This window comes from Homalodisca vitripennis, chromosome 4 (assembly GCF_021130785.1).
Source record: "Homalodisca vitripennis isolate AUS2020 chromosome 4, UT_GWSS_2.1, whole genome shotgun sequence".
NCBI classification, from domain to species: Eukaryota; Metazoa; Arthropoda; class Insecta; order Hemiptera; family Cicadellidae; genus Homalodisca; species Homalodisca vitripennis.
The window spans coordinates 138,245,730-138,317,818 of NC_060210.1; positions in this window are offsets into that span (position 1 = coordinate 138,245,730).

Consider the following 72,089-nt stretch of genomic DNA (forward strand, 5'->3'; position numbering starts at 1 on the left):
GTATAGAGTCAATTTTCTTAATCGAGATAACTACTGTATCCCAACCATTGTACGGGAAATATAGTTCTCTTGAACAGGAAATGCTCTTATACGGATAAATTTTAAGTGATTTGGACAAGTCACAATACTGGAATCGCTTAGATTAGTGAAGAGTGTTGAGGGAGTAATGAGATTATTGTTACTGTGCATAATTTATTTGCAGACTATTACATGAAAGGCAATACTTTTTGAAAGTTATAAAGTTATTGTCTTCAGAAAGTTAGAAAATTTATTACTTTTCAAATCTTATAGATCGTAGAAATATTCTGTAACGTAAGATGAAACTAACATTGTGAAAACGTTAAACGCTGAATAAATATAAATTTAAACATTACGCATCAGAATAAAGCTGCTCGTTTTTTGTTGGAGGTGGGGATTACGTTATATTTATGGAGTCATAAGTGTAAAGGTAGAAAAGTATTTACCAAGAAGAGTGCTTGCACTAAAAAAGGGTTCAGAGGTTTATTCTTGTTATTTATATCCAAAAGATTGTTCTTTACGATATTGTTTTAATTAACAAAAGTATTAAATTTATGATCCCTAATAGCCAAGGGGTTTTACTTTGAGCTAAGAAAAGCTAAAACTTATTGCTGCCCTTATAATTAAAAGGCGTAAAACATACGTCCTGTGCTTTATTTTTATGTTGGCATATTTAAAGAACTATTAAATTGAGAATTAAATCGTATTTTACAGTAGAATATGTAACATGTATGTACTACTTACCTGTGCTTGGGTTTTAAGTCTTTTTTAACAATGTTTGAAATGTTGCATTTTAAGTAATTTCTTGCAATCCTTAAACATTATAAGCGAAAAACTGAAATAAGAAGCTTTTGATCTCTTTTTATATGTAATAATATTTATATTTTTTATTATTTTATATTCCACCGTACAAAATATGCGTTTAAAAAGATTAAATATAAATTTAAACATTAGAAATGCTGGCATGATCACGCATCAACGGAAAATCTGAATTGATGCCGGTTATTATAAAAAACGATTGATAACATAAATTAGTTTTTAAAGGTTCAAAACGTAAATAAACTAAGAGAAATCAATCATCGCAAATCAGTGCTAGTCTATATGTATGTTTTTGCGAAAATCGTATGAAGTGCTTTGTGAAATATTTATACCAAAGTTATCTATTAAGATTTTCTATGGCAAACCGTATTTCATAAGACCAAGAAAGTTATGGAAATAAGGTTTGATCTCACATCATAAACTAACTTGTTGAAAGTACTAAACTGTAGCTAGACATTTGTGTCGTTGTGAGGAGTACGGGCAAGGAAAATAATCAACTCATAGAGAAGGCGGTTTGAAACAAATGTTCGGAGCACATGGCTCCTATGTAGCCTAATGATTGTTTTGCAATAGATTGTTCTAGGGAACATTAGAGTTAGTTTTTCCATCACATTACACAAAAAAACAGCTCTAGGGACCTGTAATTTTCCAGCGCTTTTAATTTTTTAATACCTTTAAATAAGTTGTCACTTGCAAGAGTTCACTATTTAAAACCATTAATTTTTTACCTTCAAACTAATCTATTTCCAAAAAGGTTTAAGTTGTTCAAATAGAAGGAATTTTGGTTAGTCATATAAATATTTCTGAATGTATATAACTGTATAAATGTATATGACAAAGTTATGGGGACTGTATTTATACATAAAATAATACAAGTAATGTATATTTTATAGTTAGTATTATTCATTTATATTTTTGCTATAGAATTTATAGAAATTAAGCTATTTTTGTGGTTTATATTATATTTTTATATTTATTTTAATGAAAAGTTGTCATTTCCTTAACTTGTACTACGCACTGTCGTGTACCAGAATATATGTTTATTTCCTAATGCTATGTTTACTCATGAAGCGACATTATATTTTATCGAAGACTACAGACATATCAGTTTTGAAATTGTATGATTGTCTGACCGTATATACAATATATATTTAAATAAAGGTTATATATACTTATTTGATATATTGGTTTCTCTTTGTAATAAAACCTTAATAGAGTTGTTATTTCTAGCTTAAATATTTTGGTATGATAAGTAAACTCTTAGTCAACTATTAAAATGTTGCTATATTTTATTTTTGTACAATAGATTTATGAGTAACTATTTCAATGCGATATTTATCGGTAAGGATAGGTTTACATTGTAGGACGGTATGGAGTAAACTGCTCTGGTATCTGGATTCGTGGACAGATGGAGTATGCAGAACCACAGAAAACAGAAAAAAACACAATATTGATTGTTAAGGTATTTTATTCGCTCTACTTTATGCATTCTAAGTATTTGTATAATGTACAATCCACGAAATTGTACTGTACTTAATGTTTTTATTAGGTAACAAAACCGTTTAGCATAGTCTCAATAATTAAGATATTGGGTGACATCATAGATGAATTTCTTCATATTTAAAATTTTGTAAAATGAGTACAGATCCCACAGATTATTAGATAGGTATCTGTCAGTAACTGTAAATATTATTAACGCTTTATGCAATGCAAATTGAGAAATACATGTAACAAACAACATTTAAGGTTACACTAGTATGGAAAGTTATTCATCAACAATATTGATGTCCATCCCTGATATTGAAAAAAATTGAACATTAGAATTTACATACGAGCTAGTCATTTTGTTTACTGCGAGAAACTGACATCTCTGTATCAGTCTCTGTGCATCATAACTATACACCATCGTCAATTTTGGATTTACATGAATTCTTAGGCTACTATAATGGCAATTTTATTACATTTTGATACTAATGCCTTATATTAATGCAAAACATAGACAAATATATAAATAAAACTTTTATACCACCGATTTAGTCCTGTAACACTGTCAATAGATTACTTAGAGAGTTAGTATACGTTGATAATGTAATCATAGTGTGTGAAACTGTAGTGTCCACAATTTCTAATTAAGTTAGAGCTTTATGCTTTACACTGTAAAATCCAGATAAAACTAATTTATATATTGCTAATTGTTTTATTAATGTTGAATACGTTTTTATATTTGTTAAAATATAGCAGGTTTTCTCATAGAAACATCGAGTTACATCACTCTCATTCTCAGTTTTATTAGGGTATAATGAAATTGTTAGAAACTTTAAATACCAATACTAACCATTATTAATCGTAATAAATATATTGTGTTAAAAAATATTGAAACAATGTATATAATATAATACAATGTAATATTGAATCACATCATTATAACTCATTATTCCTGTAACTTTGATTGTCTGATCTTTAGAAGACACGAAAAAGTCATAATATATAGGTGGTATGAATTTTTAAGGCTACAGCGTGACCTTGATGTTTCATGTACTAAATAGTCTTTTGCCGGGGTATAAATGTTCCAATTTTCTACCCTGATCCATTTAATTTTTAACCTGTTTACTAGAAAGTTTTTAAAGTTTATTTTCCTTTTTGTATGGGATTTTTTATAAAAACAAAGTAAACAAGAAATCATCAGTACTCATGTCGAAAAATATAAACTTCTTTATTCACCTGAAAAATACCATTACTGTAAAATATAAACTGTTTTACCTTTAGCTGCTATTTAAATAGATACGTGTGAGTCGTTTAGTAAGAAGGTCCAGATTTAAACAATGTTTGATAAAATAAATAAATAAAAATGCCTTTTATTTACAAGCGTTTCTCAGTACAAGACTGCTTTTTCAGAATAACTTAGGTCAATCCTTTTAAATATTTAAAATAGGTGCAACAAACAATATTTAATAAGTACACACTAAACGTAACAGTAACTAAATAATGAACTAACTTAAACTACATGACTATTTTAATAAAAACTCTTTACTTTTATTCAGAATGAATCTAATTTTACTCGTTTGAGGTTTTCGGGGAGGTCGTTGTACAATTTTGGGCCGAAGTAAGAGAAGCTCCTCCTACCCAATTCCAGGTTCACTTTTGGAAAGTGTAGCAAGTGCGTGACATGACGGGTTCTGTATTTTGAATCCTCCTCCCGGGATGAGAGCCTCCCGCTTAAGTATTGTGGCTCTTCGTCAGACAGAACCTTGAGAATTAAAATACAGGTCTGTATCCTGCACACAGTTTCCATCGGCAATATGCCAACAGCATCTCGATAAGGATAAACATTATCAAAGCGTTTCAATTTGAAAACAAAACGAATTTGCGGAATTTTGAAGCTTCTGGGTTCGCTCCTGGTCTCCCTTCGAGATACTGTTGCCATAAGCAGGATAACAATAGTAAAATACAGAGAACACGAAAGCCTGCATTAATTGCAGCCTTGCAGACTCCGGCAGCAGATCCCTAAACCTGTAGAAACCCCTTAACCTGCCAATAGCACGCTGGATGGTATAAGTGACATAGTTGGAGAACGTAAGATCCCTATCCAGCACTACGCCGAGAGTCTTCACGCTGTCACAAACAGCCAAACTCTCGCCACCGATCGTGACTCACAGGTTTGAGGCCATTAGCATGCGACCACTGGCTGATTCTCTCTAGATCAGAAGAGAGATCTATCATTATAATTTAAGTTTCGTTACTACTATAATATAGTATATAGGTAATCTCATTATGTGTGCGTGGGACATTTTGATATTCCAATTGTGCTCAGTGCTAGTATAGTTGTAAATAATAATATTTTTTTTTCTTAGCATGAACTTTTAAGTTTTTTACTAGGCAAGACGATATTCCTTTATAACCTCTTCCAGCCAATGCTTCATCCAAATGTAGAATAAACCTGTGTAACTTACAAGGTCATATACACCCACGTCCTAAAAGTATGGATCTCTTATTTAATACGCATCTGGAAGCATTAACATAAAGAATTTCATTTTCCTAACCCATATCGTAAATTTAACCTTTCTTCATACTTTTACTTGCTATCTCAGCCTTTCTCAAATGAAGTTCAAAGTAAATTTGTAATAAATAGTTTCTTGTATTACTAATTTTATGTTTTTTTTTTTAGTATATTTGTTACATGCTTCGAGTATGTTTAAGTGTAAATTGAAAAAGTGTTATAAATATGGCTGTAGTAGTGCTGCTTTTGGGGAGCTATCCTCTCCTTTACATATTTTTTTCTCAAATAAAAAAAAACACGCATATCTTTCTTATGTCAAGATTTCTTCAGTTTTCATTTTATTTTCGAGTACAATCATTAACATAAAAGAGAGGTGGTTCAATGTGGTCTACGATTAGATTATATTCTGGTATTTGCTTTTAAAACGCAACTGCGACGTCTTCCCCTAGTGACTTAATATGTTTAACTTTAGCCAGAGTTATGTGGAAACATTCTTCTAGGACAAAACCTTTAAAATGATTCTAAAAAACAAATTGATAAACCTTCAGTTGGTCTCAACAAATACTTATTAAAACTTTTTTCCTTCAAGGCAATGGATTGCACTTCACTTTTTTGGACTAAATGACAAATGAAAGTATGTTGCTTAAAAATATCAGTCATATTTGACAAATGTTATATTTAGATTAATATCTTCCTCCTTCTACCTCTTGACAATTGTCACTTTTATTGCTCTTATTTTGTATTATTTTTGAAAATATTGTCACTGACATAGATGAAAGATAAATTTAAAAGCTTAAGGTTTCACTAATTGGTTATAGCACTTTAAAGAATTATTTTAATTTTCTTTTATAACGATCAAAATGGTGCCAATTTAAAATCGTATCTCTATTTTAGGCAGGTAAATCACTAAAATAATTACCTACTTTATCAATTAATTTATCCTACGCGTTTCCATTAATATAATATCACCACAAATTTTCTGGTTATTCTATTTTACTTTACTGTGCATTTTGAATAATAGTAAATAATTTTGATACTAGATAGGAGCAAATTTTTTAAAAGCTTTGATGGTTCTATACTATTTTAATAATGAAAAAATCTCACTTTTATAATGTAAAAGATGTTATTATCTAATAAAAAAACAATTATTTAACACGCCTGTTAAACTCTTGTTTAACAAGTGCATCGTGTGCATCATGGTTGTCCTCATCATGTATTCTCGTGATATTATAAAATCTGTATCATCGATGGTTTCCCCAATAAACTCTTTACTTACTTTACTTCAAACAATCCGGTAAATCGTAAATCACTTAATTACTTCAATTACATTGTTCTAAAATGACAATTATTTACTTTAAACTAAGACTTTCTGAATTATAGTTCATCAGAAATATCTAAAAAATTAGCTTGTTATTGAAGGTAAATCTAATAAATAAATTAAAATCAGAAGAATGTAAAAAAATCCATCCAGCTGTTCAGTTGGAATTAGATGTGACTTCAGGCGTCTCCGGAGGACAAACTATACAAGTTCAAGGTGTACATAAAACATATACTTATAATATTATCTAACGGTTACGGAAATTATGTAATATAAAGGCATTGTCTAAACTCCATGACTTGTTAGTATTCTGAGAGATTTAAAGTGTGGAGTACGGGCTGACTAACATAGAAGTTAAGGGTGGTGTTCTTGTATAAGAATAAATATTTCATAACCTTAAAACACTTGCTAAACCCATGCCAGTAAAACGGTTTATTATTTTATAAAGTTTGTCTTATATGACCTCAATTATTTAAGGAGAAAAACATCGTGGATTTAGCTGACTTAACTGGCATTGCTCTCTTATTGTGGTAAGCCTGACTTCATGCATAGGAATGATCTACTTATCCTTTCTCACTTCCTCTTTAGTATTTGGTAGTTTTAAGTAATGAAACCTCCAAAGAAAACTCACGTTTATAGCGAAGAAAGTTATAAATATTCCGAATATGTTATTAATATTGGCTAGCTGATACCTATGAGCTATGAGTTTATTATTAGTTTTTTTATATGATGTTACAGGTTTTAAAGTGAAAATTAAGATCTAAGATTCTTTATACAATAAATAACATTTGACGATTTTAAATGTTCTGACTATTTAAGTAGCTATTTTTTAATTAAATAAATAATTCTCCTCTTAGACATTTATACTGGGAAACTGTACTTATATAGTAATCCTTAAATATGAAAAGAACTAATTGATGCTACAGTTTCATTACATTGAAGAAAATGTTTTATTTATATGTAAATATCTAAATAATAATTTTAAAAACTCTAAAACATTCTTATAGTAGACATATTATCTCTTACAATTACAATCTTCTAAAGGCCAAATGAAACCTAAAATCACTTTAAATTAAACTGCCAAGTCATTAAAATATCATATTATCTCTGTTTATGTAGTTATATTTACCATCACTATAAAACATTTTGTTATGGAATTTTTATTTGTATTAATAATAAATGTTTATAGTAAGATTGTTGATATGATAAAACTATGACAACAATAAAAATAATCAATTAATTGTTAAATTTAGGGAAAAATTAAAAGGCTTTAAGTTTCCAAACAATTTTACTTCTTTGATTTCAGCAAGGAAGAATTTAAAAACTAGTGGTATTAAACCAAATGATGTTGTACGTTTGTGTTATTACTTGAGTGCTCAGTAATTAAATGGTGTCACTATCCTTGTTCTTAAAATATTATTGTGATATGCAAATTTATTTCTTAAATTGTAATGATTATAGCAAAAACAATGATGTTAATAGTAATAGTTTTTTCTTTATCTTTCAGATTTTCTGCATCAACACACTTCTCCAGTGGATTGCGCTTAGTTCCTGCAGTCCTATAAATTTTGGGTATAAAGCTATAGAAATATATTTTAAAAATCAAAACAAATTCTTAAGAAGGAGTTTTTGGCATTTGAAGCATAGGTTGTGGCATTTTATACGCAGAGCCAATGTGTTCTCATTTAGAAGACTACTAAAGAAACTTTTTCATTCTTCTATATAACTATACTGAGGCATTCTTGGAGTAGGGAATACGTATATAAATAATACTACAGAGACAAATTCAAACCATCTGTACCTTATAGATATTCTTAAAATATTAACAAAACTGGTACATATAACTCTTCCAGAATAATAAGAAATGTGTGTATTATAACCGTATTTATGATGTATAGCTTAAGTAACCTACATCATGGAGATATTAAATGTTTGTTTAACTATTACTGATTGATTATTGTAAAAGGAAGCGTTGAACCAACTTTTGCTCTAAGCTAATGGACAGGGTTGAGCTGTTTAGTTGGACCAGAGCCAGGAGGGACGGAGAAATGTTGACATCAGTAATTGATCTCATCCATTACAGACTGAGACAACACGGGCTCAGATGGCACAGGTGTCTCGGTTGAGACGTATTGAGATCACCCTGGCAAGTTGATCACTTCTTGATATTGGTTTTGTATGTCAAACATACTTTGGTTTACTACCATATACTTTACAAATAAACTACACTGATATATTTGAATGGAAATGTATCTGCTATTTTTAATACTTGCCAGAAAATGTATATTTTTGAAATATTATCACTCTCCGTTTATGGTATTAAATAAATCTAATAATTTATTATTATTAACACAGCAAACATGAAACAGTAGAGTAATACACTCTAAAATATGATAAAATTTAAAATTCAGATTTACAAAATATAACAATAATAGAGAATAATAAGAAGCGTATGATTTGTAGAGGAAAAAAATAATAAGGTTTAAGAGAATTGGACTCGAATACCCAGGACTTATTTAAGGCGGCGAGGAATGAAAAATAATTATGCAAAGGTAATTGCAGTCTCCAACATAAGAGGCTTTGAAAGAATTAGATTCGTGTATAAAAACATAGTATGATTCAAATTTTAAATTGTCAAACGGTTTGTTATATGAATTCTTTAATATACGTAATATAATACAATTCGTAAATAAGATATGTATTGTTTATTAATAATTTGTCTATAAAAATTAAATTAATTTTTAAAATCAGACGAGAATTTTGAAGGTTATTCTTATACGCATTTTTGATTAAATTTATCACGTTTAATGTTATACACGTATAATGATAATGAATGAGATGCAAATATATTGAAACCTATGTTTATTTTGAAAAACATTTAAGACTAATTTTACTTCAGGTTTTTACTTCTTTCACAGTTTAAAATTGTTTGTTTTAAATGCTACTCACTTAAAAAGCTATGATGTTTAGGATAATTCTTTGTCTTTACTCAAACCCTTTACATATTCAACTTATCATCAGGTCAATATCCTACCACTGAGATATTCTCGTGGCAAAATTGTATCTTTCTATTGGTCTTAATTATATCGCTGGGAAGCTTATGTGCTTGCTGTTCCTTCATTGCTCTTTAATAATTGACCAGTTTCCAATTAGACGTTAAATTTTTTATGTTTCCATTTATAGAAGGCGCTTCCTGACAGAATATTCAGATAAGACCATGAGCCGTACTCACTTTAGACCTAGGATCGAAGCAAGTGTTACGTAAAAGCCTTCGTTAAGATTTAATGGATAATTTGATATATATACCAAATATGGTACCTTCAATATATATACCTTCAATATATATATATATATATATATATATATATATATATATTATATATATATATATTTAAGGTCTACTCTATTATTTCCCTTCAACGAGAACTTCTATGAATTAAATGTATCATGTTAAAACCTCATATTACTGTACTCAGTTTTTGAACAGATTAATTGTATCAGCTATATTCTCGTTTCCCTCATAATTACCCATACCACTCATATAAAATTATTGGAACTCAATGGTTCCCATGAACCTTCATGCAAAGTGTTAAGCTTATTTTTGAGATATTTTGTGGTTAGACATTCATACACAAAATTGTCCAGTCTTTCAAGAGATATGATTCGTTAACGTTCAGCCTTGAATTATTATTTAGTACATATAGTTAAGATTATAGTTTTACCTTAGCCATTTAATACATAAATTACAGGATTCTCATTGCTTATAAAGTTTCTGCATATTATCATTATAAAAAACCCAAATTCTCTTCGAAATGTAATAGTTTTATTTCATTTCGCGATATTCCTAAATATGTAAAAATATCCTTTCCCCATGAATATTAGTATACCAGGTATATTTTATAATAAAGGAAAATTAATTTTTGAAGTATTTTAATACGCATATAAATGATTACAACAAATAATATGCACTAGTAATTTAAGATATTTGTGTACAAAAATATTTTTCTCTTATTTAAAAACTCTATAAATTTATTGTTGGTTTACTAAAATAAACGAACTTTAATTAAGCCGATGGATAATAATAAGTAATAGGCTTTATAATAAGAGTTTTTTTAGATCAGTTTTATATGATTTGGGCTGTCTGTACCAGTAGCAACGATATGTTCCAGAATTCAGTATTTTATGGATCTAACACTTATCATATTGGATGATCTTTGTAACTTTTCAAAATTCGTAGCATTTTTACCATTTGGTAGGTAAGGCATTCATAATAAAATCTTATAAACCATTTTTATAGTCACTATTTGTATAACTGTACATGAATGCATTCATAGTTTATAAAAGGCTATTTTCCTGATTCTGTAATATTTCCATTCTTTATTCTTTATGTGACCAAACCATCATGCACATGTTATAAGTTAACAGGCCTTTTTCTCCTAGTTACAATCAGCCAGTTTCCTTCATCAACCCGACTCCTGTATAAACTTTTACCTTTGTTCTTGATGGCCCTACACTGTAGTTTGTGCACGTTCCTTAGATCACCATCCCCTAATGTTCTCCGTGTACCTACACTGAATCTATTGACTGCTTTATATTATTGAACTTTTCGTTTATTCTGTGCGTACCACATGAAAGGAACTATTAAAGTAAAATATTTTAATTTTTCCATAAATTTTTATTTTATATGTTCTAAATAATATAGCATTTTTGCCTACTGCTAGTTCAATTATCCACGTATTGTTAACAAAATAGAAACATCAATATGAAACTTGTAAAAATAATGCATTATTAAAAACTATTTATTAATTTTAATAAGCGTCATGCTCATAAAATATAGAATGGGATTAAGTTTGATGTAAGGATTGCATGATATACATGTGACAGAAATCTGTACGATAATTGATGAAAGTACCATTGAAAATATTAAAAAACCTAATAATAAAATTGTTAGTTTATATTTAGTTTAATGACGATATTTATTCCTGTCTATTATATTTCTATACATAATAACAATAATTCTGTATATTCTCAAAGAAAGAAAATATTATATTATCAAATAAGTTTAAATTGGTATACACATTACTATAAGTAATTTATACTACTTTACTATAAGGTTATTGGTACATATAGTGCAAAGCATATACAACAGGAATAAATATTACTGAATGAACTTTTCGATTCTGTTGTGCATTAAATTATGAGTTTACTTCTGTAACATAAATTTGGAGGGTCAAAGTTTCTTAGAAGCCTATTTCATAGAAAGGACTAACTCTGAGTTTAAAGCTAAGAAAGATGTTTTTATTATAAAAGACAAAATTTGGATTTTAAAAATCCCACTTTTATTTTGAAAGGGAATTGTTGAGGAGAACAAAGATTTCTGGCTTTGTGTCTTACGAATTTTGAAATTTTGGGCTCCCGTTTGAACACTCTACTGATTATCGATTTTTAGCCACAGTGGTCTGAACTAGCCGTGTTCACAGACACTGCGACGACGGTAGTGACGGCTACCACCCAAGCCGATTGTGTGGTTACCGTCACCCTTGTTTGGGTGTTGACTCGTAGCACAGTCCATATGACCTCAGTAAACCAACTAGATGTTTAGTGTAGATATTGTTGTAATAAAGAGTGTTACAGTTGAAATCCATCATTTTCGGTTACAAAAATTATGTAGCAAAAAATTATACAATACAAACATTTGTTAGAGAATTTGTTATTTTGTTTTCTATACCAACAGTTCAGAACTTTAAATTATAAAAGTACAGTTGCTAACTAGACAAAACGTAGTTGTTAATTTCACACCTGGATTGCAACTAGACTGAAAACTTTGTTAATAAACGTGTGAACAGTCTGTTTCATAGAACTTGGTTCGTAATGGGTGACTGAGTAAAGTAAAGTTTTGTTGCGGAATGATCCAATGACGTTTATTTGTTCATACCTTATTTCTTTACTGTAAAGAAATGGTCCTATTTCCTTTCACACAAGTTGGATACAAAAACTGATAATAATTGGTATACTTGTCAAAGAGTTATTTTTAATTATTCAAATAAATGCTAATAGCAACTAAAGGAGGCCCAAATAGTTTAATTAATAAAGAACAAGTTTTAAGTAGCAAATGACATCCACAACGATGATGAATCGGTTATATAAATCTAAAAACAAATAAGAAGCTGTGTACAACGACACTGTGTTACAAATATAACATCTAATAATGTGGAGAAATGAGGTATACATCATTACTTAGACTATACCAGAATTGGTATTGTTGTTAAGGTTAAAATCCATTAAGTAACAATGAATGTTGGCTAGACGTTTGGCCAATGATCACAAAATCCCAAAATATTACATTTACAGAATATCCTATAAAGTGTAAAAACCTTTTGGTTTACAGGCCACATATCTGACGTAGTTCACCTTCTAGCAAACTGCATGAATGGTCTTATTTTTATAGCTTAAGTCTTTTAAAGCATGTGAAGTTTTCAAAACATTTTAATCCGTGGTTTGGTGGAGTTGTTCCTGTAGACAAACTGTCTCTGTAGGCAAGGAGACTGTAAACCGTTGTGAGTTGTAGAACGTATTGGTCCCAGGAAGATTTTCAAGCTTTTTATAGAGCTCTCGGCGTCTTTCCCAATATCTGGTAATAATCTGTCCCCAGGAGAGGGTATATAAGCTCTAAAAAATATGCGAGTTCTTAAAATGTTATAGTTTCCGGCCGCTTAAAGATACACAGTAACATGTAGCTATGCTAGAAACTCGCAACACCTGGAAGGTTCTGCTATCTTGCAGCTTCTAGCTATTAGCAGAGGAAACTTTTACTATACTTTTAAGGCCTTAAAAGCCCTTAAAATTCTTAGAGAATATTGTAGAACATATCTAAATTAATTAAAAACCTCCAACCAATAGAGAATAACAGCATTAACGAATTTCTGGCATCTTGAAGTTTTTCCTGCGAAAGTATAGATAGTTTCGTAGTTTGAGATTCCCGGCCATCGGATATTTCTACTGCTTTATGGGTTTCAGTTCCCTGAAAGAGTCTCGTTAAAAATTATCACCTAATATCCAACTTTTCTGTATAGTAAAATGTTATACTTCTTGGAAAGATAATTTTATTATTTGTAAATACCATAGAAATATTTAATTTTATAAAAACAATTTCTATACACGATCGATTTCCATTACCCTTGATCCATCCTTATACGTTTCTCAATTCGCTTGGTTACAATATGTCCAATACATATGCTATATTTCCATTTACGGATTGATCAGTTAGAGTAGTTCTGGTTGTATTATTCACCATCATTATTTGCAACTGTGCCCTATTTGTTTCATAACGATTAAGATGCAGTAATATTCATTAAATAGTATTAATTCCATTATTACAGCAACATTACATACATATTACATTATTATAGGGTAGAGGAGTAATGATGATGATAGGTAAGCAACGTCTGTCGGCCACAGAAATATGTACCTTGTATATTAGAAAGTTATGTTGAAAATACATGTACGCATAACAGTGGGCAGAATCAGCGAGATAGGGTATCATACATAAGTCACCCGGTGACAATGTGGTAGTGATAACTGCTATGTATATATATATATGTCTCACTTCTCCACGTCATTACCTCTCATGTTTACATCGTAATGTCGTTTTCTGCAGCTTTTTATTTGCCATTAACAATATATAAACGATCCATCGTTTTGATAAATCCAGAATATTTAAAATGTATATAATAATTAATTGTGGAAAGTAGAAATATTTGTATATATAAATCATGTTTCAGGAGGAATCTGCCATACTGCAAAAGGTTTTTTTCTCTATTCAGTTAATATAAAAATCGATCCGGAAATGCTTCGTTGGCAAGTTACATAGAGTCATATATTTTACCTGAATTTTAATCTTTCGGTACAATTAACTCATAATTAAATGTTATGATATTATATAAGGTATTCAATTACATATGTTTTATGTAAAATGAGCTAAATAATCTTATAAAACCTGTTCCTGAACTCTTTCTCCCATAGTTTAGGATAAAATCGATCTAAAGCAAAAATTCTTAAGGTAAAAAATGACCGTTTTCCGTTTTGACTACAATCACTATAAACAAAGCAAAATGTTAAATGAAAAGTTGTATACATTTTTATTTAAAAAAATTATGTAAATATATATATATATATATATATAACATATGTATATATATGTATATATATATATACATATATATATATATTACTATCCATCTTGTACTACTTATACTTATTAGTATCTTACACTCATGCCGCTTTTATTGTGATTCACATACTTAATTTATAGAACATAGTTAGGCCATTGGAAGAATTCTAAGCAATATAACTTTTATACCTATGAAAATGTCCCAAGAGAAATTCTAAATTTGTTATAACTTTACCAAAACAATGATTATTACATTTAGTTTTGACGACAATTTAAATCATTGCGGAGAAAAGAGCAAATATACGAGTATATACACAGAAAAATAACGACATCTAGAAAAAATTAAATAGATGAGATTTTGACGGAGCATCCCAATACAAAGAATAAGTTGTAAGACGATGTTTGTCGACAACCCCAACGAATATCGTGGCTAGCAAACACTATTCAAAACATATTTCTTTGGCTGCCAAATATGTTTGTTGAAAACATTTTATATTGATTAAAGTGATTCTTTTATTTTAAAGTTCATACAATTATTATTGTATTGCTGTGAAAATGTAATTTATATAGCTCAGCGACAGTTTAAAACCTAGTATTTATATCTTTGCATAATTATGTATAGTCATGACTTTTTGGACCTAACAGAAGGGACTTGGTTACTATAAGATCTTTTCTTGCAGCCATCTTACTTGCCAGATATTTAGTGGATATTACCATACACTTGAAATATTTTAAATTTAGCTTGGAAAGGAAATGAATTTGTGCTTGAGTAACTGTAATAATCTAAAATGGAAAATTTTATGTATAAATAAAAATAATTTTACACTTAGTTATTCACTCAGTCAAGGTATTTATTAGTAGGCTACGAGGTTTTATTTTCACATGGAGCCTCATACTCTATTAGTAGCGTCACATTTAAAGAAAGTAAAATTTAAAGAACATAGAATGAATGAATTTTCATCATACACATTCTATAATAAGTTGAGGAGTACTAAGCAAGTATGCCTTTTTTTTAAACACATACTTTTTCTTAAGACCAATAAACCTGTCCCTCAGGCAAAAAACCTTTTGTTAATTGCGCTAGTTTTGTGCAGATATAAGGTTTCACTAGGATAAAACAATGAAACAATAAATTTAAGTAGTTTTCAGTTCAATTTTTTCTCCTCTTGATACGCTTAAAACGAACTGTAAGGTACGTAAATGATTGTTAAACCAGCATGGGCTAATCATATACAGACCCTGGATGGCAGTTTTAGTCACTTTATCTATTTGTCTAACGATAATATAACTAGGAATATCTGACGGTCATAAAACGAATACTATAAGAAAATTGTACATATACTAGTCTACTCACCCACATATTTTATCTCATTAAATGTTTTATAATTGGTATAGACTAAGTTCAGAGAAACTAGGGAAAGGTGATTATGATACCTCTGTGTCCTAAAAGTCACCCGATGCTAGGAAATATTCTGCGTTACCGAATGAACCAGGTTGTCATATTATTAGATATAACTATGAAAACATCACATTCAGCTTACATCAAATGTCATATATTCAATTAGTCTACTCTGAAAATGTATACAGCCATTCCGAACCGTAGCACAGGACATACTGATTAAAGGCACTTACATTCGGCTGGTGGATATGTGGAGTAAAAAACGTAATTTTGTTTTATCTAAGTAATTAATGGGTTTCAATTGAAATAAGATTATTATTTATAGCATGTGTATTTCCATAGTTGCTGGTTAAGGGAGCAAATATTTTGACAGAATGACATAAAACGTTTTTTAGTGCATTTCTGTTATGGCCATATCAAAATAATTTATAACGTGAGCGAATTTCGAATATCTACTTTAACAATTCTCCATTCTGGGATTATCCTTAAATTTGTATAGTTATCTTAAAAAGAAATCTAAATAACATAATTTTAGAAGACATTTATACATCTTTGAAGTTTTGAAATTTGAAGCTAACCATGTATAAGGGAGTAAATTTGAAGTTAACATTTAGCATCTCAAATACGTAAATAACCACTGAGCAAACCCATAGATTCAAACCACACTGGGAGTTTTTAGCAATAAATCACTGGCAATATTACCAAACTTCTCAAAGTTATTTCAAAGAAGTACTAATAATATACTATTAGGAATTTTTTGAAAAGAATTGTATACGAATGTTGAACTATCGTAAGTTTGGGATTTGAGGATACAGTTCACTTGTGTGTGCTGAACCATAGTTAGCGTAAGTTTTTAGTTAGTTCATTTTACATATTGAAGCGCCTCAGAGTTCATTATTTTTCTTTCTATATGTAAAATTGTAGCGTTTTTAAAGCTAAATTGGCAAATTTGTTTATTAAAACTTAAATGAAATGATAATTTTGGGAAAGAAATATTGGGATTTCATTTTAAATTAGATTGTGAGAAGTTAGGATAAAAACGAATATGTAATCCTTTGGTAAGTTACTGCTGGTAATTTTAAATTATTAGGAAGGCGGTTCACTGCCTTGAATTGATCAGAACTTGTTTTGTACTGCAGTTACGTGAGATCTGAGAAGGCTATTGTTTCTCGAGTTGGATGTGGCTGGGCCAATGAGGGAACGCCGCGGATGTCCATCAGAAGGGAAAGAAGGGGAACTATATAACCGCCAGCTCATAATTTTCGCGCTTCTTTTGGTAATTTATCGTGAATTGAGTTGATTCGCCGTGTTTCTAATTTTTTTTCCGCGAGGGATTTTGAGGTAAGCATCAAATTTATTGTACGTTATATTGAAATAGTCTTCCAGATCTGATATTAAATTAATTTTGTTGTATTTTTATGGGAAAAATTAAATTCATAGAAACTACAGAGCAATGTGAATTCTGATTCTCGATGAACAATAGAGCACAATAAAATCTTACAAGTTACATTTGGGTCAAACTTGCAAGAAAAGTGAATGAAAATTGAACTTTGTTAATAACTTTAATTAAAATTTGGAAATTTAGTAATTTATTAATATTTAATTGGAACTGTTTTATTGTGAATTATTAATTGTAAATTAATTAAACGTTAATTATGAGTTGAGTGAGTTGTAACTGAATTGCAAAAACTTGAAAGTAAGGTTACAACTAGTGGAAAGAGAAGTTTCATTTTTTATTTTGAATTTTGAGTGAACTTAGAAGTGAACATTTTTATTTTAGTTATTTCCTAGTGGTATTTGCTTAAAAAAATTTATTATTTTATATCAGAAGAGAGCTTTAATTTTTAGTTTAGATATATTTAAATATTTTTATTTCTTGCCAAAGGACCTTTAAAAATTACTACACGGTTTGTCAATTCTTTGTGGAAAATAGAGTGATGAACATTCTGAAACATTGTACTTATTGGTTTGCCAGTTTAAAATAAATCCATTATTATAATTTAAAATTGTGATTTTTATTTAAGACAAACCAGATAGTATTTAATGGTTTAAAAATCTAGTAATACATTTTACTGAATATTCACTCGCAGCTTACTAATAAAAAAATATTGTATATCGTCTTCTATGTCTGAATGTTAATTTCTACAATACAAGTCGTTATAAAAAAGTACATAAAATTTAATCACTATTTAAATTATGTTCCTTGTATTTAAATTCTATTACTTACTTAGACATGAATTGTTGCTAAGCAGTTAAGCAGCACTTTACCTGATGAAAATAACGTGTTACCAGTGGATAAATCTCATTTTAGTTTCTACTAATCCTGATGGTTTATTTTTTTATATATATATATATATTGATAGGTACTCCTATTATATTTAGTTTAATAAATGGAAAATTTGATGATGAGCCGTTCTACGAAATTTGCTGTCTGTAGAACGCAAGATAACTTCGACAGTAGAAGAACTGGAGCGAACTACTGCATCTTAAACATAGATTGGCGCTGGTTGAAGACATGAAAAGGGCGTTTCGTTCTCTATTAAACTTGCCGTAACTACCGGCTGGTCTGAGGGAGACTTTATTGATAGCCTTAAATCATTATAGTAAAATTGTCAATATAATAAATCTAGAATAAAATTTTATTGTACTAATGAAACATTTTTTATTTCTTAGTATAATGGGATATTAATTCTATTGGTATTTATATTATATAAGAATTTTTACATCTGTAATTATTATGAACTGATAAAGAGTTCGTACAGTACTCAGTATTTTTTAAAGTTGTTGTACATACAACTTTTAATTCACTAACATTTTAAAATGTTTCAAGCTTGTATTTAAGAATAGACGGAGAATAATTGTGTGTTATTATTTGTTAATGAGCACTAAATCTACAAAATTAAATTGGAAAATATAGCATGCATTACTTTTATTGATGATAATGCATTATACATATTTTGATTATTGTAAAATAGAGGCGTTGGTTTTAAAATTTCTGAAAAAGTAAACGAGATATGAAATTTGTTTGAAAGAGATTAGAAGATATACGGAATATAAATGAGGTTATTTTCTCCAATACCATTTCTCAACAACGTCTTTACATCAGTGTTTGTCTCGGATTTAAAAACTACTTTAGCACTCTTAAACCTCCAAACGAGCAGGATTAATATTTTGAGTTTATATTTATCTTTTGCAGATAATTATAAGTTGTCTTTAACTTTGCTGACGACCATGCTTTACATTTCAGTCAGAACTACTGATATTCCCGTCTATTAACCTTTATTGATCTCAATTATTACAAGTTAAAAACATGTAATAAAAAAGCATACGTACTAATAGAAACTTAGGATAACTACAAACACAAACGAAGTAGCTTACTTCTGATATGTTATAAAGTTTTGTTATAAAATAATTGACAGATTTAACATATATTCATAACTTTCATTTTCATATAAGCTTGTTCTTCGTGTTTATTCATGTTCTTAGTATCCCGTCCACTACTTGAGGTTTAATCAGCAATCGTTTTTTAGCTTTACTTTAATGCCCGTTGCTGTATGAAGTATTTAAAATTTTAAAATCGTGTCTTCAAAAGAAAGGTTCGTAATAGCCTTCTGATTCACAAACAGGCATCAAAATGTTTTTGTTATAGTAAAGTTTCAAATATATACATTCAAAATGTCAGTAAATTTAATGAGTTGCACATGATTTAAATTAAATTTCAATAATTTAGAAGAAGGCATAAAGAAAGAAAACGGCTTCCGTAACCAAAAAAAGTTTGTAAACAATTCTTGAAAATTTTTTTTATTAAAATAAATTTATATGTAAATTAAAGTTTCCTTAAAGCCGTTTTTACAATGTACCAGTAGTTATTACAAGATGATGTGTATCTGATGAGTATGATATAAAGTTTTGCTACTCGTAAACACGTATTAATATAGGGTTTTTCATTTTGGGTAGGTATACATGTTGGCAGCCTGTGGCGGCCATGTTGTTTTGGTGTCAGCTGTTTAATTTGTGAATTGTTGTTCAGTAAGTTCTGCCATTTCATTACAATTTATTTTATCATGACAAGTTACACGATTGAGCAGCACGTTCAGAGGATTAAACTTTATTCTCAAAATGGATGTTTACCAGTTAAAACGTTCCGTGCGTTGCGACCATTGTACGGCAGACGCGGAGGCCCTTCAATTTCAATCCTTCAACGTTTGGTAGCTAAATTCGAGAAGACCGGATGGGTAAACAAACAGCCTACACCCAGACGTCAAAAGAAGAGCAGATCTATCGAGAACGTCGCCACTGTCCGTGAAAATGTGCAGAGGGACCCGAAGCAGTGAAGTCTTCGCCTTGCACAAGAATTCGGCTTTTCGCAAACTTCAACTTGCCGAATTTTGCGTCTGGATTTAGGCCTGCATCCGAACAAAATCCAACTGACCCAGGAGCTTAAAGTTTATGACCATAGACAACGCCGTTTGTTCGCCAAGTGGGCTTTGGAGCGTTTAGAAGAGCACCCTAATTTCGGCCGAAAAATTATCTTCAGCGACGAATCACATTTCTGGATGAATGGCTATGTTAAAAAGCATAATTGCCGTATATGGGACAACGCAAACCCACATGAGGTTCACCAGGTAGCGATGCATCCACAAAAAGTTACTGTTTGGTGCCAAATTTTGGGCTGGCGGTGTGATTGGTCCGTATATTTTTGAAAACAACGTTGGTGAGGTCATCACTGTGAACGGCGAACGCTACGGAACGATGATAACGGATTTATTTTAGCCCAAATTTAACGATATGGATGTAAACGACATGTGGTTTCAGCAGGACGGCTCTATGTGCCACACAGCGAACGACACAATGAACATTTTGCATGAACGATTTGAGGGTATGGTTATCTCTCGCAGTGGTGACGTGAATTGGCCACCGATATCGTGCGATTTGACGCCCATAGACTTTTTGTATGGGGTTTTGTGAAATCTTAGGTGTGTGCAAATAGGCCTCAATCAACCTATGAACTTAAGATCAACATAACCCAGGCTATCGCTCAAATCCAACCGGATTTATGCGACAGAGTAATTGAAAATTGGACCACTCGAATCTGTATTATTGTGGGAAACCGCGGTGGATATTTGAACTATGTTATATTCCACACACAATGGCATACATGGGCCTTTCAAATGAAAAAGAAATTTCGTTAATATATCATATATAGCTTGTTTTATTTCATCTCAACATCTACCCGCCCAAAATGAAAAACCCTATAGTTAAATTTATAATAATTCCCTCTATAACATATTTTATGTCAAATATAGTACAGTCACCTAAATAATTTGCAACATTTTTAACATTATATCACGGTAATAATGCTGCATTAACTTATTTGTTTTAAAGTCTTAATAACAGCTGATGTGAAAACGTCCAAATACATGGACCACAAATCATTATTAGTTCTTTTAGTTTTCTTAAGCGTTGGTTGGATTCAATCCCATTCAAAATGGATCTATAGGAGTCATCTATTAACTTGATTGCTTTAGCTAATGTGATAGTGTCACATGATTGACAGGGGAACAATGCTTGGTAGATTGCTTTGTTATTAATCTGTGATATTGTATCGCTTTCTCATAAATCGAACTCGTATTCTCATTAGAATGACATGTCTAGTTAGATAAAATAATTGATTTTATTTAATAAAGAAATACTTCTTTATATGAAAAATTATTTTTACCAATAATAATAAAAGTTATTTAATTATTTATTTTGCACATTTTTACATAAATATACTCGCCAATAGTTGGGAGAAATAATTGAAAATTTGAACTACTCAGTAGAATTTTGTATGATATATTTTACTAGTTACCTTTTTTACTGATTAAATTAACTGATCAAGTAAATATAAAAATATTATACGTCTTAAGGATGTGATATGTAACAAATATAAACTGGCCTATTGACAGACATAAGATTTTACATGAGGTGAAATATAAAGAAATTACCAGCAATAAACACATACAAAAAGTGAATTTTAACAATTTTCTATTTACACACACACACACACACACACACACACACACACACACACACACATATCTTATATATATATTTCTTGTGTGCGTGTGTATGGTCCTAAAACTCCTCCTAAACGGGTGGACCGATTTTAATGAAACTTTTTGTGTGGTCTTCAGTTGGATCCGAGAATGGTTTAGATTCATAATTCGGTCCAATTTTAATAGTTTATTTCATTAATTTTTTAATAATAAATTGTTGTTGATGGTGGAGTGTTTTACATTGGATCCGCCAGACTGCGCCACGACACGTAATACAAAGTGAACTGTTACTTAACAACTGTGAATATTTTCAGCTGAAGTTCATCAAAGAGGCAGAAAACATTTGCTGTTCACATTTAAAATTTAGAAAGTTCATATTTTAAATTTGTAAAGTGCTTGATCAGTAGTGTAATGCAGATTGCAAAGATGAAGTTTCACCAATTGTTCTACGTAAACATTATAATATTACAACACAGCCATAATGTTTTTCTATGTTAATTCCAGCCGACAGTTTGTGCTGCTATCAAATTTGTGCGTTGTTTTGTAACATTCTGTAATTATTGTGTGAGTGCTAATTGTTGTAATACATTAATAGAGATTGAAGATGTTTGAAGTGCATAAAAAACTATAGTTATTTATTAAAGTTATTTAACTCATTTTGCAAATTTATTGAAGTGAGTATATTGGTCGCATAGGCCTACCTCAAATAACCTAAGTAGCATACAAATCAAAAGGTTGTGTTTCTGTGTGTGAATATTGTTAACAGTTTATATAATCAAGTTTTAAAACTAATTGGATTTAAAATAATTTGTTGCAATTTACATTTTTTAGTCTGCAGTCAGAATTGGTCACATAGGTTCAAATTAAGTAGCATACAAATCACATGTGTGCTTAACTACTTATAGTTAATAGTGTAGCAATTGGTTTTAAATTAAATTCTGTTGGCCAGTTCCGATATTATACTGTAATTTTAAATTACTAATTTTATAACAAGTATATTTTTTTAATTTACAACTTTAATTCATCGTTAATGCTATTGAATGTACAATATTTTTTGTTAATCCTTCAGGAATGTACATAAACAAATTAGATGGTTTTCCCGATAGGGCTGAAGTATAATAAGTGGCCTCCATCACAATCGAATTATTGATATTTCTGAATAGCCTATCCAAATTACTATCCGAATTGGATTATAGTTATTTAATAGCTGAAGTATAATAAGCAGCCACCATCACAATCGAATTATTGATATTTCTGAATAGCCTATTCAAACTACTGAATTTCATTATAGTTATTTATTCGGTCAATATAATTAAATTTTTAATTATAAATTGTTGTCGATGTTGGAGTGTTTTATATTGGATACGACAGACTGCGCTACGACAACGTAATACAAAGTGAACTGATACTTAACAGCTGTGAATATTTTCAGCTGAAGTTCACCAAAGAGGCAGAAACATTTGTTTACATTTAGATTACATTATTATAAAGTGCTTGATCAGTAGTCTAATGCAGATTGCAAAGTTAAATTTTTTCACCAATTGTTCTATGTAAACATTATAATATTACAACACAGTTAATCAATAATAGTCTTGAAAGCATAGAGTAAGCATAAACATATAAAAATAACACCACTTCTTATTTCATATATTCTGTACTCACTTTGGAGGATAGAGATTATCCAGATATAAAATTGGAAGTTTTAGCTTTTAACTGAAATTGACAGTTTGTGCTGCTATCAATGTGTGTGTATGTTGTTTTGTAAGGTTCATGTTTCAAAAGTAAATACGGCAAATAACATTAAAATATAATAGATTGAAGTTATATAAAGTGTACTACGTGGCCGAGTTATAAGTTTTATAAAAGCCAACAGGCAAAAAGAAGAAAAATAAAAAATAAAAACATCGTGTAATTATTGGTGTGAGTGCTAAAATTATAATAGTACATTAATAGAGATTATTGGTCGCATTACCTCAAATAACCTAAGTAGCATACAAATCAAAAGGTTGTGTTCCTATGTGTGAATAACTATTGTTAACATTTTAGATAATCAAGTTTTAAACTAATGGATTTAAAATAATTTGTTGTAATTTACATTTTTAATCTGCAGTCAAAAATTGGTCAGATAAGTTCAAAATTAAGTAGCATACAAATCACATGTGTGAATAACTATTGTTAATAGTGTAGGAATTGGTTTTAAATTAAATTCTGTTGGCCAGTTCTGATACTATACTGTAATTTTAAATAACTATAATGAAATTCGGTAGTTTAGATAGGCTAATCAGGAATATCAATAGAGGTTATCCAGATATAAAATTGGCAGTTTTTAGTAAAATACACTTTTAACTGAAATTCGTAAATATGAAGTGTGCAGCGATTGATCGGTTAATTTTTTGTTTATAAATAAATTGTTTTTTATCTTGGCATGTTTTAAATTGGATCCAGCAGAATGTGCTACGATCGCAGTTTCAAATGTTTTTCTATTTTAATTCCAGGTTTTCCCTACAGTTTGTGCTGCTATCAAATTTGTGTGTTGTTTTGTATCATCGTATAATTATTGTGTGAGTGCTAATTGTAATATTAAATTAATAGAGAATCACATGTGTCAATAACTATTGTTAATAATGTAAGAATTGGTTTTAAATTAAATTCTGTTGGCCAGTTCTGATACTATACTGTAATTTAAAGTAAACTATAATGAAATTCAGTTGTTTGTAATTCAGACCTACAGGGAATACTTATTTAGTATATTAGATAAATTAAATTATGTTGGCCATTTTCGATACTATACTGTAATTGTAAAAAACTATAATGTAATTCAGTAGTTTAGATAGACTAATCAGAAATATCAATAATTCGATTGAGATGGTTACCGCTTATTGCACTTTTAGCCTTTAAGTAACTATAATCTAATTCGGATCGTCATTTTAGTAGTTTAGATAGGCTATTCAGATATATCAATAATTCGATTGTGATGGTGGCCACTTACTGTACTTCAGACCTATAGGGAATACTTATTTAGTATTTTAGATACCGTTGTCTACGTTGTTATACATTTTTATCTAGAAGTTACTTAATTAAAATTACATATTCAATAAGTTACTCATATTCATTGTGTACTATTATACAGAATTTTATTTTTTACAGAAAAATGCCACGTCTTCGTGGAAGAGGACGAAATAGTTATTCAATCATCTGATTTATATGCTACTTAATTTTGAACTTATGTGACCAAAACTGTTAACAATAGTTATTCACACATAGAAAACACAACCTTTTGATTTGTATGCTACTTAGGTTATGCGACCAATATACTCACTTCGTTCAATAAATTTTCAAAATTAGTTCAATAACTTCAATATATAACTATAGTGTTTTATATATTTCAAACATCTTCCAATCTCTATCAATGTAATATTACAATTAGCACTCACACAATAATACACGATGTTACAAAACAACACACATATTTGATAGCAGCACAAACTGTCAGGAAAATCTGGAATTTAAATATAAAAACATTTGACACTGTGATCGTAGCGCATTCTGCTGGATACATGTAAAACATTCCAAGATGGTCCACTCATTTAGGAGGAGTTTCAGCTCCATACACACGCACACAAGAAATATAAATATAAAGATAATGAAATTCTGTAATTTAGATAGGCTAATTAGAAATATCAATAATTTGATTGCGATGTTGGCCCGCTATTATAATTCAGCCCTTTAAATAACTATAATCTAATTCAGTTCGTCATTTTAGTAGTTTAGATAGGCTATTCAGAAATATCTATAATTTGATTGTGATGGTGGCCACTTATTATACTTCAGTCCTGTACGGAATACTTATTTAGTATTTTTAGATAAATTAAATTCTGTTGGCCAGTTCCGATACTATACTGTAATTTTAAATAACTATAATGAAATTTGGTAGTTTAGATAGACTATTCAGAAATATCAATAATTCGATTGTGATGGTGGCCGCTTATTATACTTCAGGCTTTACATAACTATAATCTAATTCGGATAGTAGTTATATAGGCTATTCAGAAATATCAATAATTTGATTGTGATGGAGGTGTTATACTTCAGCCCTATCGGAAAATCATCTAATTTTTTGTGTATACTTCTGAAGGATTAACAAAAATATTGTACATTCAATGGCATTACGATAAATTAAGTTGTAAATTGAAAAAATATACCTGTTATAAAATCGTTTGTTTTAAATTTTTTATCTTCAGATTAAGTAAGTTTTCATTTAAAACATCCTCTACATTTCACATCACTCATGTTATACTCACACACTATCGGTTGCTCGAAGTGTGATTAAATGTACATGTGATGAAGTTAGATATTGTAATAACTTTTTAATAGACATTTTTATCAAAACAGCCCCAGATTGTTACAGATTAATCAAAGTTTAAAAATTTCGCATTAAAGACGTGTGTACAGGACAACGTCTGTCGGGTCTGCTAGTATATATATATATATATATATATATATATATATATATATATATATATATATATATATATGTCGCAGCGCTTATACTATACGTGTTATTTACTTATTCACGCCTTTGTTTATCGTATTGTGAATTATTTTAAAATTTTCATTAGTGTCACTGTGCTTTAATATGAAAACACTTATTCTAATTAAAAAGGTTTAAAAATGTATAAATGGTATGAAATAGGGTTACAACATTGAGTAGATTTAATTTGTTCAGTAAAATGTTCTTCTTTACATAATATCTAACAATTTAAAATTTTTGTATACTTCAAGACAAATTGGTGACATATTACTGCAACTAGTTAGCGGATAACTTATTAGATTATTCCGGATCAAATATACGAGCTAATAAACGGACTTCTCATAAACTTGTTTTATGTTTCACATTGAATTTAACCTATTATTTTCCTAATGTGTTATCAAGATTTACTTTAATGGTAAGAACAATAACGTAATCGAAAGTTGTAAACATAAGTTTCTACTGCATCAGAACATTTATTATTGGGATATTTCATACTCACTCGCAACCTTATAAATTAGGCTCAAAGTATTTACATAAAAGATGACATTCAAACAATAATAACCCGTTTATATCTTTATTGTCTTGTATTAGACGCAAATTTTGCTATCTAAAAACTTTGAATAAAAATACCACCGATTTGCTAAAATAAGGGGTATGAGGTAATGATTTATAAAATTGATTTATAACTTCGGATATGAGTGCGTAAATGTTATTGTTGTAAACATTGTGCCTTTCACTATAGTTGAAAATAGACTTTACTCTATTAAAAATAATAAGAAAAAATAGGACCATATTTCGAGCCTTAAAGCACTCCTGAATTAGTACAGAAAAAAATACAGAGAGAGTATTATAAGTAATTAGCGTGAAGAACTCATATCGTATATTAAAGAAAAGCACCAGGAAAAGTTTAAAGCCTCAGCATATATATTACAAAATATTAGACGCTTGCCAAAAACTGACATGTAAAATTATATTTTACTCTCAAATTGATTATAATTATCATCTGCATTTTATTATATTCTACGATGAACAGCGGTTGTGGAAAAGGTTACAACAAGAAGTTTTCTTACCATAACGCTTACTCCATGCTTTCGTAATAAATTGTTAAAAAGTTTTAAATAGTTATGAAATTATTTATTCATAGGGTTGTGCTGACATAAAACAATGTAAAAAAAAACAGTCGATTACATATATAGGGTCTTCCATTTAATATTTCGCTACTATGGGAACCGAGGGGATGAGAAATGGGAATATTTTCTACTTTATAGACCACTAAGATGTTGTCCAAAGATAATTTGTAATAGGGCAATTTTTTATTACAATGGACTTTACGAATATCCTTGTAAAATATCAGTAGAATCATTTGGACAGTTTACTCGGGAAACAAAGCAAATAAAATGCATTTTCGAATTTATAATATTACTAACACTATTTTATTACTATTTTATCTTCGCCCGCAATTTTCTAGGTTTTACTTTTGCATGAGAACTTCCTATATTGGTTCGATTGAATGATATTTCCAACGCTAACGTCACATTAATTTGCGATTAATAATTTTTGAAAACGACACACACATTTCAATATGAGGTACTTTGATCGGTGGTGGTATATTCACAATTTTGTATAATATACTGTGTTACATTACATACATAAGTAAATTAGACTTTATTAAAAGTTTGTACAAAGGATAATGAATATCTTATTAAATATAAATTATGTAGAAAAAATACAACTATATCCTTGTCGTCAATTATACCGGGTTGTCATAACGCTGAAGAAAGTTAAATCAACCACAAGATTGGGACAAAGAAAGTTTAAACGATATTCTCTTTTATAAGGAAAATGCTGCTCTTAAACAAGTCCTCAAATTTAGTTTTTTGGCCTGAAAGGAAAAAACTCCGTACAGCAGCTTGTCAGTTTATTATTGCTTAACAGTTCTTGTATAGCATGTTTGTTTAAATATTATTATTCTGTTTGTTAAAGTACCAATTTTTATCTGATTACTCTTTATTAACTTACATTTTTTTCCAAAATATCTTACAGTTGATTCGAATGTGCCATTCGAATCGTTATATTTATGTTCTTGTAATACGTTTACGGCTGGTATTAAGTATGTAAATTTATATTGCTGTTCATGACAACAAACATTGTATTTCAACGCAAATACTTATTAATACGTATTGAAAACGTACAATGAATGCCCCATGAAGTTAAAAATTTCACTTAAAATACGTAACATAGTCATTTACATTTGTAATAATAAAATCCCGTGCTGGTGATAACTCATTACTTAATTGTGGCATTACATAAAACTATGGATGTTAACCAAAAGAGCCAAGGAGGTGTTAGGGCTATCGGGAATGGAGAGCTCACTACACTTAAACATCACGTTGTGTATGCTCTAGACCATTCCAAACTTTAATGCTCTTGGCAGCACTACTTCTAACTCTTACATTTTAAATATGCTGGTTAAAGCGAGTTTGACAACGATTAAAATATCTGAAACAATGTTAACAGATTGTTTAATAAAATCTTTAAACTAAGATAAATATACGTTTCACGTAAAGGGGAACTTAATAAATTATAAAATATACAATAGTTCCTTTAATTTATATCATTAGCAATCTTACGCTTTATTTAAATGCTAGTTACGCTTACCAGTTAGGAAGTTATATTTTACGTGTTTGAGGATACAGGTATGCACCCGCAATAAGCTATTTTTGTACTAGAATCTAATATCGTTCCTAAAAGTAATAATTTTCAGTAAAAGGTATTTATTTAAGGAAATTACTTATTAAATACATTTCATACATTCAAAATTTGGAACCTAACAGCACATTTCAAATAAGATTCGTCTATTTATTTTTTCAACCCCTCTCAATCCTTAAGAGCTAGTAACTTAATATTCATTTAATATAAATGAAGGTATATAAAATAAAGGTTAAACCTTTATATCTAATTTCTTACTAAATTATTAAAAGAAAACCAATTCTTGCTCTAAAATGATAGAAGACAATATTTTTAGATTCCTGTTTATTTTATCATTTAGCTATGTTAAGATTTCATATAATAACATAAACTAAGGGTTATTTTTGATTGGTATTGTCCATTTAGCTAGTAATAATGAAATATAAACATACCTTAAATTCATATACAAGCCTTCGTAGTGTGATTTTGGACGATCCCGTAGAACTTCTGGTGGATTTCCGACCAACCTTACCAGGTTGGCTGTAAATATCAATGTCTCTTTTAGTTTGTTTTATCGTTGTGTAAGTAATGTACTTTTAATTAATGTAACTCTGGAGACTAGTCATATTATAGTTTGAAACATAAAATATGGAGGAATTAGCAAGAAATAACACACCCAGAACAGTATTTGCATGAAATTATCATTAAAATTCGCTTAGTTTTGAGAAATCATATACAGCTGTTTTCAATATGTGGGGTGCAACTCAAAAAGGTTTAATATTTCAATCATCATGTTATTTAGGGTATCAACAAATTATCAGTCTGTAACATTTATCGATATGAGTTAAACATTTGCTTAATGAAAATGTGAAATACAGTGGTTATAATGTAGCTACGTGTGTGCTATGGGTTATTATGTTACTTATATAAAATAAACTATTTGCTATTATGTTATATTAACAATAAAACATTCATTGAAATTTTGATATTTGTGGACCTAAATTTAAAAAATCTTTTGGAAAATAGTTGCACTGCAATTTTCACTGGGAATACTTATAACATTGGTCTCTTTAATTAAAGCAACGTTAGTTGGTTTTCTAAATCCTTATTGCTAAAAATTTTGACCTAGACTTCCAATTCCCATAGATAAAACTTTGGAATCCTATCCAACGTTTATTTTGAGAATCCACAGTGCACTTAGATTATTTATATTGCACGGATTACATTACCTTCTCGGTATTTTTAAATCATAGGATATATCTGCCGTTTTGGTATATCTATATTTAATAAAACATCTACCTAAGATTAAATTAAAGGTTCATAAAAATCATTTATTTGTGTAATGTACTTTATAATGATAATCTAGGTGGTAAATTTCGAGCTAAACTATTGTAATATAAAGTTTGAATTTTGGTAATATTTGTTCCCAAATGTCATGGTTTGGGATTTGTAAAGACACATGGTCTCTGTAAGAAAGTTTTCATTACCTATAAATTTTAAGAGATTTCAACCATAATAAACCTGTGACCTCTGACATGTTCCATAGTATAAAAGCATTTTCTATTGGAACGCCATGTCCAACGGAACAAGTTCGACCCCCAAAATAACTTAGATAGATTTCGTACTTTTGGAGCTACAAAATTTAAGATGGCTATTTCAGGACAATTTACCGTTATCTAAGAGGGGAAAACATACCCTTCTCGTATAGATTTAACATCCTCGAAGGTGTTATTTTGTTAGAATTTCCAAATAGTTTTCAAATCCATATAATCTCTGGAGATAACCTAGATAGTTTTGGAGTTCGGAGTTCTCCGGTCATGGGAATCTTCTGCTCCTTTGAAAATTCTAGGTCACTGAATGATCCTCGTCATATTGGAGTATCCAATATTTTAATAAATTATCACTAATAATAAGGTTGTTATTTATTAAAGAGTTATAAACATAAAAAACCTTGAATATAACAAATGTCTATAGACAGAAAAGTTCCATGACCCTAGACCTCCGTTCTTTGGATCAAAAATGTAGAATAAATATCCCAGGTTTTCATTCATCGTCAATAAATCTGGGAGGATTAGTCACAATTATTATTTACAATCAGGCCTTTTTTATGAATAACCATTAAACCAAGTAATATTCATGATATAATATTAGTTACACTATAACTTTAACTTATTTAACTTATATATAAATTTGTTTAGTTAAAAATTTACAATAAATATCCTAGGTTTCCATTTACTGATTGATCAGTGATATTAATTCTTCTTGTAATAGTCATTGTTATTATTTGCCACTGGGCAATTTTTTTATTTATAAAGATTAAGAGGAAATAATATTTATTAAATAGTACGTATTAGTTCCATTATTACTGCAAAGTTGTATACATATTATATTTTTTGAATTGGTTAAGGATTATGTGTGCAATTATGATGACAGATAAACAACGTTTGTTTGTAAGCCACAAAAATATCTACATTGTTCGTTGAAAAGTTATTTTAAAACACAAAGTATGAATAACAGTCAGCAGGCTCAACGAGGTGGGTACAAGTCAGTCGGTGACATTGTGATGGTGACGACTCCTATATATGTCTCACTTGTTGACATTATTACTTGTTAGATTTTCAAAATAGTGTCGTTATATACTGCTTATTATAACGACACGTTATTTACTTCTTGTTTCTTTTTTGCCCATAATCCTTATTAATCGATCCATATACATAAACGTGTAACTTTTGTAACTATAAAGGTACTCTTTCTCCTTAAAATTAAATGGGCCTATTTTAGTTTTGTTGGCATATATTTACCTTATTTTAAATGACTGATTATTATGTGTATTCATTCATTACAAATATTTTATCCAACCTGTGTGAAAAGTCATAATACTATTTTTTGATGAGAAAGAGAAGTTAGAAACAAAAATATATATTATTGTTCACATGTGTTTTAAATAACAGTTTTTAGTCTAGTTGTAACCCAGCCGTGAAATTAGCTATAACGTTTTGCCCAGTTAGCAACTGTTCTTTGTAATTTAGTTATGAAACTTTGGTATGGAAAGTATAATAACTATTTTCTTACTTCAAATGTTTTTTAATATATTACTCAACACATTATATTGGTGACTAATATACGAGCAGGTTAATTATGACAATTACATACACTTAACACAAAATTAGGTTGTATACCAAGTCAAATATTAATGTGTGTATTAAAAATAATGAACTAAATTTTAAAACTTAAAACTTAACGTATAGTGTACAAAAAAGGCAATGCTTGTAACAGTTTACATATTGAAATCTATAAGAATTAAAACCCAACATAATTTCATTTTTCATTTAAGTAAGGAGATGCAGAAGGCCATTCAAATAATGCTAACACCCTAAGCCTGTTTTAAGATGAGAATTTTTAAAATTAATATCTAATCATCGTATATTATAACTTTATAATTTGTTTTATATAATCATAAATTACATAACGAAGGGGTTCTCTGAATTATCTCTCTACTGTAAATATAATTATTTATTATAAGGCCTCTGAGAGGATTAAAAATTTCTTAATTATACCTAGTAAACCAGTACAACATGTGTTAAACACAATAAAATTTAATAAATTTAATATAAGTATTAATTCAATATTAATTATCTATGTATTAATATCGAATAATATCATCACGATATCAATGGTTTAGGATGGTAAGTGGAGGAAGATTCTCTCATAAATTTTAAGTAATCTCATAGAAGCTTCAAAATTAAACGAACATACGATATTTGTATCAGATGCAATCTCAGATATTTGCAATGAATATATATTAGAAAATATTTTTGAACACTATGTTTTGAAGATTGAAATGTGCCATTTACTTCAGGTTATAAACTTCTAATATATAAACATGCCCAACAACTTCAAATTTGAAAAAGTACGGAAATTATTTATTACTAAAAAAAGTCAAATAATAACTACATACACCGTCAGTAAGAACTCTATTCTAGGATAAATAAGCTTAAGTAATGAATAGAATAGAATAGAATATATTTATTGTCTTTAAGTATTGTGAGCAATGGAAATTGTCAATAATAAACATATGGCATCATAATGAGATAAGAAAAAAAAAACAAACAAACAAACAGAGATTGTCCTACTGAGCCACCAACAACATCAACATGATCCATTATAAAGTCAGAACATATTATTAACATTCAAATACGAAATATATTTAACAAGAGCCACAATAAAATTTATAGCAAATAACAAGGATGTTTAAAACATAACAATAAAAACAGCTGATGTTGAGTTATTAGGGAGTAAACAAATGATACTGCACGAAGGAAAGAACACTAATAAATATATCACTCACACGAGGTAAGAAAAAAAAATATTTATGTCATTCCCTGGCAATCGTGATACGTTATCTGAAACAAAGAAATCAGGATAAACATTTCCGGAAGGGAGGCTTAGAGGGCAGTCATTTTCTGCCTAAAATTTTGGTCTTGAGCCTTAATGCCATAGTGTGAGTAATAATTCTTAAACAAAATTAAAAGAAGATTTCCAAGCGCGCGCCTGTTAAAAGGTTTGAGAGCACTAGTTTATCTTTCACAGAATGCAATAAAAGTTTGCATATGCAAAACGTTGCTGTACAACCACTAAATTGAGTACTTTAAGACTAAAAGCTGAATTCTTTAAGGCTGTAAAGACACCACGACTGATTGACTGATCGAGTAGTGCATCTACTTAACACATATTATGTAATAAAATACTGTCGTGCAACAAGGTGTATAATTTTGTGTTATCCTGTATCTACGCTGTAATTCGATACAACTTTAATCTTGTTACTTTTATATCTCAACAATTAAATTTATTTATCTGTCCAATGTGGCCATAAAATAATTTTATTTCCTTTATTATGTGCATAGAACTATTCAACCACAACTTGCTTCAGGCTTTTTAAATAGTATCTAGATAGCTTGATAACTTGCTTCAAAGATAGAACTGTAAGATGCTATTCATGCGTAATTCGAACTGTTATTGAGCAGAATAGACAGTGTTTTAGTACTGAATCCCCTCTTACTGAACTTAATTACTATATTACAAATGCAAAAGTCAGTGGATAACAGTGTTTCACAGCTCAAATAGATTAAGCTATAATATCGAAATATTATTTAATAATGTCTAGTTTACTTTCAATACAATGGCAAACTATGTATCATACATAAACCCCTTTGCTATTTTTGGATGTTTAACCAAAACATTAATCAGTTACGTTCTCAATATAAAAGAGTTTTATGTATGCAATCTTTCTTGTGAGACATTATTCTTTTGTAAATATTTTTTTTTATTTTAAGGATATACTCGCATATCATTTTTAGAATAACTTTACAGTTGGACTCAGGATACTGGTTTCATATTAAATTTATGCTACCCATTTCGTACCTTCAAAACCGTTAACTAACATGTGTTAACAATGCCTAAAATCCAGCCTACCTACTTTAGACCTGCTAGATCAATATATTTTATAAAAATTTATACATTAGGTTATGTTATTCAGTCGAAACAGATTTTGTGCAAGGGAAAAGCATATTATGTAAAACACACCAGTATCTTAATAACTGTTTTTAAGATAGTTCAATCCGTTACCAAACGAATATCAGTCTGCAACCCGGCACTTTCACATTGAAACTGAACATTTACGACTCAATTACAGATTGACAAGTTTATTCCACAATACGCTACCGTATCTATGTAGTTCGTAGATTTCCTTATAATTTGATCTAATATTAACAAATTAGGGTTAACAATTTCTAAAAAACAATTTTTAGTAGAACAATGTGGTACAAAGTTCTACAAAAATTATATTCGAATTAAGCTATAAATCATGAGTTACAAATTTAAATAATGAATAATTTAATTTAATGTTATGTTTTGTTAAAAAAAGAAACATAGGTTAGAGAAAGATAAGTAAAATTCTTTGGACAGCCGCAGATATTATTGTCCAGGACATAGGGATCTTAATTTCTTAATATCAGTCTTTAGAGTATTGAACAGCGCAAAACAGCACCCAAAGCAAAACGTTTAAGATCTATTGAGGTTTCCAAAGTGATTTTGATTTGAGTTGGAGATAAAAGATAATATCACCCTCTCTGTGGTACTAACTCAACAAATAAGTCGACGTAACCAGAGGTATATTATCTTCATTTTGGTGAAGAGATCATTATATAAATGTTTATGATCACATTTAAAACTTACTCGTTTGTGAATGCTTAAGAAAAGTTAGTAATACAGGCTTTTTACTGAGTTTTAACACATTTTTTAAATCAGTATTATATTATTGAATATATTGTATGTATGAAATGTATGTATCAAATGACTCCCTTGGCTTCAAAATGTTATAAGAGTTCGATAAAAGTTTTCCTTATAATCGTGATTTTAAGATGAAGCTTATTCTTAAACAATATTTAAAGGCTTGATAAATGTTACTTTAATAAATGTAAAATTATATGTTTTTGTTTTCAAATATAAAGTTTTGGTGTCTTTAATGCATGCTTTTATAAGACCACTATGCCAACTGAAAAATATTATGTCTTATAAGTATTATAAAATTATAGAAAACACCAATGTTTGTAAAGACAACCAGAAGGTTTTTTTTTAATAGTTTCACATTACATTATTTGATGAGTTTAATGTAAGTTTTTATATTTTCCCACTAGCTCGTGAACGAAAATAAATAAACAAAAACTATATATATATATATATATATATATATATATATATATATATAAAACTAAAAAACCACATTTACATTTAGAAATTAGCTAGTTACAGCAACACTGATGAAGTTAGTGGTTTAAGATCTCAACTATCAAAGTCAAATACAAACTAATCCCAAACAGTGTTTAGCAATATTTATTTGTTGTCTGTTTTAAAAACTTTCATGGATGTACGAAAGATTACAATAAACACTAAGTAAATGTTATATATTATAATATTTAATTTTGTGATTAAAAGTATGACAAAATAGTAAAATAATAAGATTCTATAATAAAATACATCACACTGTGAATGCACAGAGGATCAGATAAACCAAGAGACCAACATTAAACCAGACTTTCACTCGTTAGAAGCTCTGCTTGAATCCTGGCTTGACAGCTGGCCAAACCGAGAATACTCTGGAAGTCAGTAACTATGCCAGTTCCGGTGGTAACTACGTGGTGCCCCACAGTATTCTAACCGCTGTCAGTTTTGCCGTTTGGCATGCTATAATGCCATACCTCTGAAATATATATCGAGAATAGTGACCTAAATGTTTATTGATGTAAATATATGTGGTTTGTACAGTCTATCCACTGTAGAAAATACGTTAAAGTCATAATCCTGTAATAGTTTCTCATAACTGATTTTGAAACTTGAGCTAATATATACTTGAAGTAAATAACATTTTTAAATTTACCTTGATCAACATTTGAAGACTCTGATGATGGCTAACATAAAATTTGAAATGTGTCAATAATATGTTACGAGACCCTTAAATATTAAATCTCAGGATAATACACAGAATTAAACATGAATTAAATGAATGAGTCGTGCGCTTAGGTTTTAGCGATTTAGCAGTTAAATTTCTCATGAATTTATTTAAACCAGAGTCTGATGCTCATTATCATGCTCCTCAGAAACGTTCTCAATAAGGCCTATTTCAAATACGTATATATGTATTAAAAACCAAATATGGAACTTATACATTAAAATAGAAAAGATTTAATAAAACATGTATGTGAACTAAAAATTTCATACAATTACAAAGAGAGACATTGTTCTTTGTTGTAGTCATATTAGTTTCAATTTTTATTATGAATAATAATAGTTTTTTTCTTATTTCTTTTTAGTAAAAAGGGAGATTTAAATAATGACAATATTAGCTGGTTTGGTTTGTAAAATTATCTGTAAAGATAATTTTAAAGTGTAAATGTTATGTAAGATTGTAATTTTTGTATATTAATTGATTATCCTAAGACTTCCCTTTGGCTTCTGCCTATATACGAGAGAAACTTGGGATAGAGAAGTCCAAATATCTTTTTTTCTTCCTACTATAAAAATGTGAATATTACCCTTCACAATGCATTATAAATTACATGTCAAATTCCCTTATTACCTAAATGCTATATTCCATATTAATTTTTATGCAATTCTTTTTAATTGCACATGGCAATTTCGCCTGGGCTGTAATGACACTGTAATTTCGTGAACTACAGTTAGAATGCCTTTGCTCTAATTCCGAGCTTCCATCCTACATGTCAAATTCTTTTTCTTTGCCCCTCCAGTATTATATCCACTTTTCACTCCTAGGATCTTTAACCATTCAGCCTAAATCATTGTGAAGTTTGTTGTAATCTTTAGTCTTATTAGTTTACCTGCTCATTAAGAGGCTATGATATATTCAAACAAGCATTCGAAAACAAAACAAATCGAGTCCTTTATAAAAGAAACATTTAACTAAATAAAAACTAAACGCAAACACTATTTTGCTTGAAATCGTGCCAAGTAACCCAGCGGCTTCAAGAAGAAATGATATAGCTAAATCAAAATTAAATCAAAATCATGCTTAACTCGAAGCTAACGAATACTGGTGCCACGTCAAGCTACCCAGCGCTATTTAAAAGAAACGCTAAATTTATAAATCGTAAAGGATATAAAGGTTACCCCGAAACTATGGAACACTATTGCCACATTACCTCAAGCGGCCCAACAGCCTTAAAAAGAAACGATAATTTAATGTAAAATAAACTAAATCATCCATAGCCTAAAACTAAGGAACACTGGTGCCAACTTACGTACTGCTACCTCAAAAGGAAACGATAACTGTATAGAAACTTAACGCGAGCAACTAATAAAAACTTGTTACTAGTAAAAATATTTTATTTCCCGATATAAAATAAACGACCTAATAGCGTTGTACGTACTGTATATAATTAAACCTTTCTTTTCTCGGCTATTTCATAAATACGTGTAAAAATACAAGTCTAGACTAGGCAAATTAATATAAAATACGGCTTCGACGTGAATCTTACTGCATCGTTTCGAGGGGCGAAGTGAGCGAGTCAGCCAGGCGCAGCGTACTTACATGTACATGCCGTAGTACCTTACCCTAAAGCCGCGTTTACACGAGGCCAGTTGGTAGTCCAGTTGACTGGCGCCAGTTTATTGTGAGAACTGGAGGCCAGCTGACTGGCTCCAGTAACCGTTTTAGACGTATCCAGTTGACTGCCGCCAGTTGAGCTAGAACCATGGAGGAGAGTGCATCTACAAGCCTCATCCGCGTTGAGTTGAATAACATTTTTCGAGATTTGTGTCGAGATTTTGTGAGTGAATCCTCTAAGGTGCTGCAAGAAGAACTTAACAAGAAACGAGAGTGGACAAGAAAATGGATTTTGCGGAGAGATTCATCTGGGGCCTCATCTCAGCTGTTATCAGAATTGCGATTAGAAAATCCCATTGAATATAGAGCTCTATTGAGAATTAGTCCTGTTATTTTCGATGAACTTCTGCATCGAGTATCACCCTTGATTGCCAAACAAGACACTGTTATGAGAGAAGCTCTAACTCCCAAGTTAAAGTTGGAAGTAACATTGGCATATTTAGCTACGGGAGCAAGTTATAGAGTTCTACAGGCTATGTTTCGAGTTTCGAAACCCGCAATTTCAAAATTTGTGCCAGAAGTTTGTGAAGCTTTGTATTCCTGTCTGCAGGAGTTTATTCAGGTACACAACATTTAGCTTAATAGTATAGTTGCAAACTTAAAAATCAATGTTACTTTAATCAGTTTTATACAAACCATATAAAAAAATATAAGATTTATTTTGCATTATTAAGTTCATTGATAGAAACGTAAACATTAACATGACATGACTTATGGGTCCCTTATATAGGGGGTTTTTGCCCCCAAGTGACTATGGTATATATAGTCCCCCTATAAAACGCCTATGGTAAAAATGGATATTAAAGGATATTAAGTAAGGACTTTTTACTGAATATAAGATTTGTTTAATTTCACTCACATAATTTTCATTACAAAATTTAAATTATACAAACAAACTTGTATTCAAATGTTAGCATTGGTGTAGTAGTAGTCGGCAAGATAAGATGCGCCAGTCTCAGTTTTTGGTGGTGGGGGAACTGGACTGGCGTCAAATCTACTCCTCAAGCCAGTGCATTGGATCGGCTTTTTCCCACTGGACTGGAGTGTCAGCTGGCGCCGGTAGCGTTTACACGAGGCCAGCTAGCAGTCCAGCTGACTGGCTCCAGTCAGCTGGACTGCTAGCTGGCCTCGTGTAAACGCGGCTTAACGCTGTAAGGCACTCCGCCTTTGAAGCGATCTCTAGCGGACTTATACTGTAACTCTGTGGTGTTTTTACCTGTTCTGGCTGGACTTCGTGGGCTGACATCTTCTGCGTTGATGTTGTGCTTCTAGGAAGTAGTAAATACTAATTTAAAATAATTTAAACAATTATTGTAGGTGAACTAAATGAAGTTCATAATATGTTATTAAGACAGAAAATAGCTTTATTTATAAATAGCCCGTACTTCCTTAGCCCTTGTAAAAATATAATATTACAAGGTATAAATGAACCTATTCGAATACTGTAAATTTTAAGATAATTGTTAATCTTTCTTAATTAAAATGGAACTGAAAGGTTTAGTTTGCCGTTAGCAGCTGAGCATAGTTTTCTTATAGACTCGTAAATAAGTAGCTTTATAATAATAGTATAGGATAGCATGAATAATATCATGCTGGCCTCACAATGATTAAATTTTCTTACGACTTAATACAAAATTAGCGTTTTTATGTTTTAACTTTGGTTTACATTTTCTCCAATTGTCACATAATACGATAAAAACTAGCAATCCCTGTATTAAATTAAGTAAACGCAATAACATAGATTGGGAGATGATAAATGGGTCCTAGACCATCAATCTACATCACAAGATAACAAGGGCTAGACTCTGGGCCACATCATCTCCAGCTCTTGTAAATATTACAATAGAAGCTTAATTCATTGTTCTTAGTCATTCGAAAGAAATATTCATTGTATACAATTCAATATTTGTAACAATTAACGGAATAAATGTAGGCTATATTGTTTATGTTAACAAAGTCTTAAAATATTTCGGTTTATTATCTGTATATTAACGGATTTTAAAGATTAATTTTGTTTCTTCCAATTTGTAATTACCAGATAATGTATTTTATTAGATTGGGTGAACTAAAACAGTTATTTAATTATTACAGAGTCATGGCATAAACGTCCCTCATTGGGGAAATGACATTTACGTAGATAATTGCTTTATATCGAGATAACCGAAAGGAAATTGTTGGTATCTAGTCCTAATTAACTCACTGACGGAATTGATTAATTATGACTTGGCATAATTAAGAAGTTGTTACAAAATAAATCTTTTTTGTCAGTATTATCTCCATAACTTTGGTTTTTAACTTTCACAATAATTTACATTTGAACCCTGTTAGTAAATAGAAGCAAATTAGTCACAAAAATGACACAGAATTTTAATTTTTATTTTGTAACAGAAATAATTTTATCTGTTAAAAACACATGCTGTGGGTTTATTATCTATATCCCAATAACAATAATGCATTTGTTAGTGTTACTAATTACCTAACCAGTAAATCTCTTTGCTTGCAGTATGGCTAAACCATTCTCGTTCCATCAAACGTCAGTACCAACAGGAGTTTAGGAATGTTCAAGCCCTTTGACGTGGTTTAATGCTATATGGACTTATGACCTCATTTTGTGGTTTGACATCCATAAAGCGCGGCGACATTGACATCCCGATATGTAGTTTTATAATGTGGACAATTGTTCAAATTATTCCGAATAAGTGTCTATAAGAAATAGATTTAGACAAACCAAAGGACATTATTTTCATAAAAATTCTTTTCTTCTAGTAGATGTTGTAAATAATATTTACTGGTAAAAATGAGATATTTATTAATATGTTTGGTATATTTGTAAAATAAATTTTTTTATTAGTAAAGTATACCCTGTTCTATTCTGTTACAACCTTATTTAATCTGTTTTCGTAACGTAATCTATTTTCCTATTTAATCTATTCTGATCGTAATACAAAACAAGGTAAGAGATTATCTCACAATAGCGATGAATGATACTGAGGTGACGTATTTTATCAATATTACTTTACCGAAACTTACAATCCGTGCGTTAATTAAATGATAGAGTTTATATTTTTGGAACAAAGAGTTTTTGGGCTTTCATATATTGGGGCTTGTAGTATTTAATTAAAAGCAATAAATTATACACATTTTTAATTTAACATTACATTAATATAATATTATTTGAGTTAATTATTAATTGCTATGAATGGTGTGGAACAGTCTGACCTGGAATCACATACCTTGGATCTAGTTTTCCTTATATCTCTATACTAAATGAAGGCGTGGAAAACTATAAATGTAAGCTGGGTGAGTCAAATAAATGTTTAAAACCGCATTAAAAGCGTGTTAATACATTTTTAAACAATGTACAAATAATCCATACTTTTATCAATAAAGATATACTAAAGGTTTACTATCCATATTTCTACATATTTCTGTAAAGCTTATCCCAAATATTAGATCGTGGGACGTATTTTAAATAATTTTGTAAGGTTCGATGGAGTCGAAGGTCATGTCTCTTTCTAGTTGTTAGTAAAAATTTAAATGGATATCCTTAAAGCCAACGAGAAAACACAATAAGAGACAGATCTGTAACTCAACCATTACAAACACACATATATATATATATATATATATATATATATATATATATATATATATACATATATATATATATATATATATATATATATATATATATATATTATATATATATATATAACATGTGAAAGTTTAATTTCTGGATATGGATATCAAAAAATAACACAGAAATAGTTATTGATAAAACTTGATTCAAAGATTGGATTTTAAGCAAACTCTTGCGTTTACCATCCCTAGTTTTTAGAAACTTTTATTATTTGATCACTATTATTTTACCTAACGTAATGATTAACAATTTAAATGTATAATTTTTAGTTTGTATACCGCGAAAACTTTTGTTTGCAAACATGCATTTGTACATAGAAAATGACTTTTTTTGGTAGTGCATGCACGATTAAAAATTTTGGCATATCGTAATTTTATGTGTCAGTTTATTTTCTTTGTATCTCTTTATGTGCCAACAAGACGAGAGGATAAAGTAAGTTATAAACCATAAAATTTGTATGCCAACTCAATTAAGCGTATTACATCATACATGGTGTAGCTTACTCCTACTCCGTACTAGCTTGTTTACGTAAAAATTTGTTCCAGGAAACCGTTTACATTTCTTTGACCTTATGATCTCTATACTCTAAAAAAATTCCAATTTTGTAAACTAAAATGTATTTAATGTTTAAAAACGTTTTCACAATTATCAGAAATGTTTAAAAACGTTTCCACAATTATCAAAAATTTTCTGATTATAAGTTCTAATAGCTTTTACTGGAAATTGAATATAGCATTAAGTATTTAAAAAGTCCATATACTTTAAAAGAGATTATTAAAAGTCCCTAAATCAGTTCATGTACTATTTATACGCGTTTTGCAGCCAGAATCCTTATATAAAAAGTGTTAAGGTTGTGAGTATGCTTATCTGGAATATCGGATGATACGAGGATAAACAAAAATTAGGGAAAATTAAACAAATATTTTAGAAAAATAACTTAAGCTAACAGAATTTTTAAAACTTTACTATTAACTATTTATGTATTCAGTTAAATTTTGAAAAGCTCGTGTTTTAGTAGGCTATAAATAAAAAAATGAAATAAAACTAATTTTTTAACTAGTTAAAAACCAGTAACAAAGTAAATGAAATGTATAACTGAACTATACTATAACTGTACTACTATTTATTTTGCTTGAAGAGCTAATATGTTGGCCTGTTCATGTGACGAACAAGAAGTTTATGTAATTATTAATATTATAATTTAAAAACCTTAGAAATTAGATTTATGTTATTATATACACTCAACTGCTCAAAGGAAACGTTGATGTTTCCAACTTACACTAATCCGCAGTAGTTTACAGCCCTAATGGGGTTAGTGCGGACTTGACCGATGGTATCTGAGCTTAACTGTGTAATAACATCATAAGCGCAAACTGCATTATCAGGAACTGGTCGACGAGTTTTAATTTTGCTAATAATACATATTTTAATTATACGTTTCACACAATATTGAAAATAATTTTAATAGTGCAACTTAAATAAGGACCAGATTAAATCTGGAAGTGTCCTCTGTGACGGAGGACTTCAGAAAAAGCAATATCTCACGTTCTCATAGTAAAAGTCTGATGACAAGAGGAACTGTTGGTCCAGTGAATGTTTCTCAGTTCACTTCACACAATCGCTGCGGTATGTCAGTTATCAGCACTGCACTCGTACTTATCGAAGTTTTATCGTGGAAGTAAATTGAAACTATTTATGTGAAAAACGTGTGTGAAATGTGAATACTAATACAATGTAAAAAATGAGCCTATAATATTAATTAAATTGTTGACTCCTTGAAAGTAATATAATCTACCATAAAACACATGTTGGTATTCGTTTATATTAATTCTATGTCCTTAATAGATAAATATTAAAATAATATTTTAAATGAGAATTGATTTATTATATAAATATAAAATATTAAATGAGGAGATCTTAACTCGCCATTTGTGGTTACTTCGTTAGAAGGGTATTAAATACGTTACATGAGTAATTGGTTGTCATATAATAAAGACTAAAATTATTTATTTGTATAATGCTTTTTGAATTTGACTGTATAATATACCTGAATATTTAGTAATAACAGTATACCAACAAGTTTTATGATTACAACACTGCAATCAATGATATCCTACTTTAAAGGTTACGACGAGAAATTACAAATCATGACCTGTATTTCGTTTTAATCTAGATATGAACCAATTCATTATTTGGTATCCAAAATATTAATTTTTTTTAGTAAGCAAACCTAAGTTCATAAAAATGATAATTGAATAAATGTTTTTGTTTGAAGGTTATTTTTAACGATGGAAGGGTTGTGAAGGAAACAGAATTTTTCCGGACATTTTCCATCGTTCAGTGAAACAAGAAATCAGTAACATCTGATAAATAAAGTGTTACTGATTTCTTGTTTCACTGAACGATGGCAAATATCCAGAAAAATCCTGTTTCCTTCATAAATAAATGTTTTATTAGCTTTCCAAGACACAATATTAGCATCCTAAATAAATGTAAAAAATCCAAATACAAGGAGTATTAAGCATGATACTTAGCACAATAATAAGCCATTCAGATATTTATTCTATATTATATTCTGTAAATAGTTGGTCGTTTAATGGATCTAGGTTCAGGTTTTTGAAAGTAATATATATATATAATTGTATTACTACTATAGTTAGATTATTTAAACCAAGAAGAATTTATCGGTTGTAATATTCCTAATCTACTAATTAGGATTTAACGTTAATTCAGAACTAAATAACAATAACGAGATTTTATGTGATATCACTTGCTTGTTTTAGGTTTAAAACCAGAGCTTCTAACCAATATAACAGCTCTGAAAATGCGGCTTAAATTTTTACTCTTTCCGAGTAAATAATTTTAAGATTTAACGATTTTTTGAAGTAAAAGTTAATATTATAAACTTTTTATGAAATATATTAATGCTGTAAAAAGTGTTTTTGTTGCATATTAAAAGGTATTATATATTAATGTTACCTTTTGGTATTATACCATTATTCACACTGAATGGGTTTTACATACTGGTACTCTACCTTTAATAGTAGTCATTAAGGAAAATGGAAAGCAAGTATTACATTCTTGTATAATTATGGCAACTAAGTGAAATATGAAAAAAATGTTATAAGAAAAAAAAAGGATTTAAATATCTCAGGTATGCCAGATATGATGTTAACGGTTGCTGTTTCTTTTCCCTTGCGTGCCTACTGCCAATGTGAAATTTATTCCTTTTCGATTGTGTTACTTTCTTCTACATCTCCTTACACGTGTCTCACGTTTAAGGATATTTTGTACAAATCTCTATATTGAAATCTTCCACTTGGTTTCGTGTTACTGATAATGCATCTTCAGTTAACATTTGAAGATGGTGGCTACATGTTAAACTACCTTTTCCGACTTAGCCGGAAAAAATGTGTGGAATATCTGTGATATATTTGAAACTCAGACTGAAAATTCAATATATCGTTCTTGTAATATAATTATCCTGTTTTATGGTTCTTTTAATGACTACTTCACCTTCCATTAGCAAAGGCCTTCCTGAAGAGAATTAGAAAAATATTAGTTTTGAAGTAGCTTAAAAAAAGGATTTATTGCTATTATATCACAGTAACAGATGCCTTAGCTGCATTTATATAATCTTATGCATTTTAAGTGTGAAAAAAATGTATAGATTGAGATAGTAGAGAGGGAGAAAGGAATAAATAAACTCTCTCTCTCTCTCTCTCTCTCTCCCCTACTCTCCCTCACTCTCTCTCCTCTCTTTGTTAGTATTAGGTATTAATTCTATGGTATAATAAAAGGTCCAAAAGATCGGATTCAGTTTCTGTAGGTATATGCTTTTCTTGATAGAAGCACAGTGTCTGGTTCTAATTTGAACCAGAAATGTATGCTCCGAACCCGCGAAACCTGAAACAATGAACAGTAACAGAATATTAAACTTTGATTCATTAATACAGTGTAAGATATTTAGACGCTGAAATAATAACCAAAATATATGTCTACTTCTGTTTGAAAAATTTTATAAGGCCCTACCAGATTCCATCCTAAACATTTTTCAGTAAAGAAGGCCTCATCCAAATCCTCGGGAAACTGCTAGTAATAAAATATAGTTTCTCTAAGTCATAAACGAATGAGAATATATCACTTTCTTAAGCCAAAACTAATGCAAATTTTAGTACTAACTGATATTGTGTGTGGAACGGTAATTACATTATAGGAATAAATACTTCCTCTCTAAAATAAAAGTAATAACAAAAGCGATGCATGTAAAGATCCTATTGAATGGATTCTCTGCACGTGAGTACTGGGAGAAGAATACATTGAAACACGGAGCTACTCTAAGCCTTTCATTGAATAGCAATAACATAAACAAAGGTAACGTATTCTTATACCTCTGCAGTTAAAACTTCTGTTTTGCTATTCTGAGTTAGAATTGAAGTTTGACAACTGCTTATAAATAAATTTACAATTATTATAGTTTGTACTGTACGATTAATTATTAAACTATTACAATAAATAACTGTAATAGTTCAATCAATGGAGAGTATGTATATATTGTAGGAGTACCTTTGTTCTTGGAACTATAATCATGAGGTCACTCATTTACGAAAAGGCTGAGGCAGCCCAATAAATTTTCTTGGATTGGGGAACCTTTGTAGGTCTAAAGTCCATAATGTAATTAAAGCGATTGAAACAATTTCAATTAAATAATATAGTATAGGAGACCTAATTTTACATACCTCAGGTCGTTAAGTTTAGTCTTAGAATTCTCGTTCGGAATCCTATTAGCGCGTTACGCGAGTTAGTAGCCAATATGTATCTTTAATAATAAAATCATGAATCACATTACTGAATATGGAGCTTTTATATAAAATCTTTTTTTCATCTGTTGGTGTGTAAGTGTTTATTAGTTTATACGTTTTTCATTAACCAGTAGAAATAAAAAATTTCAATCTGGCAGAACTATTTTATTTCTGTCTCAGATAAAAATAAAAGTTAATATCACACTATCCTGTTTGAACAATATAGTAGATGTTAGGGCTTTGTAAAACTTAATACCTTTAAATGTAACAAGGTTATGGAAAAAATATTCAAAGAGTACTAATAATCTTTGTAATAAACACTTTTTAATGAATAATGTATGTAAGCTTTTGAATGTTTCGGTTTTTGTATGTATGATTAATATTTGAAATATTTTTTGACAGCCAATGGGAATAAAGAACATAGTATTATCATCCATTGTTTATAGTACAGTAACTGATGATTTATAATACAATTCGAATTTTTAAACACTACTATACGACTAATTAAGTGTACAGAAGAGATTACAGTACAGAGAACAGTTACATTGACACATTAATAATTTACAGCTAGGATTAAGATGGGAGCTTATTATAGAGCAGTTGATGAGCTGGCAATCGGTGTAGTTGTTGAATTAACTACTAACAGTCATGTGACTATTACGTACGTGTGGTTGAGCAGGTGCCATCATAATCAGCTGTTTCAGCATGTACCAGTGCGCACTGGACAACAATATTATTGGGAAAATTAATCTATCCTAGGATCTTAAAAGTTGCAAGCAAATATTTATGCTTCTTAACTACAGATTATTATTAATTCCACCTACTTTAGCACCTAAAGAATGATGGTAGATTATCCGTCAAAATGAAATATTCCAGGAGAGCCAGTTTCAATTTCATAAATAAATTTTACTAAAGAAAGAAATATCGTTAAGCCTGCTAGTTTTGATCAGAGTCAAAATAGGATGGAATGCAAAGGGTTAAATATAAGAAAAATTACATTTTTAGTCAGCGTCACCACATACACACTCTCAGTACCACTCTTCCGTGAAAAAGTACGAACAACTGGATACAGATACAGTTGTATTTCGTTCATTTAACCGTTAACAGTATCCGATAGCGAATTTTATGTTTATCAGTCAAAGAAACTGTGATCCAAGAAAAATGTATTATTTTCAATAAATAAAAATAAAGAAAAGAGATTACTAATTTTGGAAAATAAATTTAATGCAATACGTATAATAATAACGAATAAAATACAATGCACTGAGAACCAATTTGCTTTGTCTAAGCACACAACATACACTGTTTATATTCGATAGAGATAATTATCTAATAAAAATTAATGTATCACCAGCAGCGGTAGTTTTTCTAGAGTTCAAATGGGAGATTATCTCATGTGAAAAAGTAAGATGATACATTTTGCTTTGGGGCATGTTTTTCTTACCGAGACATATTTTCAACAAAGCTTCAGACACGTGAGTAAAAGTTAAACTTATACAGGCTCGAGAAATCTTTTTTTATTTTAATATCACTATTCGTTTGTATTAGTGATGTAATAAATCCCTTATATTACATTTTGTCATGTATAATGCTCATAATACGATGTGATAACTAATCTCAGATTATGTTTTTATTAATTTTCAATTTCCTCTGCCAAAACTATGTAGCGGATTAAGGGCAGACTTACTGTGATAAAACATGGTCCGATTGGAGGTTCTCAGTGAATAGCCAACAATAAAAAAACTGAACAAACGGTAGCACTCAATGTTGACTATGTTTTGTCTCAGTAAGTCTGCTCTAAATCAGTTGTTTGCTGTTAGATTTAAATAATTTTTGTTTAATTATACTTGTGATAAAAGTCCTCTAAAACTAATATTTTTGTAATTTTTAAGAATAATTAGAAATATTCAAAGTTTAAAATTGTATTAGCTTAAATTTTTAAAGTAATATATAATTTTTAGGACACTTTTTTGTATAAATCCAAAATATGTTTAGATTTATATAAAATCCATGTTCAGTTGGTCAAATATGCTTCTCTTTAGCTGAGCAATAAGGTAATATACATTTGTCCAGGCAGTTACAGGATACCATATAGTAAATATTTATAAGTAATCTTTTCTAAATTAGAAGAGAGGAATTTTTTCATAAATTATAGCCCATTTTCATCGAATTTATTAAATTAATAAATGAATGAACACATGGAGACAAATAATTGATTTCAAAGCGACATTAAAAGATTTATTCCTTAGAAATGCGGATATACGTAAAACACAAGAAAGAGTTAAAACGGCAAGTGGCATATTGTGACAAAAGACAAATAATTATTTGTAATGAAACATATTATTTATTTGCACAATTGTTGTGCATGATTAACTTTCAAATGATAAAAAATGAAAAATTTCAAAATGACAATAAATCTCTGTATTTTTTCAGGATCAGTGTACACAATTTCCCATATTTAAACTTCGTACTTTATCAGGTCACTAAAACAATATTAATAGCAAGATATTTAGAGGGATTATTGAAATTATAATGAAATAATCTTTTTACACGCAGAATAAAGTTTTAATGTACACTTTACATTTATTTAAAGATTTGAACCATTAAATATTTCTCATTACCAGATAGACCTATCAAAATGTTACAAACCAGTACAGATAAAAATTGTTATATGTCCCGATGTGCTATCCGAAATTCTTCCATATGGGTTTTGTAATGCACTTTAACCAAACGATTCCTGCTAAGCCATAGAATGAAGCATTTTTTCATAAGATTGACTCTCCTGTCTCTTATTATTGTTTTAAGAAATTCCGATCAAGGTACCATGTATTCATAGATAAAGGAATATTAATAGTAAATTAAAGGAAAAAATTAGGAAAAACACGTGTTAAAAGCAAATCCTATAAGGATTTAGACGAACCTGTCCACTTAAAATATCAAATTTCATTAATGCACGATATTATAATAGATTGTTTCCGCTCATAAATATAAGCCACGAGCTAATAATTTGAAGTTACTTTTAAGTCAGTCCTATAAATGTTTTAGTAGCGTTTCTGTACTATCATATCGATTGCCTTTCTGAAATCCACGAACGGACCTGACACCGATTTGTTTTAATCAGTGGGTTGGTGTAATGCTCGAGATGTTGGAATTGATTTCAAACATATTTTAAATCAGATTTTTTATAGGGAAAGTATATTTTTTCTCAATATTGGTTTCAAACGTGTGACAAAAGTTTTGTCTAAATCATTACAAAAGTAAATACGATGTTTATAGACCGGTAACCATTATATCAAGACTGTTTTTATCTTACGTAGTCCTTATAGCGGTGATTCTCACAGATCTAGGGGCAAAGCACTGTAAGAAAAGAAATATAGTTTATGAATTTGAAAGAGTTTAAAATCATATTATCATTTTGCCGCAATAAGTGTGGTCATAATTCATCCGATTGAAGTTTTTATATTAATGAGAGTATGTTATTTATCTTTCATTTATTACCTTCATAATAAAATTTATGTTTATAAATATGGATTGGTTGTATAAGTAGCCATTTTTACCAATCGTATAAATTTCCAAAGTACAGTATAAGCCGTGTAGACTGAGGAACGCCAATAGCCGTCCAATTATCCGCAGTAAATATTTTTAAGTAAAATTTTGTAAGTCCCATATGTGCTTTGTTAGATATTCTGTTTTTAATGAGTTACATACAAAGGGAGTTTTATATTGAAATGTATGAGATGTAAAGAATCGACATACTAAATAATATATTTTGAAAAAATGTCAGACTTTAAATGTAGTGTTTCCTGACTAAGAGTGATCATATAGGGCTGTAGTATGATATTTACTGTTGATAGTTTTAGTTATAGCTACGCAGTAAAACTAGGAAATAGAATACATATCTAATAAACTAAGAACTATTCACCAGTCAGGGAATCTACATAAGCTAGTAACAAGTATTTCCACTCAAGCAACACAAGAGTACACCACTCTTATTGATGGTGTGTCCTAGTTAAAAAATGTTACACTAATAAGCAACATTGCACTGAAGTAATTACATAATGAACTAAGAACTATTCACCAGTGAGGGAATCTACATAAGCTAGTAACAAGTATTTCCACTCAAGCAACACAAAAGTACACCACTCTTATTGATGGTGTGTCCTAGTTAAAAAATGTTACACTAATAAGCAACATTGCACTGAAGTAATTACATAATGAACTAAGAACTATTCACCAGTGAGGGAATCTACATAAGCTAGTAACAAGTATTTCCACTCAAGCAACTCAAGAGTACACCACTCTTATTGATGGTGTGTCCTAGATAACAAATGTTACACTAATAAGCATCATTGCACTGAAGTAATTCCATAATGAACTAAGAATTATTCACCAGTCAGGGAATCTACATAAGCTAGGAACAAGTATTTCCACTCAAGCAACACAAGAGTACACCACTCTCATTGATGGTGTGTCTTAGTTAACAAATGTTACACTAATAAGCATCATTGCACTGAAGTAATTCCATAATGAACTAAGAATTATTCAGCACTCATGTAATCTACATAAGCTAGGAACAAGTATTTCCACTCAAGCAACACAAGAGTACACCACTCTTATTGATGGTGTGTCCTAGATAACAAATGTTACACTAATAAGCATCATTGCACTGAAGTAATTCCATAATGAACTAAGAACTATTCACCAGTGAGGGAATCTACATAAGCTAGTAACAAGTATTTCCACTCAAGCAACACAAGAGTACACCACTCTTATTGATGGTGTGTCCTAGATAACAAATGTTACACTAATAAGCATCATTGCACTGAAGTAATTCCATAATGAACTAAGAACTATTCACCAGTGAGGGAATCTACATAAGCTAGTAACAAGTATTTCCACTCAAGCAACACAAGAGTACACCACTCTTATTGATGGTGTGTCCTAGATAACAAATGTTACACTAATAAGCATCATTGCACTGAAGTAATTCCATAATGAACTAAGAATTATTCACCAGTCAGGGAATCTACATAAGCTAGGAACAAGTATTTCCACTCAAGCAACACAAGAGTACACCACTCTCATTGATGGTGTGTCTTAGTTAACAAATGTTACACTAATAAGCATCATTGCACTGAAGTAATTCCATAATGAACTAAGAATTATTCAGCACTCATGTAATCTACATAAGCTAGGAACAAGTATTTCCACTCAAGCAACACAAGAGTACACCACTCTTATTGATGGTGTGTCTTAGTTAACAAATGTTACACTAATAAGCATCATTGCACTGAAGTAATTCCATAATGAACTAAGAATTATTCAGCACTCAGGTAATCTACATAAGCTAGGAACGAGTATTTCCACTCAAGCAACACAAGAGTACACCACTCTCATTAATGGTGTGTCTCAGTTAACTAATGTTACACTAATAAGCAACATTGCACTGAAGTAATTACATAATGAACTAAGAATTATTCACCAGTCAGGGAATCTACATAAGCTAGGAACAAGTATTTCCACTCAAGCAACACAAGAGTACACCACTCTCATTAATGGTGTGTCCCAGTTAACAAATGTTACACTAGTAACCAGCATTGCACTAAGGTAATTATATAGTTACATTACAACGAAACCAGCGCTAACAACAAAGGTTGTGGTACTCATCGAATTAGTTCCACTAGACAAATGTACAGGGTACAAACAGTTTACAGCTTCGCGTAGGAGATACTCTATTAGTGTGGTAGGGTGCTCTAAATTCCATTAATTACAATTTCCGTTATTTACAAAATGTGATGAATTTTAACAATGTTGTGATAAAATATTTTAATTAATTAATTGCTTATATTTTTATTTATTTATTTTTTATTATTATTGTACTTTTAATTACATTGGAAGTAATTACACACGTTGTGAAAAATATTAAAGTAACTTGCGAGGTACTATATAAATTCTTCCATACTTAAATCGTATCAATCATTTCCAAAGAGCAAACTAAAACTTAGTAATATTATTTCACCGTTATGGTTTTATAGATTTGAAAAGTTATACAGTTCCTTATCTGTAGGTATTTATGTTGTTATTATTTTAATCTTACTTTAAGGCTGTTCTCATCAAACTGCTACGCAGGCTTATTCTTTCGCAGTTTACTGGTGAGTTTAAGATTGACAAAGAATATACTAATACATTTCCTTACAGTTAAAATTGCAATAATATAGTTGAGTGTGTAGCAAAACCAAAATCTCTATAGGCTATAATAGTCAGCATAAAATATTACACATACCTCCTAAAAATCGTATATGTGTATAATATTGCGTGCAGTTGTAAAAAAACGTTATTAATTTAATTTCTAACTTAAAAATGTTATAATTTACCTTAAACGGTATAATGTACAAGTAAAAGTGATATTTTAAATGACACTTATCTAGCCCAGTTCTTTATTTTAGTTAGTAGTTAGTAGTTATATACCCTATAAATATAGTTTATACATACATTTACAATATACAATATATTGGTCGAGCTCCATATGCATTGACGGATTTCGTTGAAATGAATACCGTTGAAATGTTAATTACATTGTTTCTTTAGCGTTAATAGTTTTATAGGTGATAATTAGATTTAAAAAAAAAAAACTAAATAACGGCTGGCGGCTACATGATGTGGAAATCGGAAAAAATATTGTAATGTTTTAGCTTAAAATTACACACAGAATCTTCAAAAGTATAGCCAACTCAACCTGTTTCCTACACTCTGTGTGTATGTACATATATTGCATAGAAATATGTTTAGGTATAAAGTAATAGAAACCAAAATAAATGTACGAGTCATTCCTAGCAATGTTAATTCAATATACCTTGATAGAGATACGTAGGGTGTTCCAATAGTCCCCAGGATTTGTAGACAATGTATTGTCCAATTAGATTTGGATTTGACTCCCAGAAGCTGACAGATCAGTCAATGTTAACAATTATCAGGCACTGACAATAATATCGACGAACTGTGCTATACGGATAATAGAGATTTATATTTATAGCCTACATACGACTTAATTAGTCAGGTAAAATTATTTCATAAGTCTGTAACCCAATTATGTGAACTGTAAAAGTATAAATAAACTGATATAAATATAGTGATATTAACTATTATTGTTAAGATTTACACACTGTGAAAATATTATATATATATATATATATATATATATATATATATATATAATATAATATATATATATATATATTATATATATATTATATTATATTTATATTATATATATATATATATATATATATTGTTTATATTATATGTTTGTAGATATAATTTAGTTTTTATTGCATTTTGACTTTGTACAAAAATAACTATTACAACATTTAAACTACTATCGATATAAATAATTATAAGCTGTTTGTGTGTGTGTGTGTGTGTGTCCACGGGCATTATAGATAAAAAGTTTGGGAAACATTATTTTAAAAGATTCACCTTTGGAATTAAAATGTACATATTCAAGCATTTTCCATGTTTGTAATTATTTTTTGCAATGTTTGGATTTCATACAGACACAAATATGTTATGCTATTGTTAATAATTAGAAATGCATCTATTCAAACAGACAATTTATTTTTCATAATATAACTTTTTAATTAGAAAAAATTAATTTGATGGCTTAATTTAAATCTTAAGATGGATGGACTTTATATTTTGATATATATTTGAGTTACAAGTTTTTGTAACTATTGTGCCCTCTACTACAAATCCATATTAGTATAAACTTGTGTGAAATGCCCTGAGAGTGTATGGGCTACGTGAGAAGTTGCTTAAACCAACACCTGCAAACCAAGAGTATCCTTTTACCCCTCTTGTCACCTTAATTAGTGACATCGTGCCTCACCTCTTACTCAACACTTAAAAGCATGTCTTTCCTGTGGTAAAAATAGGATTTTATTTAGATTTAGAATTATTTAGAAATGTATTAGTACTTTTTGAGATTTGGAAGTTAGTTATGTTTCGATATTTTGATATTTAACATTTAGTAAAGGTAAACAAAAGTTAGTGGACGAAATTTTTTATCTAAAATGCCTAAATATAGAAATAAATTTTATAACTCATTTCAATCTGAAATAGTATGCTCAGATACGCAGAAATATAACTTTAATATCCTTTAAACGGGATGGATATTGCAGACGGCATGTATTTAAAGTTTATTAAGAACTAAAAATCGCTCAGGTGAAAACTGATATGATTTTGAAGAAAAGAACCATTTACTCCGTATCTACCATAGGACAAAGCAAGTTAGTGCAGCGATCCTATGGTTATTGAAAATGGAGTCAAAAAACAAAAGTCGGTATTCAAATAGGCCAAGATACCATTGAGCGGGCAGAGAATACAATAGATTGGGTATACAATAATTAATGTAATCCATTAACCATTAAAATTATATATCAAATAAAAAAGGACATACGCTGTAATGTATCAGGTCTGCATACATACAGATTTTCTATCATTAATTCTTTTTGCTATAATTGCTAAAAATTTTCAGAATTAAAAAAATGTTTTATACCATTTAAAATTATATGGAAAATACGTGATTGTTATTAAACAGGTAGTTGCATTCAAATCGGAGCGTAACTGTTATTAAAGGATTTACTTTCTATAACCATAATATTTTGATTAGATGGTATGGTAATAAGGTCTATAAATTACATATCTCTTAATACCATTGAAATAGCACAATAATCATATAAAATGCCCACAAAAAACTAAAAAAAAACTGTATATAAATATCAAAACTTATCCTCGTGATATTGAATAAAACTCGTCAGGTCAGAACCACTTAATTATCACCAGTAGCAAGTTCAAAATCATCCATGTAAACCCTGAGCTGTTGTCATAGCACATTCGCTACAGAAGATATAACATTAGAAATTTATGATATTAGAACCTAGGTGATTGATAATCAAAGCGTTTACACTGTATCTAAAACGATTAAACTTGCAACATTCAATTATAGTAACAAAGAAGTTTATACTTACATAATAAATACAAATTTAATACTAACCTTGAAAGACCAACGTGATAAACTCTATATTCTAAAAAATAGTATATCCTGTTTTTATTAGCTTGTCTATTTGCGGGGAAATTATCACGAAAAACAAGCTTAAATCATTTTTTTATTAACTTGTATACGAATTCAAAGTATAGATATTTAGAGATCAAATAAAAAGGCATCGAATTAAAATACCTCTATTAGGTATTAGGATTACCCTTAATTTGTATAAATTAAATATAGTATATTAGATTTGAGAATACAGTATTTGCAATGATATATTCAGTTTATTACGTGGTTAATGCTAAATCCATTATTCGTTTAATTTTACCTCCATATCTTTTCCTTCAATTTATTACTAAGGATACGTAATAGTTAAACCAAGGAAGTTTTGAAAAGAAAGTTATTCCTCATACTTGTAAGTTCGGACTAATAACCTACATACTGTTGTGATCAGTCCTGCAAATGCTAATATGAATATGTGAATGTCTTTTATATAGAATTGTACCAGACGAAAATGAAAAAACAAGTATAATTTATACATAATGGTCCTATTGGCGAATTAAGGGGAAACTGACCATCGTAAATAAAGTCCAGTTCACTGTGTTACTCGTAAATTTAACTTAACTATTTTTGGTATTTTACACTACTTTTATTTATGAATAAAATATAATATATATATATATATATATATATATATATATATATATATTTATATATATATATATATATAAAACCAAATGTAGCCAAAATGTATTTTCCGCATCATTTCCATATTTCTCAATTAAAGTAATATTATTTTCAAAAGCATATTTTTACCATAACGTAGAACATATAAATGATAGTTTCAATTACAAGTGTAGAATATTATACACACACGATAACTTAATATTTGGATGTACGATTGTATCAGTTTGTGCCACAATGTAGAGAATACAAATCTACTATTCATTTTTAATTACAAAATTAATAACACCCGTTTGAAATTTTAACAATACAACTAATGGTGTTTACATTGATGGACACCATCAATACAATTTTACTGCCGCTGCAGTATACATTCTGTTCATAGAAACGTGCTTAACAATCAACCTTATGATGAACCTTCCAGGAACAAGTTCTATACTGTATCCAATTAACACACATCAATCCCTTAACTAACAACCACCACACCATTTGAATAGATATATGAGAACGTGGCACACACATAAATGTCACATGTAAATACATGTCAATTCCTTAACTTTGTTAAAAAAACAATTATATGATCAGTGTTATATATTTATATACACTTAATTGTTATTGTTGAATAAAAATAAATATATTTAAGCTTAATTCTTGTACTTCATTATTAAATTTATTTTACAATATATAAATAGCCGTAAACTACTGTACGTTATATTCCTACATTTCATTCTACTAATTAGTATAGTATATGTTATATTATTAGAATTTATTTACTATATCAGTTCTATAAAGATAGATGTTGAAGCCCTCTAAAGTTTTCAAAATTTATTAACTAGTAATGGTAAATGAGAGAAATTTAAAACTGCGTGTAGTTATAGGTCCTATAACACCATTACATAGTAATATTTAAGTTGAAGACCGTGTACGTGACTGCAATAATTGTATTGACTATTTCACCAAATGCTGTTATTATTACTTTTAACCCTCGTACATCACACTTTACCATGTGAATAAGCTACAACCGTTTGGAAAGTATACAAAAATAATCTATTGAATGGAATAAAGTATATAGAACTATAGAACTAATTATTCTCTATTAGAATATGTAGAAAATACTATATCAAGCTTTCACTAATAATTCAAATGTTATATGTATTGTATATGAAATAAAAGTATGTGTGAATATTCAACGTGTACTACAAGCTTGAGTTTTTGTTCATAACTTTAAAAAATATTTTGTAATTAATGAATAAAATGTTTTATATGAAGGATTAAAACGCTATGTTTTATAATTATGAACGTAAAAAAGTTAAATTGAATGATTTTATTTCTAGTCTTTTAATATTATATTATTATTATTCACCATCCACATCTTTCAGAATAAACCATGAATATATAGAACAACACTGTTTTCACGGTCTCATTCATTTGGCTTTCTTTTCAAGTTAAATATGGAGAGAACTCACACTTGTAACATATTTATAAAATTATAACTGGTAGTAACTTAGCTTTGAATTCCCTTTTCTATCAAGATTACCTATCAAATTTAATTGAAACTAACAACTGTAACTTGATTAGATTCAATACGTGCTAAGTTACTATGACATTTTATTAAGTAGTTTTACAGGGTTTTATACATTTATGATGTTTTATTGACCAAATTTATTTATTACAATTATTAATATTTGGATGTAAAAGTGTTTTGAACTTATCGAAAAGCGTGGCAAAACCGAGTCAATTAAGTTTTATAAATTATCCATAGGAAATACTAAGATGTCATTTAGTTTAACAAGAAGATACTACGTTAAAAGTATTTATTACTAGAAATGTTTAAAAAAGTAAGGAGAATGGCAGGGGATATAATCTTGATTTTCATTAGTTAGAATGCCTGAGGCCTTTGTACCGTTTATGATTGCCGGATAGGAATTTCTGAAGAGAGCTCAGTTGGCAATAACATACTTACGTTAGCTCACTCCTTGCTTAAGCTAACTAATTCCCTTCCTAATTCGTATAGCCATCAAAATTACATTTAATACACGAATATATTTTTATTGTAGGTATGAAAAAAGCTTTATGTACTGTAGGGATAGTATATTTTTCTGACTAGGATTTAACGACGATAATATTGATAAAATAATTGATAATAAAATAAACATAAAATTATGATAATATAAATTAAATCATCAGGGCTATCAACTTGTGAAATAATAGAATAGCAGCAGCGGGATGTCCTTTACGATTTATGTAGTGTGAAGGACTGCATTCTGTGGAGTTTTTTGCAAATTTTCTAAGCAGTCTGTATAAATGAATGTCACAAATATATTTTGTTTTAATTTTTTTTAATTGGAACGCATTTTCCATAGATACCTATGTAGAGTACTCCAAAGAATGGTGTAGAACAAGAAATCTAGGTTCCTGCTTGGTCTGTACAGAGGAAACGTGTTTGTAATGTCTAGTTATCAGACACAACACAATCTATTTAAAATTTATAACTTTTAATGTTGCTTTTATTTCATATTTGAACGACAAAAATAATAATAACTTCGATTAAAACTTTCAGTAAGGAGCTATCTAAATAATTCTAGCATTTTACATCTATTTTAACGAAAAATCCAAAATATGGTGTCGATATAACGTATATACAATATTAGCATATAACACTTCAAGTTTAAATTTCTCAAACTTTACATTTGGGAAGACTAACTTGCAGGAGTTCTTTAGAGTTAGTTAGAGTTATGCTTTGCGTACAGTAAAACCATGACAGTATCCGCTCCTAAAAGAATTATTTGAAGGCTAAAATAAAAATATAAAAAGTAAATAAAATTAGAGCAATTGCTTGTGTCTTTTCTAATGTTTAGGTGTTACAACTAATATAACAAAGATTCATAGTAGTTTTCTATAGTATAATATAATACCTTTTTTCGCTAAGTACTAATGGTTTCATGTCAATTCAGAGTTAGTTAAGTTTTCTAGTGCCACGACATAAAAACTCCCATTATCAAACGGGTTTTGGTGTCACGGCTATTATCTGGATCACAGCTTCACAGTAGTTTTCTAGTTTATGGTATAATGTTTTGTTTTGTGAAATATATGGATCCATGTCATTTCAGAGTTATCTCGAGTTAATTTTCACGTGATATGACACTATAGCACCCAATTCAGTAGAGATATTTGTTCCACAGTAATAATTACTGGATTAAAATTATTTTAATCCAAGTTTACAAAAATCGCTATTTGTTTCAACAGTGCGTACAGAGATTATAAATATTACTCCATTCTAAAACATAAAAATTCAGTCGAGCCATGTTTAATATTCAAATATTAATACTATTTTAGAGTTTTGAAGCTTTATAGTAAATTATAGTGCAATAATAATATTAATTTTTATTCATGTTTTTATTTGTTGCCTGCGCAGTTCTAATTTATTTCAGGGTTTACTCAAAACATTTAAAAAAATAAATACTTAATCAGTCGATATAAGAATATTTATCTAATGCACAAAGGTGAATAAATATACAAATTTAATTATTATAAGTCAAGTAAAATGCAATATACAACTTATTTATGTGGAAGATATTATAGGTACAGTTATTTTGATGAATTTAAAAAAAAGAAGATCTATTGTTAAATTTTTATTAAACGTCATAGAAATATACCTATTAAACTCACCCTTGTGACGGAATTTCCTGGAGACATTTTTAGGATATTCTACAATTATAACCCACATAATCTATATCTACTACGATTAGGTAAATATGTAGATTTTACTTTGTACAAAGGCAACAATTATCTTGGATAAGTTCATTAGACAGTCTTAACCAGTTACAAGTTTCTATGTAGGGAAATTCTAACAAAAGTGTTTTTAAATTATAATGCAAAATACATACACAAAACCATACGAAAAATAATTGCTGGCAATATTTATGCCCAAATATTTTCGAAAGTTTTCAAAATTTCAAGAGAACTATTGTCCCATAATTATTATTCAAATCAAACATCTAAACTAATAATAATTTAGAAATGACAGTCTCATGTGAAATCTACCTTTTTCCGACTGAGCCGCTATATACTTCCAGAGTTAAATGACCAATGTACTGCTCGATATCCCTCCTGATCGTGGACTAAATTTAAAAAGTTGAGAGAATTTGGACCCAACCACTATCTTATGTATCGGAATAATTTCTTGTTACACTGGAAGCACAGGTAATTGTTCTTTTAGGAGCAATCAAAATAATGCTCAGTTTGTTGCTTAAAATAAACAATTTAAAATTATGATAACATAATTGACAGTGTTATTTTATTATTAAAAATTTAAGCAAATAATAAATTTTACTTAGAATTCTTATAAATATTATTGTTTAAAATTATTATCACTAAAACTTAATTTCATTAAAAACATGTTACTAAAGATTGTGTTAAAACAATAATGCTATATTTTTAGTTAATACCGTCAATCTAATCGTGAACACATAGCAACTGCAGTTTAAAGTTGGCATCCCAGCGGGATAAAACAGCATACTGAACACGTGGGGTAGTCGCAGTGGTTGGAACTTTGTTAATAATCAAATATAGTGAAGCTAAATATCCTGTTTCACAGTGTATATAATGCATTTTTTTACATAAAAGCCGTACTCAATTTTCGTAACCTAACTTTTAAAAATGAAAATTTATTAACATATTTATAAATTTGTTAGGTTGCTACGGACAGAAATGAAAAATTACGCACAATTTTAGACTGCTCATTATTTACTAAATTTAAAGTCTATTCTGATTTTTCCGTGTTCACAATTTATAAAACCATGTAACTTAGTGTATAATATTTTACGTATCTTACTATATTTACTAATGATTTACCTAATTTTAACAATGTTCTAATTTTCTATGGTAAGTTTTAATAAAAGACTCGCAATTAAGTAATTGAAGTAGTATATGTGAGAAAGTACAATTCTTATTTGTTTACATATTTAATTACATTCGAGAACTTAAATGCTTGCAGTAACGTAGTTTAGTATTATAATTATTATGCAGTATTTAGTAAATAATGTAACTTTCTATTAAAGATTAAATGTTTAAGTTTTATCTGTCTACAACTTTTAAGTTTCTAATTTCTCACTGTATTGTACAGTATATTTTATTGTACAAGTCCATGATAAATCTTTGAACAAATACGGTTTAAATTATACTTTATTTATTCTTTATGATTATTCCTAATGCTTCTAGTTTGCAGTGATATATTAATAACACTTTATTTAAATGTAGTAAATTTTATAGAGATTATAGTTCACTTTAAGTTTTTTTTTTTGTAGCTTCATGAATAACCAATTTATGATTTTTATAAAGTTAAATGAATATATAATTGGGAGGAAATTGCGTACCAAGCTAGCCACCGAACTTAGCATATATATATAAATATATAAAGTACAATTGTTACCTAATTTCAACTTGTTTGGACTTGTTGGGGTGGATTTCGGTGTAGTTTTGAGCTTTGGGAGTAATGTGTTATGAGTTGTCATTCACTGCTTCTATAAGCACAATTACATGAGCTGTTTCTGTATACAAAATTCTAGAGCACCTCAAATTTTACTAGATGGATGAAGCTAAATTAAATGGTATTATACCATTTACAATTGAATTCACTTTATTTCAATTTTTTTAAACTGTCTAATGTCACAGTCATTGATACAAAAACTTTATGTTTACGAACAAGGGTAATTAGGGTATTACTGGCCAACTATAGTAATAAAAAGAATTATTTCCGTTCCACTTGTCAATAGGATCTAAATACTCCCGTTTAAAGCTTAGGCTACTAAATCATGATTGAATGACATTTTATAATTTTATCTAACGTGTAGTCATCAATAAGATACAATCACAACTAAGATAATAAGTTTATTTTTGAATTCTTTGATTAAGCATTTTAAATAAAACATATTAATTTGGATACAGTTACATTTATACGTGAGTACAGGCAAATCTTGTAGAAGGTGGATCAATATTTTAAATGATAAGATATATTTCAAATTTTTGGTTACTTTATAAAATAATTACCTAACACCTTTACTACAAACTATAAAATCTTCAGTAACTAGATATTGTCGAAATAGTTTCTCATAGTGGTCTTCTTCTGGCAATCTCCAGACAATATGGAATCAAGTTAATCCTTGTTTTACCCAAATATTTATAATATATGAATATATAATAACATGAATAATAACATCATGCTTAATTTTTTCAAACTACCTATAAAATGGAAATTGCCTAATTATTACAAAGAGATTAGTTAAATATGTTAATTATTTCATATAAACTAAGCCTCTCTGAAACATAAGCTGTCTAAAATAATTACAAATCGAAATACAATAAAGGGAAACCTAATACCTAAGTATAACAAAAATCACAATTAAGTTTGAGATAAACAATACAACTGTTCCGTTGGATTAAATGTGACCTTTAGGGGATCTGGAGAGTGTACAATAGAAGTTTAAGGAGTATCGAGAACACAAACTTCTGCTTTTTATCGGCTACCAAGATTACATCACATAATGACTTTATGACTACTAGGATTTATTTAGAGTCTGAAATATTCCCTCACCAACCTCATCAAGGCCACTAAGGATTATTTTTCTTGTAAAGGAATCAAAATTTCTGCTCAAACTATTTTAGTACCATTTAATTATTTTATAAAGTTTAGCTTGAATAAAATTTCTAAGAGTACTAAAACATTATATGCTCTTATATCTAACACTGTAAAAGTATAAAAAACATCGTCTTCTTAGCTGGCTTAGTTGGGATTTCTCTCTTATTGTGGCAAGCCTGACTTCATGCATAAGAATGATCCACTTATCCTCTCTCACTTCTTCTTTATTTGTTATGTATTTCAAGCAGTGAAAAGTATGCGTTACTTAATATAATTTAAACCCAAAGCAATGACCAAGACTGATAACAAAGAACTTAAAATACATTTTTATGTTATTTAAAAATGTAGGTTGATATTTTTTACGAGTTTCTACTACTATAAAATAAGTACTTCTTTTTATTTAATCCAATGAATGTTATAATTTTCTGAATAATTCCTTTCCAATTTCCAAAGTTTGAAATCAGACCGACGATGCGGTTATAAAATAAGTGACAGTTGATCATTTAACATGTTTTTTTAATGTATATACCTATTCATTTAAATATTTATAAAGATTTTTCATATTAATAATCATTAGTATAAAAATACACTGATAAGTTAACATTTTCCCATGAAAATCGCATTCTAGTTTTATTACATTTACTTAATATGGCTTTTTATTTTTATTAGTATGCTTAAAATAAAATTGTAGTTTAGTTTATTAACAAGTGAGGACTATAAAACATCACCTGGCTAAGTACAGGCTTCCCTAAATTCTTATGCAAAATTTAAAAGCTCATTTAATTTACAGATAAAACGACAGATAATACTACATACGAGAGATTTTTACGTCCCCGGCAAACAAAAGAGAAATTCAGCCTATCTGTCTTCAATTACTCTTAGGCAAGTTGCATGGTTTATGCATGAACCATAACGTACATTATTCGTGTCTATGTAGAAATGAAATTTCGTGGCAAATATAAAGTGTACAGATGAGATATTTCTTACGGTCTTAGATTAATTTCAGGATAAATATTTTTTTAATTAGTTTGCTCAAATATGTGGAGATAATTTTCCAAAATTCAATGCATTGTAATGTATTTTCACGTTATCATCGCCCTAAAAATACGCTGATGGAAAGCTAAATTCTTTACAATCTTAACATAACACACATTTTTGTTTATTAATATATTCATTTGCTCTCAACCATAGAAAAATGTCATTACCGTTTTCTATTCATTATTTTCCGTTACTCCGTTAATTTTTTTACAGATTTTTACAGTAAAGTTTTAAACAATTTATTTCAAATTGTTTAATATTATTAATTTTCCACTAAAACATACTATTAAGATACTGTGAAATATACTTGTGTATATTACAAACATCTATTAAAGCCAATTATGCATGTTTTACACTAAGTTCAAAGAAGAGAACAAGTTTTTGCCCAACATATTAATCTAGGATCTCTTTGTTTCGATAAATAGGCAACCATTTGAGATAATGCGGAAAGCAGTCCCGAGAGTGAGTGATGACAGAGCCAGTAGAGGTTTATTGAGTGAGAGTCCCTCTTACCAGTGGAATTCGCAGACCGTCCATTAGCATTTTACCTATTGTCACAAAAGAAACCAAGTTCAGAAGTAGGAGCCATTTAACCATTGTATAATACATATCAGACAATTTTATAGACAGTTAAATGTCTGTAAATTATATTCTTGGAAACGCTTTCACGTTTATGACAATGTGTAGCTTGTAGTATAACTTTTACACGGTTACAGGACGAATAAACGTTTTGTAAATACAAACTAAAAAATATGCTACATTGTAAGTATGTAGCAAATGGTACTTTTATAAAATTTTTAATCTCTCCGGATCCCATTTCCGTTGTTATAGTTCTTAGAAACCAAGAAATTTTTAGTTATGGCGCAACGACTGTGACTGAAAGGTCATGTAATGTTGCGAAATGTTTTTCCAGATCTTGCATTATTGGATAATTTACAAGAACCAAAAGTCCCTTATTACATATATCTCTGAAAACAATGTAGTTAATCCCAAATGTCTGATGATATTTCCTCAAAAGTTATATTCCATATTTTGGGTTCGTTGCACGTAAAAGACTGATAAAATATCTATGCATTTTCACTTTTCTAACACATATGTAGACTGTAAATACACCATAATTTTTTATTTATGGAAATAATATGTATTATTTCTATATAATAGCGTGTGTATTTCCCTAGTTGGAAGCGAACGCTTTCATAAAATTACAAAACAGTTCTTCAGTGCCTCGGTATGCTTACTGCCCGGAGGAAGATGATGGTGTTCATCAAACCTTCCTCGCTTGCGGGCGCTTCACCGAGGCCATGCGAACGCTCGCCACCACAGTTGGCAGTAAGCATTTTTCGGCAGTTTCGGCAGACGCCATTGTGGAGATGATGCTGCAGAGTGAGGACGCCTGGAATGCAGTCACCACTCATGTACATGCGATTCTTCATCAGAAGCGTGAAGAAGGATGCCTGGCTGACCCCTAGCTTCCAAAACAAGTAGTTTTGTCCTGGATGGGACATAAGACACACGGACCAGGCAAGATGTCATCCGAAAGGGTTCCGGCCTTTGCCCTCCCTGGCCCGTAGGGGGTTTAGTGGGTAGTCCGCAAGGGAGTTCCACACTCCGTACGCAAATGCATTCCCCCTACGTTAAAAAAAAATCTTCAGTGCGCTATTGCTACTGTTCTGCTCATTACAAAAGCATTCATGACGTGCTAAACTGTATAACACGTTACGTAACACTAATATTATGTGTAATAAAATTGTGTGATTATCCTAAAAAACTTTATACTTTCTTTATTAAAGTAAAAACAGAAAAGTGGCAAAACATTTGATGTTATTTTCGTTTTTCCTAATGAAGCTGATTATGAAGAATGAAGAAAGTTTAAAATTATTATTAGGTGTCTCAGAATCAAATAACACTACTGAAAGAAGAATTTTTTTACAATGCTGGAGGTTGACAATGATTGACTTGGCAAGTAGCCAACCTCTCCAATGGATTTCAGACAACTACAACTTTAATATTAAATTTTATTATGTTTAGATGGAAAATATGTAAAACATTTTAATATCATGTTTTTCAGGCACTATTAAAAGTCTTAGGTTTAATACTGAATTCTATGTTATAATTTAAAAAAAATGTATGTATTCTAATTATTCTGTTATTTAACTTTACATTTCTGTGTTATATAGTTCTTCACCATAGCTGACCAAAGACATGTGCTCTTATTTATAACTCTTGTGTATATAAACATTAATAATATAGATTTTGGAGATGGGATTCAAATGAGGCTAGTATTGTATTTAGGATCTAAGAATGGGAAAAACGAATAATTAGCCGTTCTACAAACTTGGAGGTTTGTAAATCAAAATTTGAAAAAATTAAATATCCTTCCACCATTTTTATATTTTATTTTTGAACTTTTAAGATATTTGGCTAGTACTAAAACTTAGTGCAAACGTGAGTTGCCGTAAAAAACATAGATTGGCACTTACTTAAAAGATGAAGAGTGGGTATCAAACAAGGCGCATGGAATAGGTTTTTTTCCACGCGCCTTGGGTATCAAATAAATTTGAGCTTACTACAAGACAAACTGAGGAAGAATAGGCTTTAGTGCTAGCGTTGTCATCTTTTTAATCATAAGTCGTACTCCAGATCTAAAGTACAGATTAATATGCTATTAGTCAACTTTTTTTCATATAAGAATGAGATATTATATTTTATTGCTTTTTATATTGGAATATGTAGTTTTAGTATGCGGTATTGTTATAAAATACAAAGAAATCCCTATTGATGTACTGTTTGTATCAAATTCTATAATTTGATTTTTTAATCTTAATAAAATTTAAAATTTTAAAATTAATTAGGTACAGTTCTTTTTATAACTATTACATAGTTAAAATTAAAAATTGACGGATATGCATTTAAACATTTATTTTAGATGAAAATATAAAGTAAATAGTTTGCTCATTATGAAAGAGTAGGCAACGTTTTGCAATGCAACATTTATGAAAAATTAAACGAGGCATTAAGTTTGTTTGAAAGAGATTCGAAGATAGAAGGAATATAAATGAGGTTCTCTTCTCCGATATAATCTTTCCAACGCCTCCACATCAAAATGTTTTCTCGTATTGAAAAACTAATCTAATACACTTGAATCTACACAGAAGTACGAGTAATTTTTGTTTGATTCTGTATTTAACGTTTTGCTAAAAATAATTCATTACTTTCATTAAAAACATTCTATATTTTAGTCAGAAACTAATCTCATTCTACTATATAAATAGCTTTTACAATAATACTCATTGATTTTATACATAAACACCTTTATGAGACAATCGTACTATAAACTCTCGACCTTAAAATAGAAGAGTTATGAGTTAGAACGTTACTGTCTAATGTTATGTTGTTTATAATGCATGAGGCGTTCCACATCCAATTGCATGTACTTCACAAAGTTTTAGCAGCAAAATTATATAATTTATAGTACCGGAATCTAATCTAATTCGAATAATAACCTCTTTACAAAATTTCTGCCAGTTCACTATAATAATATATTCTTCTCTTTAATCTCCCTTGATACATTGTAATTATCTATAAGGTTGTTTTCAAATCTACTATAACAAGCTTAGGGTGACTTACAACCAAATAAATTTTAAATAGTAAATTTTATACATACAATTCCCAAGTACTACATAAAATTTAACAACTTATCTTTTTTGATATTAAGAGCAACAACGAATTTTCATCCATGGTCTGAGAGTAATCGTCATGAATTCTTTAGTTGACATGTCATTGATAAAAAAACATAATGAAAGACCCTACATTTTAGTATCAGAATTCTCAAAATGTAAAACAAAATTTGCATAAATACTTAACAAAACGTCATTATTGGCATATTTAATAAATCCAAATATTGTTTTAAATATAATTATTTAGTATAACTACAGTGCTAATGGTTCCTAATAATTAGTGACGTGACTGATTTAAATGTAACTTGAAATTTCACTGTAGGCTTATTTATAAACAATTTAGTAATATATCCCATTTCCTTTTGTAGATATAGCATCAAGCCATCGTAGTTGTTGCTGTTTTACCTTATTCTAACGTGATTATACCATACATTTATATAATTAAAATTGTAAATTAAACTATTCCGCAATATATTTCTTATATCTCTTCACATAGACGGTACATAAATGAGTATAGTTACCTTACATATTACGAACCTAATAATTTATACATGTGAAAACTTTAAAAATAAAACTCCTAATCTTAATTCTATGCTACTTAATATCATTGGAATAATCAACTTTAATCAAAAAAATGTAAAGTTTTAACTGACAATAATGGTTTACAAATAAATTATAAATAAAAATAAATGGTTTACTTGTACATTTTGAGAGGTAAACAAAACTCCATTTAGTTAGGAGTTGATGGTGTAATTTATACATAAAACACTTAAGTTCAACAGTGTGATAAATGAAATAAAATAATATTTTTAAGCACTTTCTTATATACGTATTTTTTATCCTTATTCCAATTATACTTTATACAATATTTTGTAGTGTTTGCACCTTTATTTGCTTCACTCGTAATTCATATTATAGCTAGAAAATAAAGGTATATTTTACTATTTTAAGGAGTAAAGGAATTGTCTCTAATTGTATAAAAACACTACTTTACCCAAATAAAGTTATTCCAATTAACTGTTACAAACAATTTGTAAGTTACATAAAATCCCAATAAAACAATTTCTTTACGAACAATCTTCTAATTGAAACAATTATTTCACCTGTTTTTTATCAGCAAACAAGGAATTACCATGCGTTTGTTTCAATAATCGTTTGAATAACTTTTTATCTCAATGGAATAAAGCAGCACTTTGTTTATACATGGTACTATTAATCAACTAAGACTGTTAAGTAACGTTACATCTCACAAAAATGTAATGGTATCGTATACGAACACTAGCATTAGCTAAAGTCACAGATATTAAAGTTTTATGGATTTTTCTACATACAGTGAATTATACAAAGATTCATTCTTTCAACTTCGATAGGCACAATAGAGATATTTGTCTTTAAAAGGCTTTAAGTTTTTCCATACGACGTCTACCTCGTGGGTTATGCTGATGACGTGGCTGCAGTCATCACGGCGAGGACGCCGGACTTGGCACAGTTACGCCTTAATCAGGTAATGATTCGGGTCAATGCCTGGATGACGAGCCATGGACTTGAGCTGGCGGTCTCCAAGACCGAAATCGTTATGCTCACTCGACGGAGAATCCCCACTCTGATCTCTATGAATGTGGGGGGTGTCGAGGTTCGGACAAGGACTGCGGCGAAGTACCTGGGTGTGTTACTCGACTGCCGTCTTCGGTATTGGGAGCACATTCAGGCGGTGTGTGACAAAGCCTCTAAGGTGGTTATGTCTCTCGGCAGGCTGATGGCTAACGTAGGAAGCCCTAGGTCAAGTAAGAGACGCCTTCTCATGTCTACTGTAAACTCAACCCTTCTGTATGGCGCAGAGGTTTGGGCGGGTGTCATGAGGATAAGGCGATACAGTCAAAAGCTGTTATCGGTACAGAGAAGAGCGGCACTTAGGGTCGCCTGCGCCTATCGCACCGTTTCCGGTTCAGCCGTGGCGGTCGTGGCTGGGGTGATTCCTATTGACCTGCTGGCCATCGAGAGACAGACCGTCTTCCGGGAGGCTGCCGAGCGGGGTAGAAAGGATGCCTTGGCTGCTGCCAGGGCGGAGACTCTGCAGGTTTGGCAGCGGAGGTGGACGGAAGGATTGGACGGCCGCTGGACCTTCCGTCTCATTCGAGAGCTTCAATCCTGGATAGATCGTGGCCACGGGGAGATAGATTTCTACCTGTGTCAGTTCCTGACGGGGCACGGTTACTTTAGGAAGTACCTCTACAGGATGGGAAAAGTCAGGTCGCCTCGGTGTGCTTACTGCCCGGAGGAAGATGATGATGTTCATCACACCTTCTTCGCTTGCGGGCGCTTCACCGAGGCCAGGCAAACGCTCGCCACCACAGTTGGTGATGTTACGGCAGAGACCATTGTGGAGATGATGCTGCAGAATGAGGACGCCTGGAATGCAGTCACCACTCACGTACATGCGATCCTTCATCAGAAGCGTGAAGACGGATGCCTGGCTGACCCCTAGCTTCCGAAACAAGTAGTTTTGTCCTGGTTGAGACATAAGACACACGGACCAGGCAAGATGTCATCCGAAAGGGTTCCGGCCTGGGCTCTCAGTGGCCCGTAGGGGGTTTAGTAGGTAGTCCGCAAGGGAGTCCCACACTCCGTGCGCAAATGCATTCCCCCTACGTAAAAAAAAAAAAAAAAAAAAAAAAAAAAAAAAAAAAAAAAAAAACTATGTTTACTGAATATTTGTTTTTAGGAAGGGGGTTTTATAAAGAAGAAACATGTTATCCCTTTAGCAGTAAAAATTTAAATAACTAGTTATGAAAACAAAAACATTTCCATGCAGTCCACCCAAAAACCTGTTGCGAATTATTAGGAAACTATGATCATTGTAATTTAAAAAACTTTTTTACTGTTCAAATGAAGTTATTTATAAATAAAATATTTATTATCTGATGCTATAATAGTGTAAGGATGTAATTGTCTTTATAATGTAAGGATTTTACAAAACAATTGCTTACATTTATAGTACTATGTTTTATTAATATTTCACTTATCAATAACATGGCCGCAAACGTTAGTTTAATTGTCTAACTTTTACCGTAATATTTCCATTTTGTAAATCAAGGTCCAGTAAGACGTTCAACGATCCTGAGGATTATAAGGGAATCCAATAGGAAATGAACGTGTCCTCCCCTTATTGGAATCACAGGATCACATCAGTGAGAGGAATGGAATTGTTGGAGACGCCGAGAGGAGAATTATTTAAATTTGAAAATGTATTGTAGTTAGTTGTAGTACAGTAACTTTAATTATATTTCTCAATTAAGTAGATATTTAAAGCCATTTTTAATTATTCTAACCTTTACGCATATTTGTATAATCGAATTGATCAAAACAAATATGTAAAATTTTGTATAATATTATAACCAGAATAAAAATAATTATTATACGATATTCTTTTAATATGAAGTATTTGTATCTACCGTCTTAACAAATGCAACACTAAATTTAAAATTGTACCAGAATCTAAACGTATTAAATCGTAATGCGCATTATAATAATACAAATATATCAGGTAATAGTTGTGTGCGATGACAATTTATTTATCATTAAAATTAAAATTTTAATTAATATTAATATTAATCAAGCAGAATTCAGTTAATTCATCAAGATATATTATGATACGAGGATTTGGTACAGTCGACTTGCTAACATGGAAAATTTTGTATCCCTCCCGGAGGCACACTGATACAGAGAAGTACTTTTTGTACTTACTCACCTCACCCATTCCAAAATTTTCTGCTTTGTAAGTTCTTTAGCTAAACTCAATGAATTCAGTTAAACCATTAACAGAGTATATTCATAGGCTGTTAACACCCTTTGCCGCTGGATCTCCGTTGGACCGTATTTACCGACGAGCTCTTTGCCCTCGTTGAATATGCTGCACAATTTGTGTTTGACACAGATGAAGGATATGAAAAGCAAAACTTTTAAAATTATATAGTTATTGATGTAGTGGTTCAACTTTTATAAATACTTTTTGCTAGTTTTCTCTTTAGTTTTTAAGATAATAATTTTTTAACCCTTTTCAATTTACTAGCACCGAATTCCTTTTGCAATGAAGTCGGTTAGATTGCGGAGATATTTTGATGTGTTCGTTATTACTAGCTGGTTATTGTATTGACCGAATCATCTTTACGTTCACTTAAAAATGTACGATCAGGTCCCAAGCATTTGGACCTACATAGATTAGTTTCATGATTGAGGCGTTTATTTAATACAATAAATATCATTAATGTCAAGTACACATAGTGTAATCCTACTATACATGTATGATTTATTTTCTTGCTATGTCTTTACAGCTTATAAGGCTGACCTAACTATATAAAATGTGGTGCAAACATAAAATGTTAGTTCATTTACATATGCTCGTGTGAAACATA